The sequence below is a fragment of the Corvus hawaiiensis genome, chromosome 5 (assembly GCF_020740725.1).
Source record: "Corvus hawaiiensis isolate bCorHaw1 chromosome 5, bCorHaw1.pri.cur, whole genome shotgun sequence".
Classification (NCBI taxonomy): Eukaryota; Metazoa; Chordata; class Aves; order Passeriformes; family Corvidae; genus Corvus; species Corvus hawaiiensis.
This window is the reverse complement of record NC_063217.1, coordinates 38,781,723-38,853,811: the sequence shown is the minus strand read 5'-3', so window position 1 is coordinate 38,853,811 and position 72,089 is coordinate 38,781,723.

Sequence of the window (72,089 nt, the reverse complement as noted above, 5' to 3'; positions counted from 1 at the left end):
AACTTGGTGTTTAAAACTAGTAAAGGACAAATACATGAGAATATTTTTTCCTGAAAATTAATTTAATTATTATAAGACCAGTACAATTACTATACTAATTGATGTTTGACATAGGAAAAAATTTGCTGACCCAAAAATTGTGTTTAGTTCTTTGACTGTGTTCTTGAATTTCATTGTCACCTTCCATCTGGAAAATAGTTTTTGTCACAATGTATAATTGCCATTTTTCCTGGCTTTGCTCTGTGGTTGTGTAAACCATAAGCAACAGTTGAGCAGGAGTTTTTCCAATGGTGTCTGCAGAGGATTCATCTTGCCAGTGCTGAATGTTTCAGATTATGATGAATTTTCACACTTCCAGGGGTTGGTTGGTGAGCTTTTTGTTGATATTTTTGCCATACCATGTTTTACCTGGCCTGTAGGAATGAATGTATGAATGGCTATATATGGATGGATATATATAAAAAGCCATGATTAAACCCTTGTTATATCAAAACTGCTTCATAGATTTTTGCATGTTTTGATGAGAAAGTTTCTGTGAACAAAAGCATAGATAGTGAGCCATTACATAATAACTTGTAAACTGGAAGTAAAGGTACCTACCTGGGAAATGGAAGAGTCCTTGCTCTGCTGAAATGAAAGCAAAGACATAAACCTGAATCTCTGCTTGAGGGGAGCTTCTTGCCTCAGTGAACGCTGAGAGGTAAGCAAATCCAGTTCTTTTCTAAGCTTACTTCACAAAGTAGGCTGACTTTTTACCCTTCTAGTGCTCCAGTAATTCACTGTCTCAATCAGAGTGAACAGAACAGAGTGGAATGGTGTGAGCAGAGGGCCTTGCATCACACTCAGTGGTACCCGTGTAATTCCCTCAGACTGGAAGAGCAGGTGCATCACACTGCACTGACCATCACAGGCCACTTCCAGGTGAGACATCAGCTCATGCACTGCCAGCATGGTCATCTCCACATCCTGATTCCCTCAGCAGTATGGACATCTTCTGGTCCTGGCATTGAACTGGCAGAAGTGGGTGCCTGAATATGGATTTCCCACTGAACTATTGCAGCCTTTTCTGTATAATGGACTGTTTGGGTAAGAATCAGGGGAGAGGAGGAGAGTTCTTGATCAAGATAAAGAATGTGTGCCTTAATTACTTCATTCTTCATGCTGATAAGATACTGCAGGATGTTTTAAGGCAATAAGATTGTGTGACTGAGCATTGGAAAATTCCAGAATAGAAGACTTGTAAAGATAATAATTCGGTTAAATAAAGGAAACACTTTTTTCCTTCCAATAATACTGGGAGAATGTAGCAGACAAAACTTCCTTTCAGTTCAAGGATGTTCAGGACTAGGATTTGGCTTCTCATGGACTGCATAGATAAGAATTTGTTGTCAAATAAATCGCTTAAGTGGCTGTTTTGTCAGTTTTGTCTGTGAAGTAGCTGGAGCAATAAAGCAAAGGCCTTTGGGCATGTACAGAATGTGAATAAAGATTAAAAAAAATCTTTAGGCAAGAAGAGAAGGCTAAAGCAAGAAGCAAGAAAATCCTGATTATTTATTATCTATCAACTTTACTAGCACTGCACTGGAATATGACAAAAAAAAGATAACTGAAATGATTTTTTAAAGTGTAAATTTACAGTAAGAGGAATCAAATTAATATAGAAAGGAACTAAATGACCGCTGCGTTGTACTGAATTATCTATATGGATTAAAGCTGATTTTTGTAATGCACTTTTTTTTGCCAAATGGTTGTGTACTCACATGCAATGATTCTTATGCTTAGAAAGTTATAGTAACTGTTTTCTTTACTGTTTAATTAGTGCTATTAACCAGGCTTTCCTGTTTGTCATTGTGATTTTATTGTCCTTAAGCCAAGATCTTAGATCCTTACAGCTATATTTTAAAAGGATCTTGGAATATAAATTTTTACTAGCTAAGCTTTAATTGATGCAACGGAAACAGTAACTCAGCCAAAATTCCTGTTGATTCACTAGAAAGAAGGATCCAGTCTTTAAAATCAAAGCAAAGAATTCAATAAAAAATACCTGAGCAGGCCCAGAATTATTTATGTTCAGAGCAATGATGAATTATATATAAAATGAAGTAATTTGATTCATATCGGGTATTTTATTTACAGTAATATTCTCAAAAATAAATACCTTTGCTTTAGAAAGCAGAGTAGATATTTTTGGTTTGCATGGAGTTAAGCTCACAGCTACTACAGATAATGAGAAATTTGCAGTTAACTTTGATAACAAGTAAGTTAAGGCGAAGAGAACTTGGAAATCCCTCTAATTTTAGGCTAAAAATCATTTATGCCAAAGTGAGTGAATTGTGTCAGATGAAGATGGAATAATTTAAGAAATTAAGTTCTGTTTTCCCATTCTGTATTTCTGCCTGATTCCATAAACACTGAGTTTCTAATAAGACTGTCAGAGCACTAAATCTTATCTAATCTTAAGAAAGGCTTTAAAAAACCCCACCGAGTCTCTGAAGGCAAAGTGGAGATAGATTTAAAAGGGGTTTTGAGCTACTTGTATTTTTGCAGAGATTTAGCTACTAACAAAAATATTAGTATTTGTCTTTTCAAGCATCACAGACAGTGAAAATCTGAATATTTATCAAGTCTCTTTTTCAACACTTTTTTTTCTATTTTGACCTACCTTGGGGCTCCCTGTTGTCTTGAATCAATGTTTTTCAGAATTGTGGCTTCTGTCAGTCACTCCCATGTTTCAGAGTCTGCACATGCTGATATGTAACAGTGGGAAGCTGACATGGAAAAGGCCAAAGCAGAAAGGAAGTCTGAGCTGCATTTTCAAAGATAACTTAAAAAATAAATCATCATTATGGGAAAATGAATATTCTCTTAAAAGTGGGGCTAATTTTTACCTAGAGCTTTCCGGTACTTATCCCTGAGTCATATAAATAGTATGCATTAGAAAAATGGAGTAAGTAAACATTATGACTGTCAAAATAAGATGCATTTAGATGAAGAATCTTTAGAGGAGTAGATGGTATTACTTTATGTATTGAAATTGATGATATAGCCTTGTCAAATTACCATGAAAGGTTTATTTACGTTTGGCTTATTTTCTAGGCAGCATAGCTGCCTTTCTAGTACAGACAAAGCTTATTGAAATCTTTGTCATGGGTTTTTCATGTTGTGGAATTGCACAATTAAAAACAAATACTAATTATATTTTCAGCAACCCATTGTTGCTTTTGCATTAAAAAAGACAATCAGCAAGAAACCCCTTGATATGATATAAATCCCATTAAAGGTTCAAGGAAAGAGGCTCCAATGTATTCCTTTACATAAACACACACTGCAGGGAGACTTAAATTTTGCTCACTACTTCTCAGGGCAGAGGAAAAAATTAGTAAACTCACTAAAATTACCCAATTTTTTTTGGAATAAAGCAAAACCTTGTGACCCTCTTTCCTAATTCTGATTTTTTTCCTAATTACAAATCATTCTTTCTTACACTCAGACTTTTTTTTAAATCAGGGAAGTGATTTTTTCATCTATTGCAAAAATAGATGTTCAGTACTGGCTTGATTACAACTTAGTTTTGAAAAGCAACTTGACTTATTTAATTATCTATATATTCCCATTGATCATGGCTTGCTGGCTATTTTCTTGCATGAAGAAACTTGTATGATGTCAGGATTTTTATCAGAGGACTCCCCTATGAATAACAGCACCAGGTAGCGGTGAAAAAGCATACAGCAATATAAAGGGAGATAATATGGATTTTACAGGCCATAAGCAATGTGCTCTTTTGTGTTTGTCTTGGTGAGTGTGAGAAAGGTGAGAGGTGTTGCAAAAAAGCCCTCGACCTCCTTATCAGAATTGGGGAAAAAAAATGGGGGTGAAGTTCTAAACCTGGATCATAAGCAAGAATTGGCTTGGAGAGCTTTCATTAAGTAAATTAGACAGTGGTGAAAATCCAATGCATTCAGTCTTCTGCATGAAAATAACTGGCTGAAGCACAAGAAAACAGTTTAGTCTGGGATAGCTGGGCATTTTCTGCTAGATTATTTTGGCAATGTAATCTTTATCTTGTTTTACAGTCCATAGTCTGAAAAATTCTTATAGATCAAAGTTGGGGAACTTGCAGGAGCAGGCAGCTTTTTGGGCATAAAATTTGCTAATTTGAAAAGATAAGAAGGAAAAGCTTGGGGCAAAGCAAGAATATTAAGTTATTACAAATCCTCCACTTTAATTTGTAGCAAATTGAAACAAAATTTTACATTTACTGTTATGCAAACATTATGTTTAACAAATACCAGTGAGATTCTAGCTCATGATAGATACTTATGCTAAGAATGATGACTATGAAAACCCACACAGCGTAAATCATGTTCTTAAATAGTTTTACTTGATCAATAGGAAATGATCTGCGTAACCATAGGAATACATGTGACTTGCCTATGTTATGTTCACTTCTAATAATAAAAATAATCTTATAAGAGGACAAATAATTTCCTGTAAAAAAGGAGATTCTTCTTTGCTATATTATTTAATGAAGCTGGGGTCTGTGGAATACTAGGCAGTAGCCAGTGCTGTTTTCTGCTTTGCCTCTGTGGTGACATATTCTCCTTGAGGTACTTTTATGAGACTCCAGCAATTTTTTCCCAAGGTATTAAGGTATCCCGCAGTGGTAGGGAGGAGAGGAGAGATCCAACAGGCAGGAATTGTGCAGCAAGATTGATTTATTTAATTATTTTACAAACTCTTTTATAGACTTTTTTCTTCATAGTCGAATTGGCCAAAGGATCAGCCACCCCTTGGGGTGATTGGCTAAAATCCTAAAACATCCATTGTCAAAATATTTTTCTACTGTACCATAAACAAAGCTCTGCAAGGTCGCAGGTGTTCATAGTTTATAGAACTCTGCTAATCTCTTCGTGAGAGAGAAAAGTATCTCACGGGACTGGAAAGAAGCAAGAAAAATTCTTGCTAGCAGCAATATTGTATCCACATCAAGGTTTAAATGGGAGTCAGCTATTTAACCCTGTTTATAGGAAGAGGCTGATCTTATAATAATTGGTATAGGGCTGAACTTACTTTAAAGAGGAAGTGCAATCAAATTACAAATTTAAAATTGATTCCATTATTAGTGTTAATATATTTCTGTTCTGTGCAATGAGAGATATAGAGGTGAAAATATTGGAATAAATACTTCAGTGAGGTCTTTGTAGGAGCTTGAACGTATTTTCCGAGACAGAATCTCATTCTTGAAGCGAGGGCAATTTTTTTTAGAAGGTAATGTATGGTTGCAGCCAGTGACCACACAACTGCCTGCTCATCTACCCCATCCACACCTACCCCAGCAGGACAGGGGAAAGGCTAGGAAGAGCAAAACTCATAAAACTCATTAGTTGAGATAAGGACAGTTTAAGTGAAGAAAAAAAGGGGAGGAAAACCCAACAAGTGATGCAAAGGCAGTCATTTACCACCTTCCACAAGCAGAGTGATACCCAGCCAGTCCCTGAGAGATGGCCACTTTTAAAAGCCAACTTGCCTTTCCCTTTCTGTTCCCACTACCCCAGTTCTACTGCTGATTCTGACATTATGTTTTATGGGATATCCCTTTCACCACTTTGGGTCAGCTAGTCTGGCTGGGTCCCCTCACAACCTTTCGCCTGCTTCCAGCCTTCTTGCTACTGCTGCAATGCCTTGAAAACTGCTACTGGTTCTAGTATAATAAATGTAGTCTTTGTGTTTTCCTCCATTTAATACTGTGAGTTTGAGGGACAGATGATTCAATGTCTGAAAACTTATACAGACAAGCAAGACAGAGAATGTGTCAGTTGTTATTTTTCTCTCTGGACTCCCCCGTATCACTATCCTCAGAGCCAAGTGAAACAGAAATCGTGGACAGAGTTGCTTTTATTTCCCATCCATGTAGAGATAGAACTCCTCCTTCCGGGAGGAGGGTTTTTTGAAAGGATTTTTTTCCCCCATAGTTCCTCTCACTTTTCTTACATGAAGTGGCAAAATAAATGTCACTGCATAGTTTTCAAGCAACAACTTTGCTTCATGTTACAACGTCTCTTCTTCTCCAGTAATATGTTCTTTTATATCACAATAAAACATGATCTGGTTAAGGCTTTGAGTTGGGGAGATGGACTGTCAGAAGTATTTGACCTCTTTTACACGTAGAGCCTTTGCATGTGTAAATGTGTCAGGAATTAATGTGTTCCATTTCTGGAGTCCCAGCTGTTTTTTAAAGATTTACCAAGTACTGTAAGAGTCAAAATGCCTTCAGGCTTGCAAATGAAGAGAGGTTGCCCATCCAATTGGAGAGCAGGCTGATGGCAGATGGGAGAGACCCATCTGTGGAGGGTCTTTGAAACTCCATCAGTTTCACTGTGAAAAGTTTCGCTTTGTCAGAAGATTCAGGGTTATCCTGTGGACTGGAAAGTAGGGTCTGATAAAAAAAAATGCATTAAATCTTCTTACCCTTCTGCTTAACAGGATCCTGAATTCTGTTTTACCCATTTAAAAACCTGACTGAATGGACACTGTTAAATTACATTTTACTACTAACTAAGAGGTAAGAATTTCATCAGTTTGAAAATTACCCTGGAAACCTGACAGCATCTGAACAAATGTGTAAAACTTTGGAAATTATTCTGTTCGTCTTTGTTGGATATACAAAGAACCTTAAACTAGGTTGATGTAAATTGATAGAGCCTCACTAAACATTGTAATGCCTCTCTTGTACTAGCTACAAGTTTGATTTGTAGTTGTCTTTCATAGAGTTTAGATATCATATGCCCCTTCCTGACAGTCACCCTCAACAGTCCAATTGTCTTTCCCTAACTCACAGAGGTCAGAAATCATCCCACTGAAGAGATCTGCCTACTTGGAGATGGCTCTAGGCAAGGCTGTCACACAGGAAACTCTGAATGTCCCTGCCTGGGGTAAAGGATGGTTTTGGGATGTTTTTTCTATCGAAGGGCTGGGACCAGACTCCCTGCTGCTATTTCCTCAGAGGAAGGATGTGGAAGGGAAAGTTTCTCCTTCTCTGAGGAACAAGTGTTGCCCAGCTTCCCCATGCTGAACCATGGAGCGATGGCAGCAAAAGACAGTCATCCACATTTCCAGACATTTCTGTCATATGAGGCATCTGTTTTTCTCTGCCTACAACTGGAAACAGAACAGCTGTTACATCTAGTGGCAATGAACGGTAACAGATCCCAGTTTTCAGAAGACACATAGTGTATAATATTAATCTGCTTTCTCCCTCGGTTAATAGGTTGTAGTACTTTGCATCTGAAGAGTAAATCACAGTTGGTCAGAATATCTAGAATATTAATGCATTTCAGGAAAAAAATATTTTCCAATTCTATCTATGTGAAACAGCAACTTCTGTTCTACCAGTTTGAAAATTCAGGGACCAACTGTGAGTTTTTCCCCTGGTTTTGAGCATTCAGGTTAGTGACAGTTATGATCCTGTTCCCCCAAGTGAACTTAAAGGTTGTCTGTCTTCCTTTCTTTTATTTATAAAACCTGAAAATCTGTAACAGTTCCTTTCTACTCAGGAAAACACTTAGGTACCTGCTAGAAATTGCTCTCCAGAACAGCACTGTCATCTACAGAAAAAATTAATTAATAATGCAGAGGGTTTGAAAACACCTTTGTGATAGTACTAATAATTGATGTGGACATAACTGGGGAACATACATTTTTTTAAAAGTTAGAATCTTAAAGTCACAGAGTTTAAACCTACAAAAGTGGTTAATATTCTTAATTTAATCTTTTTGCCATATCTAATGACAGAGAGTACTCTGATAACTGGGGTAGCCTTGGAAAACTTATCTTCTTTGACTATTAGCATTATTTTGATTGTTTTGTAACAGCCTGATAGTTTATTGCAAGTAGGAGAAAATGATGCTATTGATTCCTTCACATTTAGAGGCAAGGTGATTACAAGTTCTTTTTTTTCATTTCTAAATGTGGGAAATGTACAAAGGTAATTGCTCTTTGTTATATTGTATTCCCTGTTTGGCCCTATTTCTGATTGTATTTCATTGATTAACATAGATCAGACATACATTGTGGATGTACTTCACATCTTTGCAAACTAGGACCTATGAAATATACCAAAATGTGTGAGAGCTGGAATTATTAAACTTAGTTTTATTATTGATAAAAGACAAAAATTTTGTAGCAGGTATGGATTCTGAAACACATGCTTGCTCTTATAAATTAGTGCAAACTGATTTTTATAAATATGTGTTATGTTTCAAAATTAATGCTGCTGAGGAAGATGGTATAATTTAAAATATATTAATTAGGGATGGCATCTGTACTTTAGAGAACAAATTTTTTTCCCCTTTGTATATTAGGACAGGTTTTACCTGTGTGTAAGTCAAGTCCATATTTCCTTGTGTATATATTGGACTCTTTTCAGAAAATCTGCAGCAATTTAAGCAACTCCACAGAAAGCATTTTGTGGTGCTTTAATTCTGAATTCGTTTGCATGTCTATGAGATGCTGGGAATGCAAGCATTTACAGAGATGGTGAGAATGGGCTAATGTGAATTTTAAACCCAAATGTTATTTTCTTTCACTTTATTAGTCCAGATATTTTAGAACATGAAAACTGCTTAGAAGTGCCAGCTCTGCCAGTACTGAAATGCGAGTTGTTTGTAAATACTGGATATTTATGTGTCACCGGTTTTACATCCGTTGTCTGTAATGTGCATTACTTAGGTATGCAAACAGTTGTCTTGGTTAGGTGAAACATCTGCTTTTAGCTCTCTGAGTAAAGGGGTATATACATTTGTGTGTCAGGAGAGGAAAAAATGCATGGTTTCTGAACCCATATGTTATCTGTAATTTAGAGAGATTGTGCAGAAGCTTGTATGAGACTGTCTTATTGCTCTTCGTATTTAGCAGATTAATTTCAGAACATTATCTGTTGGAAAAGTTGTGTGCCCAGTGTGGGCTCATTCATCTGGCATAGATTAGATAAAGGTCTAAGCATCAAAAAGACAGACAAATCTTTTAGTACCAGATTGTTTAGTACTTCCCATGAGTTATAACTTGAATAAATTAGATCACAAAAGAGCTTCAAACTATGGTGGGTAGGAGAAGGTGACGTCAGACTTCCACTCTACCCCTACAGACCACAAATTGTGCTGAAGCTGAACCACACAGTTATTTCAGACTATACTTATTCAGCTGAAAAATAGGGAAGGACTAGGCCTCCTCAATTTTGACAGATGAATGTGTAGGAGCACAGTGTGATATTTTTCTGTCAAGATTCTGGTCTCCAGGTCATAGTGTGAAATTCACTCCAGTGGAGGTAGCCAGCTAAGCATGCACATCTTTCCTATCCCCATGCAGGGAGTCAGCACCTGTTTGAATATCAGTGAAGTTTGGAGTCCAGCAATGGCAGGAGCGGACATTAGTGGTGAAAACTCTGCACTAGTGAGGCCAAAAGTAAGGACAGTCAGCTCGAAGACGTTGGCATGAATACCATGATAATTTTGAACAGATGCCTTCAGTGGGCAGTGGATTGGAAGGTGAACACCTTTTGACAGCCAGTTAGGGAGTGAATAATATCATCTTTGACATAAATGTACAGAGATGGAAGACGTGCTTCATGACTATGCCTATTTCTGTGACATAGTGATGCATTTTTCCATACTAGTCTCAGTGAAATACCAAAATCTAGGTAGTGAAGGATGTCTTCTTATGAACTAGATCAGGATTTTAAACATTATGTGCCAGTGTTGCAGATTTCACAGGTGACACTGCACAGAAGGCAGAAAGATAATTCTCATTTTTCTTGTCTCCTGTAAAATGTACTAAAGGGCAGATATCCCTTTGCTGGAGTGCATAAAGTGTCTTCCTATGCCAGAAAGTTATGAGAGACTTTTATTGTCCTTGGCCTCAGCACAGCAAAAGAAACAGACTTAAGTTCTGCTCTAATGAAGGGCTTCTGATCCCTCACCAGCAGCTGGTACAAAGCTCGTGCAAACAAATTTAGCACAGACATTATAATGATGAGCTGCAGCCCCCTCCAGGGGGATGTGTTTGGAGAGTCTTGTGGTGGGAACAGGGCACGGGGTGTTAGCCAAGGAGTGCAATTTACACTGCACTGGTGGGGGCAGCACAGTAACGGGACTGTCCTCTGCAGCGTGTTCTATTCTCTGGCGCCTGGGGGCAAAGGCAGCTTGCAGAATGCATATTGCTGATGCACAGCACTCGTCTTGACAAATTGAAGCTTGAATCTGGGCGAGTCAAAGGCAATGTAGACATTACTGCTGGAGCTGATTAGAAAGCTTCCATTCAGTACCATTCAGCCCACCCTTTGAGTTTGATTGCAGCGGTGTGATTATTTTCTAATATGAAAACCCTATTTCTTCCTGCCTATTTATATGTCAATCTTATGTTCACATAATTTTTGCTGGTGAAAGTTTCTGTGCGTGGGTTCTATATGGAATGAGCACAATAACTCCAGGAGTTGGCATATTTCATAATAATCTCTTCAGTGTGGATATAAAGGCTCCTGGCAGCATGTTGTAGATGAAAATGCCTTCAGGACTTACCAGGCTTATGGTACTGCAACCATAACTCACTTTTCTGCCCTCCCCCTCTTTCTAAGGAGGTCTTTTTCCTTTTTTGTCTTTTTTTTTTTTTTTTTTTTTTTTAAGATAATTAAGTTGGTAACTCTTTATCTGCTTGACAACTTTTCTTCCTTTTTTTCTTTTTACTGTGAACATAAAGCACAGGATTTAAACAACTGAAGAGTAAAGAGCATTTATTTATTGGTAAGCACACTGTGGATAGCAAGGATTAGTGAGCTCTTAGGTAAGGATTAATATTACCAGACTGAGAATTATATAGTCACCAATCTGATGAGATATCTGACAAGCACTTGCTGCTTGGGTGAGGAGAGGTCAATATTCTTTGCTTATTAGATTGCACTTGATCCTTGATCTTCCTGAGTTGCCATCTTCTGCTTCTTCATTATTTTTTAGCATTTTTAAACCTTTTAATGTCAGTATTTTTCCTCTTGAGTTCTCATACTGCTAACTATCCCCATATCCACACTTACTTTTTTTTTTTTCCCTGCGTTTTTAGGCTTCCTAACTTACATACCTTTTCCTTCTTCACTTCCTTTCGGTCATCTCAGCAGACTGACCAAAGGTCACACAGATTTACTGCCCCAGACTGCTCTTTGGTTTACAGACTTTGTCTGAGGGTTGCATATGAATGGTGTCCCCAGATACTTTGCTTTTCGGATTTGTTTCTTACCTGAAGTTTTTAGAAAATATTAATATTTGCATTCATAAATTTAGCTACATCTCACTAACCACAAACAGTATATGGAAAAATCCAGGAACAAATTTAGTGTCTTTTCAGTATGCAAATCTTTACAAAATATAGAATGATAAAACAAAATGTCATGATAAAAGACTGAAAATGATACTAAGGCTTTTCATTGTATTTTGCTGTTCAAGGATGTACACAAACATTAAATAATAAATCACAAAATAAAGTATATTTAAAATAAAATATAAAACACATCCTACTGTTCAGAAGACAAAGACTATCATGCTATTGAGTACAAATTATATGGTGAAAATTACTGACAGAGATTTCCACAGTAAATCACATACTATTACTTTCATTTTTTTGCCATTTCCTGGCATACAGAACATCCTATGATCACCTAGAATTTCACCCTTTTACACACTATACTAGAAAGACCAAATAATGATCTCTTGTCAAACAATTTAGAATCTAAGCATAAAATGAGGGATGATAGGCAACAAAACTTGAGGATTTGGTGAGATGCATTAAGCTGTAGCATTGGTAGTGTCCTGCTATATGACCTGCCTAACCTTAACCTAGCTTTTCTTAGAAATTAAACAAAAGAGTTTATAAAGAAGGTATATATGTGAATTTAAGGAGTCAGTGTTGCTATGAATCTCAATCAGAAATCTCACGGGAAGCTTGAATTCTGTTTAACAATAAAACCCAAGTGGCTGAGACTGCTGCCTTTACTGCAAAACTAGCATTCTTCTTTCCATGTTGGAAGAAATGTAAAGTAAATTATCATCAAAATAAATTAAATTTTCCTGATATTTAGTTGCATTTTTAGAATTTAAAGCTGTGATTCCGCTGATATTTAAACAGGTGTGTACCTTGGCTTATGTGAGCTGTTTTCATCTGACATGATGAAGTGAGTCACAAACATCTTGGCAGCTCTCCACTCTGAAAATACACAGGTCTGTAGTTAAAATTTTGATTTTTTATTATCCTGCGGATCTCCCGCTATTAGGTCTTCAGGGGCATTTTGAAATAATCTTCAAAGGTGTCTTGTCTGATTTCCACTGTGCTCTTTCTCTTTAAGACTGAAACTTTGGGAGAAATTAAAATCCTTCTTAGATGGTTGCTATTCAGATGTCTCAGGATTCCTCTGGAAAGCACCTTGGTTATCTTCCGACATGTTCTTCACATATTAAAGTACCAGAGAAAGCTGGTGGGGTGTTTTCTGCTCTCTTGAGTGCCTCACCTATTACAATAAACACACAGTGGTGTATTAAAGCTTAGTCATCTAAGATTTATAGTGATATGGACAACAGGATTAAGGTTTGGACTTTATTTGCTTTTGGTGAATTCAAAGGTTCTCAGAAAAAAAAAAAATTACTGTCATTTAGGTATTGTATAGCTTCACATCTCTCTTCGATCTTTCAGCTTTCTTTATACTCCTGTGTACAGACTGCAATCTATGTGCTTCACTCGAGACTAGAGTGGAATCATGTGGACAGACAATGTCCCTGTCTTCTCTCCTGAAGTAATATGTGATTAATGATCTCCAGCCTACAGAGCTACGATGTGTCGTGTGCCAGGATGTAGGAGGTTTTCCACCAAGAAGCCTCGATTATTGAGATGAATGGATAATTGATGACAAAGAGGAAAAACCCCACAAAACATTGAGAAAATTGTGTGTTCTGCATGACCATATTTAATAACAGAAAAACAGGGCTGGAAGGGACCTTGAGAAGTTGTGGAGTCGGTATTGTTCCAGTACAAGTCCCGTGTCCAGCACATTTTCCAGTCTGTGAATTCTATAGCTGTATGTGTGTGTTACTTGTCAGTGCATATCCCAGCTTCTTAATATGGAAATTTGTAATGTGTGGCTTGAGTTTCATCCAAAGTTTTAAGAATGGTGAGGAATAAAGGAGTAGAGATAACTGTGACAGAAGAAATTCCTTGTGTTTGTAGAAGGAGCTGATTCATGATTAAGTTGGAAATACAGTTTTCAACGTATGTTGAAAGCTGATATGTCAATGTTACAATTCCTTACTTTTCTCTTTCAACGACTTTTTAAAAAAAGATTTTCACAATCCATTTTTACCATTATGTAAATCCAGTAGCCATGTTTGACTCAAGTCTGTGTACTGTCATTTCCCTTGTGGATTTCTAAACATGACCAGGATGATTCAGAAAGTTCGGTCTATTTCATCAAGTTTGTCCTGAGGCATTTATGGATCAAATTGAGGTAGAAACTGCTGGTGTCTGAACTGAAAATTCTATTTCTTTAGGAAAGGGAGAAGGCATTTAGAGAGAGACTAGAGTGGAGATACCTCCCAGAAACAGAGGTAGCCCTGCCCAGAAACAATAAGAGCTAAGCTACACTCATGTGTGACGCTTCAGTCTTGCACAATTAACCTCACTGTAGCTCTTGCTTTCAAAAATAGTTTCTTGTGTTACTTGATCTCCTGGAATTGTCTGACATTTCCACTGCATTTCTTTTCCTTTCACTCACTTCCCAAGACACTGTTTGAATTGTGTCCTAACACTCCTTTTTTTTTACCACAGTATCTGCAGAACAGGCTAAACACATGGAGAGAAGAGAAATTCTGAAAAGACTTGAAGACACTGAAATGTATTTTGGTTTGTTCCTTTCCACCCTCTCCTGTCTCCTCAATGAACAAGTCCTAACATTTTTAATTATTTTTTGCTAGGAAAATCTAGATTTTTTTTTTTAAATTAGAATAATCAAAATGTATCTTCTTTTAAAAAAATCAGTCTTGTATGTTAAAATTTAGACTTTTTATTATGCTATTATACAAACTGATGGCATTGAACAACCAATGATTTGACAATTAAAGGGCAGAACTTTTTTTTCCTGCTTGCATCCTGTGAGAGCTCTATTTTCTACTTTGAATTGCAACATAATCCAGTTTTTGTAAATGGTCTGATTTCAGCTAAGTAGCCTATTTTTCAGAATTTCTCCACCAGTTTTTCTTCCATTAGCTATTGTTGAATAGGCATGAAGAGGACAAATTCCTTGTCAGGAGAGGAAATACTGTTGTTAAGCAAAGACTTGTGCTGAATACCCACCACTGAATGTACAAAATTAATTTCAGCATAGTCTTTTGTATTTAAAAAACTGTGATGAAGTAAACTCCTGCAAGAATAATTGCACAAAAACTCCTAAAAGGATATTCAAAGAAAATAGAAAACTTGAAAAAGACAACAGGCATGGAAGATAAGAACTGCCAAACCAGTAAACTAGAACCTGAGTTTATCTTATTATTCCTGCTATCTAGATAGTTAAAATTTCATATTTTGTCAAAAAAAAGATGAAGATACATCTCAGTCATATTGAAGAAAATTGTGTTTTTAGTCCTGGCACTGGCTGGTGTGTCAGGTTCTGTGTGGAAAAATCTTTGGATTTTAGTGCCACTTTGGTTAAGTTAGTTGCTGATGTAGAGAACATAGTAGATGAGGTATTTGACATTACATCACATATAGTTTGAGATAAAATCTTTTGTGGTAGTTTGGGTGATTTTTAATTCTGCCTCCTGTCACTATTTGTGCTTTGGGACGTGGTGAGACATTTATAGATATTTGAGTTTCACATGAGTTAAGGTGATAAATTACCTATAACACTCTCTGGAAGACTAAATACTTTAATCCCTTCCTAAAATCCCTTTTATACCTTTTGTTTTCAGAGGTAAAATGAAGGGTACAGACTAAGAAACTCAGTCAAATCATGCAGTTGAAATAAAAAGTAAAATACTGATGACAATACTACCTCTACAGCTGAAAATGACAAGAGGTTAGGAGCATGATGTAACACACAATCTGTTATAGTAGCTGTTAGAATTTAGGAAGGTGAATTGGAATAAGTTGTAAATAGACATGAACTGGACCTGGTTTTAATCCAGTAATCAGGAGTGTGCTGTGAATTAAGAGAAACTTTCACCTTTGATATACACAATTAGGAAGGCCCGGGGGAATACTATTAATACTGCAGAAAATCTTGCAATTGTAACATGCCTAGTGTGTGAAGGCACTCAGATTGAAGTCTGTAAATACCTTTCAATAACAGTAATTTGAAGTGACAATATGTTGCTCCCTGCATTCAGCATCACTGAAATTCATATGAAGAAGGCCTTTCCCTTTCATTTATTAAAATAAAGCACAGTCCCAGAGTACACATTTACTCATAAGCCTTACTGCTTTCAAAATATTTTTCAACAAATGATTAAGAGCTTGGAGATATCCTTTTCTAAAAGAAAAATAGTAAATGTTATGCTGTTAGAAATGGAAGAAAATAATAAATGTTATGGTGTTAGAAATGGAAGCAATAGGATTTTGTGTGGAACTAGGTAAAAAACAAAATAGCTCTAAGACTTCCTGAGAAACTGGGATTTTTTTTGTCATTCTGAGATTAGCTTGTGCTTAAAGAGCTCCCATGATAGTTCATGGTATCACAGAGAATGCCTCACTGTTTCCTAATGGTAATATTTCTTGCAGAATTGCTTCCACATTTCACTGTGGTCTGCCCTTTGGTGCCTGTGGGGATGCATCAGGAGAACAGCACATTGTGGGTTTGTCCTGTAGGAGAGACTCCTGTGATTGACAGCAATACTCAGATCCTATACAATTTTGTGGAAATGTAGGAGCATGTCATATAAATGTTGAAGCAAGGCATAAGTGCAAACTTTCTATTATCTCTGATGTTTCAGTACCTCTCTTGACTTTCAGAAGAGCTGTAAAAAATCAGTAATAGATGACTCCTATTATTTTTTCCTAGAACAATTATGAGGATGAAGTTATATTGGATAGTTGGCAAAAATTTCGGCTTGTTCTCTGTAAAAGAATGACTTCTCCATGTAGACAATATTGCTTATGCTGTCCATTTCCAATATATAAACCATGCCTGGGCAACATGAAACCTCAAAAAATCAGAGTTATTCATACCTGCCTCTTCTTTTTTGAAGTTCCTGCCTGAGTTTGATAGAACCTTTCAGACTTTTTTTCTGTGGAAAGTTACATGCATTTTTACTTCAAGGATTTTAGTAGGCCATGCCAAGCCTCGTGCTGCAAAAACCAGAATGCTTATTGCTAATCACAGAACATAAAACAATGTTAAAATGCTCATCTCACTAATACTGAATGCAAAAATCACCAAGATGAATGGACATATACCTCTGAAACTCTCTGGAAGTCTGATATGGTTTAACCCCAGACAGAAACCAAGTCCCATATTACCATTTTCTTACACTCCCAGTGGGATGGGCAAGAGAATTGGAACAGTAGAAGTGAGAAAACTCACGGGTTGACTTAAAGGTAGTTTAATGGGTAAAGCAAAAGCTGCACATGCAAGCAAAACCAAACAAGGAATTAATTCACCACTTCCCCTGGTCAGGCAGGTTTCCCAGGAAAGCCGGGCTCCATTAGGTGTAATGATGACTTCTAAGGACAAATGCTATCACTCAAAACATTTCCCTGTTCTCTTCCCCCAGCTGTATATGCTGAGCCTGAGACCATATATTATGGAATATCCCTTTGGTCAGGTGGGATCAGCTGTCCCAGCAGTGTCCTCTCCTAACTTCTTGTGCACCTCCAGCCTTCTTGCTGGCTGAGTGGGGTGAGGAGAAGAAAAGGCCTTGACTGCGCACTGCTCAGCAATAATGAAAACACCCCTGTGTTATCCACCCTGTTTCCAGCACAAATCAAAACCATAGTCCCATATCAGCTAATCTTAGGAAAACTAACTCTGCCCAAGCCAAAACCAGAACAGTCATTGTCACTGATTTTTTCCTGATTCTCTATATGGAGACCTCTTCATGCGGGCAAAGGGTTGGCTGTTGATGACCTGAATTCAGAAAGATGGGATTGGAGTGGAAGCCAAAGAAGATTATAATTAACAAGTCATTAATGTGGTAGGACTGGAGTAGTTCAATAAATAAGATCTCAAAAGAAGCAGTTGTACAGAAAGGTTCTGCTTTTTTCAATAGGATCCCCAGTACTTATGCCAGCCCTAGGGGCGCTTTAAAATGCTATTGAATATGTTTCCTCCCAGACGACTTAGAAGGAGAAATAATGTGGCTGGAAAAACATAATTGGAGATTAAGATGTTAATAAATCTCTCATTTTGCATTGTTAATGCATTTATTGAAAGATAGTTATAGTTTTAATTATATTAAGAAAACAAATTACATTAAAAGTGCAGTCTAACTTAGTTTTGAACTGAAAAAATGGAAATAGGTTGACCTTCAGGAAAGAAGAAAATCCTATTTCAAAGACAGGAAATCAGTTGGATTATGTCTAGAAATTTATTATGGATGCTTTTGAAATACTGTTGGTATTGAAATTGCCATGTGCTATTATTCTCCAATGTAATTATAATTGACTTGATTGCACAATCTTACACATCCTAATAATAACATTTGCAGAGGTAGATATGGTCTAACTAAAGTCCAGGCAGACTTAAATTTTCTGATAATACTCTTAAAAATCTACAGGAAATTGTAAAGGAAGTACATTTTCAATTCTGCTGCATAGTTATAATCCCAGTTTGATGTGTTCATGGAAAGAGAAGATTTGAGGTACATAATTTAAGGAATTATGAGATTGAATATTATGTGTTGTGTACAGACAGCAGACATTCCAGTCATGAATGGACTATTTTTGGTAATTTTTCTTTCTGGAGTTTGGGAGACAGATTCCCAATAATGATTTCTCTTTGTACAAAAGAGCTAAAGTGCTGCTGTTCAAATTGTAGATATTTTGGGTACTTAGGCTCATAAATGGCTGTTCAAGAAGTAAAATTTCACTCCTGAACTAGGGGCTAGTCCAGGATCCTGATACCCAGCTTCTGTTGCTGGCAGGCCCTAAATAAGTGGGTCTTCTTTAGTTTATGTGAGTGTGCTGACAGGCAAACTGGCTCCTGCCTTTTGGCTGCCACTCAGCAGAACACACTGAATCTTAGCTTCTCAGAAGCCAAGGCTCTAGGGCTTCATGTGGCCGTGGAGACCTGTGTTGTGGAGAACTGTCATAGGAATCTAAGTGCTTTACTTCAAATAGGGCTGAAATTTGCTGATAGATTCAAAACGTTGTGCAGGAGGGATAAACAGACCACAGCACCACAGTAAAAGCTGCTCTCTTAGGAAGCTGAGTTAGAAATGGTTTATGGAAATGTTAATTAAATTATATTTAATGAAATTTTCAAAAAACAATTATATGAAGATAAAAAATTGCTTTAGGAACCTATTTATTTTTTTGTCAATTATTTCTTCTTCATTCTTGATTTTCTTTTCCTTTTAAAAATTTTTGCTTGACTGAAGTTACTATTTTTATTTGAAGAAGCTGAATAAGTGATGAAGATCTACAGATGGACAAAAGCGGAAAAAAAAAAGTGAAACACATGACCCTACATCAGAATTTTAGAATGTCTCATTTTGGTCCCAAATTGAAAAATATGCATCATTGTATGGAAAATCAGAAATTTAAAGGAAAGATGCTAACAAACATAAAATGATTTTTTAGCAGTAAAATGTCAGACTTGCACTTGGTCACAGGATGGTTCTAAACAACAAGAATTCTTATTTCAGCATCACTGCAGAAGTGCAAAACCAGGTCGTTTTGAACCATGTTTTTCCACTGTTGCTGGCCACTTTATTTTCTCCATTTTGGCATCTACAAGAGTTTATCTATACTTCTATTTAATGAATACTCTCTTTGGACAGTTCAACACCATTCTTGTTTTGGCAGTAACTGCCATTCTCTCAGTTTTATGTTATGTTGTCCTGCCCAACACAGTCTTTCGTAACATGTCTATATGTTCCTAATCAACTATCTTTGCTCTATCTTGGGGTTCCCTTTACTAGGCAATGATTTGCTTCACCACTGATGAGTCTTCGCACTTTTTGCTAGCAAATTGCACAGAATTAAAGGTTAGGCTGGAAGGAGCCTCTTCTGCAGATCTTCTAGTCCAACCCAGATCTCATCAGATCATGCCTCTCAGGGCCCTGTTCTCTAGTTCTGAGTGTCTCCAAAGATGGAGATTGCATAACCTATTTGGGAAACCTAGTATGTGCTTCAACCTGTGACCATTGCCCCTCGTCCTACCACGATTCTGATGAAGAACGATCTGTCTCCATCTCCTCTGTATCCTCACAAGTGCTGTGCAGATGTGAAGAACCACTTATCTTGACCAGTGGGCTGCACTCTTGCTAGTCAGGACTACTGTTGCTCCAGCACTGAGATGTCTGTTTGAGAACTTCTGCTATTACTAGAGGCACAGAAAGGTAGAATTAAAGCAATAGTTTGATTTTGGTTTTGGCCTGTTCTGCTTTGCTTCATTTGTGGCTTCTTATGGAGAGATCAGCAGCTGCTGCTGCTAGGACTACACTGACACCTGCAGTTATTGACTGCAACAGAAGAAGAACGTGCTCAAGCATTAGCCACCCTTAGTTTTGTCCCCTCAAACAATTATTTCAAGACAAACCCTTCTGTGGTTTATCATGATATGCAAACCTGAGGAATGTTGTGCTGTTGCATTCACAGAACAGCTCAGTAAAGGGAAAAAAAATCAAACCTACAGTAATCCATGGAGTTAATTTCAGACTCTCATCTTTTTTTTTTAGAAAAAATACTTCCAAAATCATCTTAACTGTAACTCTGGCTGCATGAGATAAGGAATAGTTCTGAGACAATCCTGTTTTTTCCTTTCAACGCACACATCTATACCTGTGAGCAAGGGCTTTGCCTGGCAAGATGAAACTTAATGTATCTTGCTTATATTGCATATTTCCTTGAACAGTCTGATAGAATTGGCAAGGAATGAACTTAAGGGCAGTATATAAATGTTTTCTACTTTATCCAATATGGTCAGTAAAATGAAAATATGTCTTTAAGGAAACAAATTCCAATGTTGAAAAAGGTGAGTAAAAATCTTATATAATTTTCTGTCAGTGTTTTGATGTCTGCATTCACTGTACATATGTCTCATGTAGTTTAATGAAACTATTAACACACCATTTTTTTCAAAGAGCTTAATGGAAGTAAAAAGTCATTTCAAAAGTCTCGGAGGCAAAACTTTGACCACAAAATATTCAAATACTGGAAAATGGCAAGGGAAACTTCAACAAGGGGCTTCTTTCCTGTTTGTTGTTCAAGGACTACTTCTCTTGGATTCCATTATCACATTCTTGAGCTTTCTAGTGCACAGAGTTGAGGACAGCCCAGGCAAGGCAGAAATTTGCTTCAGTCAGGTCTCTGATAAATTAATGTGTAATTTATACACATGTGTTGTATATGAACATTGTTGTCATGAGTCAATGTCATACCTCTAAGCAACAGAGGTTTTCAGAACTGTCCCTACTTTAAAGGAAAGGGGGATTATTTAATTGTTTCAGCAGTCTAGGTACGCGTCAGGATGCTTATATCCTCTAACGTTCTCCTCACTGTTTTCATAGATGACCAGCAAGACATCCCATAGCCACCAGTTAGCACTGCAGTGGTTGAGGCAAAATATTTTATCTACAGCCTGCGTGAACCTTACTAGCATATATTCTGAGATGGTTTTATTTTGTTTAGCAATTAAAAGCATATAAACTTAATGGAATTTGGAGATATAGCAACCTGTTTACGTTTGCTGTGTCTGTAAGATGCAATGTGTATTCCCGACTAAGCTTTCACCTTCCTTGCTTGTCCTATGCCAGAGTGTTTGTGTTTTCCATAAGCATTTAGAAGCTATATTTAATTATACGATTTTGTCAAATACGGAATGCTGAACTGTGACAAAACACTGTTAGCTTCTAAGTCAGAATGTGACGTAGAGTGTTGATAGCCACACCGTATAGGGGATTATATCTGTGACCATAGTATTCACAGTTTTGTTTGAAATGTACTCATCAAGTCTTATGACTATACCTTGACCATAAGCTGGTAAGGAAATATCTCTGAACTTTTTCTGAGAATGACTTCTCCCTTGGGACACCAGCTGAATGAAGTACGGATGATATTTTTGTGATTTATAATCTCACTGAGAAAGGCTACCCAATTCAAATAAACCATTGACTATTTCTGCAGTGGTGTTATTAACAGGATAATAAACTGAGACAGCTATAAATCTAGAGCTGTGCGAATGAATTACCTATCGAGTGCACTCCTTTATATTATTAAAAATAAAAAAAAACTGCACTAAGGAGTCCTACTCAAATGAACAAAGTGTTTGTTTCTAGACTTTAATTACTCACTGTATAACTCTCTCTTAAGCCAACACGCTTCCTTGACAGTGATGGGGCTTCTAATTAAGCATTTAAGTGAAAACATATAATCTGAACTCCTGGTATAAAATGACACTGTGTGATGCTCTATCATAATAGTAGAACTCAGCTGTGGATAAGTTGTGTATGCCTTCAAAATGTTGTTGGGAATAAGAATGGATGAAAATTGGTTCTGCATGTTGAGAAAACAAGCTCAGAGCTCTTGAAAATTGCATTTTCAGGTATGATAGAGACAGCATTTTTGTTTTATTACAGATGTTCAATGTTTTAAGACTTCTGTTTTGCAAGATTAGTATTCTAGCTGAAGATAGTTTATTGATTTATCCTAAAATGAAGGGAGACACTGAAGAAAATGGAAAATGGGTTAGCTGAGCTAGCAAATGTTTCTTAAGCTTATACTTCTCGGAAACCTTTTAAGGGCATATCCAAACTTTTATCTCGTTTTGGTTTTGCTTGAATATATTGTATTGGTTTTTATGGCCAGGCTTTGGTAACAGGAGGCTGCAGGATTGGCTTCTGTGAGAAGCTGCCAGAAGCTTCCTCCATGTCCAGCAGAGCCAATGTCAGCTGGCTCCTGGACAGACCCACCAATGGCCAACGCCAAGCCAATTAGGAATTGAGAGTAACTCCTCTGTGATTGCATATTCAAAAAGGAAAAAAGTTACTGCACAGATGTAATTGCAGCCAGAGAAGAGTGGGATGAGAGCATGTGAGAGGAAACACTCTGCAGACATCAAAGTCCGTGGAGAAAGAGGGGCAGGAGGTGCATCAGGCACTGGAGCCAAGATTCCTCTGGAGCCCGTGGTGAAGATTATGGTGAAACAACTGTGCCACTGCAGCCCCTGCAGGACCACAGGGAGGCAGCCCATGAAGAGGCCACTCTGCTATCACAGAGGCATTGCCACCATTTCTAATTGGCCTGGCCTTGATCAGCGACACGTCTGTCTTTGGAGCTGCCAGGGATTGGCTCTCCTGGACATGGAGGAAGCTTTCAGCAGCTTCTGACAGAAGGCACCCTCTAGCTCCCTGCTACCAAAGCTCGGCCATGAAAACCCAATACATATTTGATTGGACCATTTTTGAAGTAGAAAACAGAAAGTATTGAATTTCTAATGAAAATACTGCCTCTGATCCCAGAGAAAATGATTTCACTACTATTGAGATCTAATGTATAAATCAGAGTTTGTATCTGAGCCAGACATTTTGGAGTTTTACAAGGTGTTTTTTTCTTAGTGTATAAGACCTGTGTGTAATGAATTTTGGAGTGTTTACAGTATCCTCTAAATGAATTACTCTCTTGAAATGGAAATGCTTGAGGTTTTGGGGTTCTTATCCTCCTCTTTCCCTCCTCCCCTCTGCCTTCACCTTAGCTGAGGGCACTATTTTAGAATAATTCTGTGTATAAACCCTTGCCTTTAGGGTGCCTTATTTAGATGAAAAATATAGGTCTGTACTCCGTTTCTTGTAATTTCTCAGTTTTTCTGGGAAAAATGAATTGTCTAACATGTAGAAAGAATTTGTTGATACTGGGTCCTGCATGTATTAGCCAGCAGAACTGAAAGAAATTTAAAATACACTGTCTAACAGGAAGTACTCTTTTTTTAATTGGAATTTCTAAACCACAAACCTTGTTTACTAATCATGCTTTTTGTCAGGACAGTAGCTTGATTAAAATAATAAAAACAATGTCTGGCATGCACTGTGTTATATATTAGCATCTGATTCAACTATGCTTAAAAATTAATTTTGCCTTGAGGCTTATTTCAGGGATGTTGATGTCAAAAGCACTTTCTTTTCTACAATTTAGGGCCGCAAACTGAATTCCTACCTCGTTATCTGTCAGATGCTAATTGGCTAAAAATACGAGCATCTCTTTTTTTCTCCATGCTAATTCTTATTAACAACAATATGAAGGTATAAAATACGTGGCTAAAATCCTACTAGTTTTTACTATATAGCCTACACTTTTTAAAAAAGTATTAAGCATTATTATTTATTCTTTCACATGTCAAAGAAGAGAAGGAATTTTCCACTGAACTTCTTGAACTCTCTTGGTAAGTCTAAACTTGCCTGCAAAAAATACTATGTGCAAGACAAACTGAATCATCTGAAGAGCTGCAAATGTAGTGTATGGCAGGTTTTTGTTAGTCTGGTGGGTGAGTTTTTGCAGCCTTTGGCAAGGTGAGTAGCCAGGTCAACAGGATGCCCAGTGTATGGGAGGGAAGTGTCAGTAAACAAACTGCAGTGGTCGTGTGAAGTGGTGGCATGTGAGTGAAGGGAGGTTACTGTGGGTTCAAGGTGTTATACAGGATAGCAAGAGCCTGTATCTTGCTTTTGAGAAGGAAGCAGGGATATAAACGATTGAACACTGAATGTCAGAGCTGTGAATATTAATGTGCTATTACGGTTGTTTTTCAGAAGATACTTGGAGGAAATGTTGCATTTAGTATTCTGTATTGCATTAAATAAAAGCTGTGTACGAAATATTAGTTGTGCTTAAAATCATCTGATATGTATCTAAATGTCATAATGGTATACAGACTAGGAAAAAAGTAATCTAATTATTATAATAATTATATTTCTCTTTCAAGTGTAATAACTTTTTTGACATCTTGCATAAACAGGTGAGATTAAAATCACGCTTTTCATCAGAAAGCATGTTTTCCTTTTCTTTCGAATGTTTTCCCTACAAATATTTTTACTGCAAATGATAGTTCAAAGTAAAAGGTATTTGCTTATAATTTTTATTGTAACTGTTACTTTAGTGCTAACTTGCACATTTACTTTCCTTGTGTGTAAATATATTATGTTAGATTTCCATTTAAGTCTTGCATTTCATAAAGGAAACAAATGGTAATGTGATGTTTTTATGCCAATACTAATCAAATAAAACATATTAATGTCATTTTTCCTGCTTGTACCATTCCTGGCATGTACACAAAAGCTCTATAACATTAATTTATGCATACTAGATACGTGTATTTCAGGGCTTGAGAGTATTTCCTACTACTACCCTTGCATACAAATAACAGACACGTGCATAGACACAGAAAGGCCCTTTGTTACAGTTCTGAGGTTTTAAAGTGTCTAACTTTGGAGAAAAACTTTGAGGGCACGCTGAGCCACGGGAAAGCCTGGAGGTCTGGCTGCACCTCACCGACAGCGACTCTACAGATTCAGAGAGCGAGCTCCTCGCCCGAGGGAGCTAGCCCCAAGCTAAACTGCTTAGGTCTGCGGGCGAAGGCAAAGAAGAAGGAGGCGCTCTCCGTACGGCTGCCACAAGCAGGTTTACTGCAGGTGAAGGATCCAGGGGCAAAAGCAGGGAACATGATGGGGGAGGTGGGGGGGAAGGGGGTCGGTCCAGGGGTTTATAGGCAGAGGGATTGGGGTGGAGAAAAAGGGCGATAGCCAATAGGGAAGGGCAAGAGGGGAGGAGTCCACAGGGAATTAGCCAATGGGAAACTCTCCTGGGAGGGGTAATGGGGAGTAACCAATGGGGCACCGAGGAACCAGAACTTTCCAGAACTGATACATATTCAACAAAAGGGATAAATATTTATGACTCTTTACATAAAACTGGAAAGGGAGACCAAAAACCAACCAATTTGTAACAAGCAAGTTAAGGAACCCAAGGATTCTGGGAGCTCGCCATCACTGCGGGGTGATCTTAGACGTTGGTGCCTGACCACCAGGACTCAGATGTTCTCATTGCCTCTGGGCTTATAGTGGCCACAGCCACTCTCACCGCAACCAAACTTCACCATCATTTCTTAGTGCTGGATTGTTCAACCATTAAAGCAATCATTTTTTAATTTTTCCTGGTAAACCACTACCGCCTAACAATCTTTTACATGAATGCAGAGCTCATTGATGGGGTCAGGCTAAAAATGTTTACGATGGCTTTAATGGAGATCTCATATTTTCACAGTGTCTGGATAAGCAAGTGAAAACAAACTGCAAAGAAAAGTCAGAGGACTACTAAGTCAACTATTTGTTTTAGAGAGGCAGCACATTCTTAAGTGAATTCAACAGTCTGTGTATGGGATTGTGATGCTGCAGGGTAACACAGAGTTAGAACACTCCTGGGTATTCCTGGTTTATGGACCTCACTGCAGCTCTTAGCTGCTCTTTGCTGAAGCTTCTGTGCTCACTTAGGGTTTTACAAAGTGATTGAGCTGTGTTTGTGCAGCTGAGGGAAAGGTTTTTGTTTCTGCCCAGCGTCATTGCCCAGCCAGTACTTTCTGCTAGGGTGGGTGTGGCAGGTGACTTCTGTAACCAGTTTGGGGCTCTCTAAGCTTGTCCTATGACACGTAAGCATCAGGGAGCAGTTTAGCGAATGAGAATGTAGTCAGTTGTATGTAAGAGTGGCAGCTTTATTTATCTCATACTCTTTATCATGCTTAAATGTTGTAATCCGTGTATATTGGTACATCTGACTAGAGGACAGTCACATCACCCCTTGGTCTAACTGCTTTGCATAAACATTAAAACAGTCACAGTATCCAGTATTGCTCTGCCCATGCTACGTGGCAGTGAGTATGGTTCCCGGGAGCCATTGCTCACAGCCTGCGCACAGAGATTAAACCAAAAAAGCCCCAACCCCAAAGCAATAAAATCCTAATTAACCACATGTTTTCATGAAATATTAACACATTAATTCTGCTGCATAGTGGCTAATGTTGCTAAATGAGTTACTGTAACTGAATGAGTAAATTAAAGATGTTATAATCTATGAAGTGTAAGGCATCACTGTTAGATGGCGTAAGTGCAAATTAGAGCAAAAAGTAATTCATATATTTTTGTGGCCTCTTCTTGGCATGTATCCTGAGCAATTGATGTGAAATCAATGATACAGGATGATTGCATTCATGGGTAGAAAATGAAAACATTGATGTGTAAACTTAGGTAACTCTTGGATTAATATCAAGGGAATAACAAATATGTCACATCCATGATATTTCTAGCATGATCTAAACTTCCTCGTCATTTGGGGGTGCCTAATGATCCTTTGCATCTGTAGATGTATATGAAACACGTGACTTGATTAAAAATACTTCATTTCACTTTTTAAACAGACAACAATAATCACAAACCAAAGGAAGGTATTTATAGCTTTTTTTTTTCTTTTTAGAAGACATGCAAGCTGTTTTTATTTTTCTTGCTTAAATCAGCTTTCAAAAAACATATGTTAAAATGCCAGTTATTTCTCAGACAAGATGCTAAACTATGTGGCAATTTCTCACGGGTTTATATTCTATTTATTAGCAATTATAGTGTAGTGTTCACCTTGTATCTGGAATGTGGGCTACTTTCTCCTGTGCTATTACTTTCCTTTTTGGCCAGACACTGAGAAGCCTTTCGTAAACAATCTGCATTTCATCCCTTACTTTATGAGATTGCAAATTGATGCTTTTCTGTGATCTTATTAATTTTTGATCCTTGTTGTAGTCCCAGAATGCCCTTTTCATAGTCATAGGGATTCTTACATGAAAAGCTAAGTATCATACACCTCGTATGGTTTGTGTAAGGGTTGGCAGAACTGTTCTTTCTCTTTGTTCTGGTATCTCTGCTACAGAAAAAGTGACATGTTCCTTATTAAAAAGAAAAATAAGTCTAGGAAACGGTGATGCAATGAAAAAATCATTATGACCAGGGATGAGAAATGATATTAGACTTCTAATGCGTATAGTTTTGATATAAAATACTTCATAATTTATGAATGGTTGTTACAACCTTAACTATGTGCTGTATTATTGGAAATTCCTATAGAACATAAGGATAGGTGTACTAAATTAGAATGCAACCTTAACATTTCTTCTACCTTTCTGTAGGTCTAAACTGAGCTGATTTGCTTCTTGATGTAAAATTAGTTATGAATTTTACTCTTAAATGATTCCACTATTTTAGAGTAAAGATTATCAACATGGTTTTCCATCATGTTCACTACTGATTAATTTTATGAAAGCTTTTACTTGGTTTGTATAACAGCAATGCCAAAACCTCTTTACCATGAAGAGGGAGCACGTGGATCTTATTTCCATGCTGCAGTGCGTAATTTAGGAGTTTTTTAATGGATTTTCATTGTCTTTGCAAAGCTGATAGAGTTTTATATTGATAAAATAGATTGAAAGTTTTGTAGAATGAATAGTGAGAACTCTTAATTGCTGCTAGTTCTAAAGCTGACAGACGGTTTACTTGGGAATAAATTCTGGGCGGAATGTAAGGTGGCAAAAATCTCCCCAGTAATGTGTGCATTAATGCTTTTGTAGAGGAAAGTAGTCAGTCAGTAGCTTGGGAGTAGAGATGACAAAGAGAAGAGGGTAAAGGTCTCAGAGTTATGCTGGCTGACACTACTTACTAATGGTAAGGATGCTGAAATTTGCAGGCAGTACCAGTGAAACCTGATTTGTAAACGTCTGTGTTCACACATTAAATCCTCAAAGATGTGAAGCCCTTGCCTTTTCTCACTGGAAAAAAAAAGGGTATAGTAGAGGAGAAGGGAAATTTTTTTAGAGTTTTAGGTTTGTTTTCCATTTACTGGAATGCAATAAGGGATATGAGTGCCTGGAAATGATTCAGGCTGGTGAGATGCCTGGTCTTACATGAATTTATACTTTCATAAATGGTTAAAACTTCATTTTCAGACATTCAGCTTTAACTTAAATAGACTAATAGAAAGAGGAGCTACTATTAGGCGTGGAGGACTCACAGGAGGCAGACAGATGGGGGCCAGGTGCAATTGCATTGTAACTCTAAGAGTAAAACATGTGTTTGTCTTTCCCCCACAGTAGCCAACAATTCTGGGACTTGCGAAGTATCAGGAATTAGATAGCCCCAAACCGAAATAATAAATTCAATGTGGAATTCAATGTGGAAGTTGGGAGCCAGGTATGGAAGGGGAAATTTGCAGTTATTCAGAAGAATGTGTAGTGGAAAAGCTCAGGGTCATATTCTTAGAACTGTGAGACCATGCATTAGCACAGCTTTATAAACCTTCTTGTCACCTGAATACAGCACCAAGCCTCTGTACCAGCCTCTGTAAGTTGGAAATAAATATGGAGTAAAATGTTCATTATTACTGTCTTTTATGCTGCATGATTTTCAAAGAGCTGCTGCAAACAAAGGAGTTATATAGGCTTCTTGAGAAATGAAGTATCTATGATTATTTTAGTCTCCCATAGTGGGCTGGAGACTTCCACTACATTAAGAAAAGGAATTCTAACTATGGTTACTTAATTTTAAAATGGGACTCACTTCATTCTGTGAGTCTTATTTCCTTAGCTCAATCTTTTGTTTTATTTAGGACTGTGATTTAAAAGACTCTGGTCAGCAAACAGGGCTCATTTGTTATTGTCAGATTTATTATTGAAGAGAAAACATGAGAGAGAGATTTTTGAAGCTCTTTGGAAGTCTAAAGGTTACCAAAACAAGTAATTTTGTTACAAAACTGGTGAGACAGGACTACTAACGTTTTCCTTTCTGATATAGTCAGCATTAGGAGCAGAAAACCATCCATTTTAGCAAAGTAATTTCCTGAAGTGTACAGTTTATTGAATACACAACGTTTAAGATCACCAGCTGGCCTGCTAGTGTCTTGAGGAGACTTTCAGGAGATATGAGAGGTTGCTATTCTGCTTTGCACTTAGAAGGCTGTCTTCTGCTAATCTGTGGAGTTACAGCCCTGAAAACTGAAAAGCCAGACTGACTCAAAAGGGAAGGCATGCTCATCCACTTGGCCTGCTGTGCAAGGCTGTTGAATATCTGTGGTATGTTTGCATAGGCAACACCTTCAACAGAAGAACCAAGAAGTGTTTGACTCCAGGTTCCCCTGTAATCCAAGGTTTAGGGTAATTTTTCATTTAAATCCAGAAAAATAGAAGAAGATTTTCAATCTTGGTATCCCACCTACTTCAGAAAAAATTCTGTACATATATATTGAGAATAACAGTATCACAAGGATAGGGTTTGTTACAGTTCCTCCATGTTTTTTGCAATAATACTGTTATTTACTTGATGTAGATGCAAACCAGTTCCTGTGTGTGAATCCTGAGATGTATCTGGAGAGGAAAAGTTATCCTGCAAATGTATGTGTTTTGATTTTGGGGGCTTGTTTGGTTTGTTGGTTTTCTTTGGTTGGTTTTTTTGAGGAAAGGCTGAGAGAGTTGGGATTGCTCAGCCTTGAGAAGAGTAGGCTGCAGGGAGATCTTAGAGCAGCCTTCCAGTACCTAAAGGGGGCCTGCCAGAGAGCTGGAGGTGACTTTTTACAGGGGCATGCAGTGACAGGATAAGGGGGAATGGTTGTAAACTGGAAGAGGCACTGAAATCACCAAGTATGGATGCTGCATCCTTAGAAGTGCTCAAGGTCATGTTGGATGGGGTATTGAACAACCTGATCTACTGGAAGGTGTCCCTGTCCATGGCAGGAGGATTACAATTACTTTAAGCTTGCTTCTGTCTCAATCTGTTCTACCGTACTGAACTGGAAAGTAAAATGGTTAAGTTGTATATCCTGAACTGTGCCTTTATTTGCACTGGTGAAGTCAAAGACACTGCAATTAAGGTTGTGTTGAAGGCAAAGTAACACACAGACACTCCAAGTGACATGCCATAGGAGAGGAGAGTGTCTCTTCTTGAGGTCAGGCTCAGCTGAGCCTGAGAGTAAAATAACAAAACAATTACTTGCTTTCCTTTCTTAGTTCTCCCTGTACCTCCCCCAAGAAAATTTAAATTTGCAGCTAATAAGGATGTCATTAAAAAAAATCAAGAATAATCTTTTATGAGAACAAAAGCTTTTATATTACAGTATTGCTGTCCTATGTCCGGGCCTTTTTTCAGACTTGAAATACTGTGTTTTGGACTATACCATGCTATTTTGCAAGTAAACATGCACTGCCTATTAAGTACAGGCTTCTTGAGCAATTTGGTCTCACCAAATTTGTCCTCACCAAATTTGTCCGTTGTTTTTGCACGTCATTTGAACACTTCTCTATCTTTGAATTTGTATTAATTTTGTTTAATTGCATTTGGGAGGCTAGTAAAGCCAAATAATAATTAAGAAATTTTATTCAAAATTGGAAGGTTCAGAATTACAAAGAGGTGGAAGGAAGAAAAATGTAAGTGGAAGACATCTCATTTCACAGTCAGTGGTCTATTAAACTTTGCAGTGCAAACAGAAGTGTTCCCAACATAATAACTCTGCTCATGTCATTGCACAGTATGTCTTCTACACATACCAGCCTTAGATTACTTTGATATTTGCCCAACAAGTCTTCCAATTTCTCTTCAATAATATCTGAATTATTTAATGCTTAAATTTTTTTTTTCTTTTAGAAAGCAAGAACTCAAGAATTTGTTGGCAGTGTGACCCTGACCACTAACATATAAATAATGTAAGCTGCTGTATACTTTGAGATGATTGGCTCTGTAAAGGTATTTGGACAAATGTGTTTGCTATTTAATCCTCATCCACACAAAAACTAATCATACTAGAAACAGCCAATGAAAGATAAACTAATAAATCTTTGCAAGAACCATTGAGACCTACAATGTTTGTTTTGACAAAGTAGTGAATAAAGGATATATATTAATGAACAAAATATTGATTGATAAATCTGTCATTTCTAAGGCCTGGAAAACTATGGGTCTTAGACTTATTAATGCAGACATGATAGTCATTTTTATTTTAGTAACAAAGAAGAATATGACAAATACAAAGGCAGTAGGTGATAAATCATGGGACGGGAGGATTCAGGTGGCAACCGTGAAAAAATGCTTCATTTACAGAATAAAATTTAATTTGCTTTAAATAGAAGTAGTATATCTGAAGCTGGATACTTCTGTCTGAAAGGTGTTCCCCTTCTAAATTACTAGGGGAAAGAATGTCAGGGTATTGAACCACAGCTTATTTTAGTGACCTAATTGTGAGGAAAGTGTAGGGCACCCCTTATGTGACATTTCTACTTGAGGAAAATATATTTTATATTCTGGATCCCTTAATTAATGATTCAAAACTCTGAAAAAAACCTATAATTGGTTTATCTGTTCATTGACTTGGAAGTAGCATGACCTAGATATGTAAAAGCCAAGCCTCTGGGCTCCATTTGCAGATCTCCAACTATCTGGTTCGTGACCTTGTCTTGCCTTGACTTCCTTTTTGATTTCACCTTCCTTCTGCTTTATTTAGGGGTTACTCTCCTGTGCAGTTGCTGTCCTCTGTTCTCATTGGTAGTTTCTGTCTACATTGTTCTTTAAAGGCAGCTAAACCCACCATTCAGGTGAAACACTTGCCCGTGTTATAATCCTCCAAAAGCCATTTCAGGTTTGGTTGGAAGATCCATTCTCATATCTTCTTTGGGTTACATTGCTAGATCTTCCAGGGTGTGTGCATTGACAGTCTCTGGATTGTACACAAGAAACTGACTTGTGGGGACTCACACAGAAGACAAGAAAACTTAGAACTAAATTAGCAAAAACTCATGGGCACGGGCACTTTGAAAATCCCAATTGCAAAATGATGCACACCCAACTGTAGTGCTCACTGTAGGATGTTGTGGTACTCACGTATTACAAATAGTGAAAATGAGGCATTTGAAGTGTCAGGGGCTTTGATGTATACACTGAATGTACCTATTTATTTTGTCTGTGGTCCTGCCTTATAAATTGAACAACATTGAGTTTTCATAATTAGTTAGGCTTAGGGTTCACTTTGGACATTCATACACAACCAATACCCTTGTGATGCCCAACTGTAATTCCTGCTGAGATATCATGGTCCTTCTTCTCTGCAGCAAGAGGGAACTCTAATTCAGAACGCTGAACGTCGATGTGTTGAACAGATGTAATATGAAGTTCACCGTATGCTCTCATCTATCTTGTATTACCTCAGTCAGAACTAGAATTTCATGAGGAGATCAAAGCCCTTTGCATCTGATAGTCTTAATGTGCAGTCTTTGCTGCTTCACACTGAGTATGTTTCACAAAGTGCCAGTGAAGACGAACTTTTGTCACAGAATATGAGTAGTCCATTGTGTGTGTTTGCTACTGGGTTTTTTTTTCTTAGAAAACAAGCTATGAATAACTGACATTTTTACACGAAGCCTGGTTTAATGTGATACCTGAAATATTGGAAAATCTGGAATTAATGGACAGAACGTTGGTGTTTATTTGAGTTGGTGGCTGTTTAGGACAAAGAGCACCAAGACTTCCTCTGGAGTCCTGGACACTCATGCTCACTTCTTCCTAAGTTTTCTGATACAGCATCTGGTAACTGGTTCAGATAGTTGGTGGCTCATATGCTTGCTGACAAAAGAAAAGGCTGAGGAGACCACCCTCTGCTTCTTGGTCTGTGCTGTGAGATACACCTTTCTTGAGTGTATTCTTCCATATCACTGGACACCCTGTCTGTCATGGTTATAAAAAAAGTCATGACAGCAGCTGAGGACAGAATCATATTTTTCGTATGAATATGATTTTAAAATTTAATGAGAAATTGTATGAATTATTATACTTGCTTATTCTCTGAGGCCTGGTCTTGTTCTGAGGAACTGAGGATCCCTTCAAATGTGCTGAGCAGTGTGTTGGCAGCATTTATGTCTGATACATTAGTGGAGCAGGAAGGCTTCATGCTTCTTGAATGCAGTAACACATGTTGTTTTTTTCTTGCCAGCTCAGAAGTGTCTCGTGTCATCCGAGATCTAGGACACCTGGATGTAGTTGGCAAATATAACATAGGACCTATAAGAGAGCTGTTGACTTCAGGAACTGATAGGGGAGATTGTCTAAGGTATCTGGATGCGTTTCAGATGGCATTTCATGCCTGCGTACGGTAAATGACTTGAGCCCTAATTGTCTTGTGTTTCACAGGGATTCTGAGGTTTATGAAGATTAGGAAAATGCCTGTGATGGCCAGATGTAATATCCAACGAGTATCTAAAATCACAGCAATCTTGAAAGAATATATCTTGTGCTCATAGGAATGTTTTAATTAATTAAATTATATTCTCTATGCAGGAGAGGATATGAGAACATCCCCTTGATTAGTCATGTATCTTTCTTTTGTCTACGCTGATTGTGAAATAAAGATAGTAGGTATCAAGAATCTCAGTCTGTGATGTTGGCCCCTAACCTGGGTCTGTTATTCAGATAAAATTGGTCTTATATTGAATTTTATATTTATCTTGTGTCCACAGCCACGGATTTCTTTAATAGTAAACTTTGCTGATAATTATAGCAATATCTGTCCCAATCTTCATACTTTTTGTTTCCAATCCAATTGATATTTCAATTACGATTTAGGTATTGGATACTCAGTGTTCTAAGATGAATTTATCAAGATAAGAAACAGAATATGGTTTTGCTTTGTAGTTTTCTGTGTTTTGAATTTGCAAACAGGCAAAGCTTTCAATTCTGAATAAGTTAGTCTTTGATTCTTACTCTCTTTTTCTTAAGTAGAATTATTATTTTCTCAAATTCTCATTATAATCCCATTAACTGACATTTACTAAAAGTACTTTAGCAAAATCTTTAAAACACTAAAGATTTCAAATTAGTAATAAAGCATGAGAATGTAAAAATAACTGACCTGATTTACTTGCATGACAGAAACTAATTTCATGGTGATACTGGCTTTTAATCAGAGGAATTCTCAAAGTGATCTGATTTGGCCTTTGTATTAAAAGTAACAGTAAAACATTGAACAGTCACTAGATAATTTATAGTACACCGTTCAGGATTTTTAGTTGATGTTCACTCACTTAACATCCAAAAAGGACTGAACTGCATATTTATTTATACATGCAGAAGTAACATAAAAAAAAAAAAAAATTACTATAGGAACAGTGACTACCATAATGGCTAGCAAAGTCTGTTTTGCACTTCAATCACTTGTTAATAATGTAAAAAAATGTTACAGTTACTTCAGACCTCTCTTCATGTAAGAAGAGACACAAGTATGAACTGACACAAATAAGTTTAATGTATTTTTTTTTTTTTTCCCCAGGTGAAAAATATAGAGAGCAGAATTATGGTATATTTGACAACTAACTGGATAAAATTATTTAAGACTGCATTTTTACTCTTTGTTTCTCTCGTTATCATTACTTGATAATTTAAAAAAAAATCCATTCCAAATATTGAAGATTTTTCTTGCCTTTGTGTCACAGAATTTGGAATATAACTAGTTGAGCCATGTAGAAGAAACATATTCTTATAAATAAGGCAGAGTGATTGTAGTGTTTCCTTTATTTGAATAGATTCCTTACCTCTTCTGAGACATATGTATAAGGAGCATTTTATGTCTGGAGGTTGGAGCTCCTCTGTACTGAAAACTGTAAATGCTCTTTTTCACAATGGAAGTAGTACTCTTGCTGTGGTAGAGCTCCACAATGTCCACCTGATCCTAGACTAATTAAACATACATTTAATAACTTAAATGTGGGAATAAATTTCCACTTTATATTTAGGATATGGGCAAGCAAGATTCCACTGGAGATAAGGGTATTCAAAGTATGCATTTTGAAATCAAGACAGACTTGCAAAGTAGGCATAATGCCTTACTTGTTCTTTGGCTTTGCTTATTTATTTTTAAATTTTAGTTCTGCTTTAGATAATTAATTAAGTAAAGTTGAAGCTTAAAAAAAGATAATGAGAAAGTGACACTGTCAATATTTTCTTCTTCTTGCACACAAAAAAAGCCTTTGACAAGTTAGAAGAAAGTCCAGAGATCCCTACAAACTTTTAAATTTCCTTTATTAAATCATCCATCCTTTGAATTCAATGACTGGTTTTTGCGATGACCTGTGTAAAGTGTGCATGAAGACTCTAGGCTTTGAACTCCTGAATGCTTGAAGATCATTGTGATGCATGTTAATGATTCTTTAGCAGCCACAAAAGCTGTGCTCATCTTACTGTTGATATGGAGGATTTATAACACAGCTGATCAGTACTGTATCTAGCCAGATTTTGTTTTTGTATATATGTAGATATTATTATGCAAATTTATTTTCTTCATTGGGGTGGGGACAAGTTGATCCCTTTATGGTAATCTCAGTTATCTGGTCAGATGAAGTTTTAAATCCAGAATGGGAAAAGCACAAGAGTGGATTTTCATGGCTTGTCTAGCTGCTGATTTCATTGTCCAGCACCAGAGGTGGGCAACTGGTGCTGAAGAAGCCCCTGCAGAAGCAAGAAAAGGCTGTGAGGGAGTCTGTGGTCAACCTCAGAGTCATGCCACTGTCCCGCAGCATTTTCTTCTCAAACAGGTGTTCACTTTTTTCACTCTACAGAAAAAGCCAGCAGCCTGGATTTAAGGGTCCCTTGGGCTGGGCAGGTTTATAGACTGCTACCAAAGATCATCCTGTGCACATCTGAATGCAGAAGCCACTGGGACAGGAGGAAGCAGTACTGCTGCTGGGCAGCAGTGGTACTTCAGTCACAGCCACTGCCCTGTGACTATAGATTTGTTCTTGTATAAAATTATTACTCTATTAAATTGCCTAAAATGGACTAAGGAGTTCTCTGAGACATCAGCAGCCGTGTATTAAATGTCCTTGGAAGGGCAAAAATTAGATTTAAGCCTTTTTCTACAGGTGTTTTCCTTTTAATACATAAGTTGTCTATGAAGGTCTGCATTCTTTCATATCACTCTTGCAGTACCTCAAGTTAACATCTGATTTCATTTAGTAATTCTAAAGTTCATTTTAAGAACAGTGAGTTGATGAAATTCATTGGCAAATGGTTGAGAAATACCACTGAAGTTATTCCAGTCACTGCTCTTTCCAGTACTATTTCTTGTCTGAAAATCCCTCTCTAAGCCACACACTAAAGAATGGATTTCAGTATCACGTCTGACAGGTTAGCATTCAGAGTGCTGTCTCTAGCCACATATTTTAGGTGTCTACATTAGGAATAGATGGGTGTGAATATTAAATTATTCTATTAATTTATTATTCCTGATGACTAGTCAATTATTTTAATGATGTTTACTGTCCTAGCTGTGTGTTACTTGAAAGTGATTGGAAGCGAATTGCTGTCAAAAAGCCTTTGCAGCTGCAAAAAATTGCACTTCCACTTTTATTGTATTCCCTTTAACTGAAATAGAATACACTGTTTCTATCCCTCCACTCAATTCAGCCATCTGTCACTCACATATCTGCAGACAATTACAATGCATTTGCATCATATCCCATATACCTCTGATAGACTTGTTTTGTAGTGCAGTGTGTAGAGGATAATCTCTAATTATCCATCTCGCACTGGAAACTGTTCTTTCATTGATCCCACTCTTTTTCAGATAAATGTTCTATGTGTCTCAATCTAAGAAGAGTTTTGCATGATCTCTGTAACACAGGGCTGCTAAAGGGAACATCTCACTAATAGTTCCAATTACTTTGTTTTAAAAGTGAATTAGCAATAGTTTGGTTTGCTTTGTAGAGCTTCTAACTTCTCAGATCAATAATTTCTTTTGTAATGAACATATTGTTTCAGTAACATAATAACAGACTGTAGAGGCCCAAATCTAAGCATGTTTTGCCTCAAACACTCTGACTGTTGTGACAGGAAAGGTGTGATCGGAAGAGAGGATCCAGCATAGGTGGAGCATCGCTGCTCTGAGGCAACATCCGGCTCCACCTTGAGACTCCTGCTCAGTCCCTGCCTCCCAGTGCACCCCAGCTCACTTCCTGGAGAAGGGCTGGGTGTGTATGCGTGAACAAAACAGTGCCAAGCATCTCATTTACATAAGAAGTGTGCACAATTGTTGCTTTTAGGACCAGGAGGCCCGTGGCAAATATAAATAATGCTTTCTAAATGGCACTTATTTTTGATTTAGGATCCCTTAAATTGTGATATTATTTCCTGGTCTGTTTTAATCATTGGATGTCCACATATTTAGTATTCTTCTATGTATGAAAACCAAGTCCATAAAGGACTATGCTGAAACAGGAAAAAGAACTATGGTCTGGAGACAGCAAAAGTCAGCTGTTTTCATCATGTAACCCAGAGTGAGTGGAATCATACAAAATTTTGTGCTTGTTGTGATTCCTTTCTTGTTTTAGTGACCAGATACAAACTAGTGCAATTATGAATTTATTAATCATGTATTGGATTTATTCTGTAAAGCAACAAAAAAAATTACTCTTGATGGAGGACATGAGTGGAAAGGAAAGCTTGTATTTCTCTTACAGAAATTCAGGTAGTCAAAGGATTATATTACAGATTAAATCAATTTGAATGTGAAACATTCCTTTTCAATAACATCATTCAATGTTGTCAGCATTATTGATGCTCAGGAGATGAGCAACACAAAGTCCATGGTTTGCTGTATGTATGCAAGAGATTTCTGAGGTTTTGCTTACTGCCGAGGGCAGAGAGAGAGTGGATTTTGTCAACTGCAGTGCTAACCCACTGAGAAGTTAGCAGAGCTTTAAACCATGAGTCATTTTTGGGGTGTGATTTTTGACAGTTGGCTTTGTGCTGGAGAGAGATTCAGTTTTTAAGATCATTTCAGTAAAATCTCTAGAAGCATGGCATACATTTCCCTCTATCTATTATTATTTTTCTTCATGTTTTAAGCTTGCTTTAAGCAATACTTTATTGTCAATTTTTCCAATTATCCATGTTTCTGAAGTAATTTACTAATTACTTTCAATTTTGTCTTGTATATATATTGATATATGCATCTTTTTATCACTAATTATTATGGCATATCATAGAGTCAGTCTTTCAACTACTCCCTCATTTTCAGTATGGTTATCAAAATATCAGTCTTTTAGTTCCCTCAGGTATGGTTGGGTTAAACTGTGATGCTTTAGGAAGGCTTGAGTGTGCATGTACTTCACTACTGCAAAATGGTGTGTTCAATTTGTCAAAAAGAACTTTAGCTTCCAGAGTGATTTTTTTTTTTTTTTTGGTAGCAATGAGATTTACTAAAGATTGTATGATTTTTATTTGTGATGACACTGAATTATAGCTTTAAAAATATGGAAGGTGTTAGTGTATATTCTATACTTTTTTTTTTTCCTTCTAATTTTGAGTAATTGTGTTTCTTTGATCCTTTTCCTTTCTAAGGCATAGTTCTTAACACTCTTGATTCAACTTCAGGCTATGAACTTCAGTGAAGTCAGTAAATAATGACTTTAGAATCAGTTGAACTTAAATCATAAGGTCTTTATTGTCAGGAAACACGTAAGTGAATTAGGGCGATATCCAATTAACACAGCCTTTTGCAGGTTTAATGGGCAATGATAAATTTAAATCCCTTTTTTTGCACTTTCAAAGTATGTGAAGTTACAAGTAAAATGAGCTAGTGAGGGATTGTTGCTCCATTGATTCATAATAAATCATTTTAAATATATTTTGACTGGGATAGGAGGCATCATCTTTGAAGATACTCATAGGTTAGTTATTTGAATAGATGTCTCATCATAAAATCCAATAAAAATTAATTCGTATGGCATGTGCAGTTACATGATAAGATGAGTCATGTTTCATTATTTGATTTTTGGGGGCTTAAATGTTTAGTTAGCATAGCCTATACCTCTCATACATGTGGCTTTCCTTGACTTCCAGTTGACATTACATATTAATAACTCTTGAGAAAGTGTTCCTGGTTTTGTAGCAGTAAAATAGATTCTGCAAAGCAATTAATTATGGTTTTAATGAACAAGTAATGCCTCTGCTTAACACATAATTTCTTCTCATACTAAAGATAAGTAAGAGGCTTTGTGGTTTTTTTATTTTGGGTTTTTTAAGGCAGAAAAGTTTAAAACTATTCAAAAATAACTAGAGTTATGGAATATAGTGCATTTGATTATTTTGGTTCCAGTTTGAGTAGACAAACTCTTTGCGACTGGAATTTGATAGGATGCTTTTTGGTTTCGTTGAACTTTTCCAATCAACAGCAGCAGAACTACTTTTCATTGTTCTGTAAGTTGTTTTCCCAGTGAAAACATTTCTGCTATGTGCTTCTTGTGTTTTCCTTGGGTCCTTCTATAAAGCCAGTCATTTCTCACATTAAGATACACCAAATGTAGGAGCAGGTTGGTCCATCTCATTACGACAAATAGAAAAAAATCTACTTACAGGACAGATTCAATCTTTACATACTTTTGGTGAATTCTGTGGAGCCTAACTGTCTTATTCCTTAGCATGATTTTATTAGCTCTAGGTGTTATGTTTGTGACTTGCATTGATAAAAATAATATCAGAGTTAAGGTCATCAGAGTTTCTAAGAATACCTCTGGGATGCTGAATTGAGGAATTTTTCACTCATTGAGTATCTTCCATCAGGAAAAGAAACTGATCCAAAGATTTATAAAAAATGAAACCCAAACTACGAAACAATTGTTTGCCTGAAATAGTGCTTCAGTTCATTGTGTCTTCTTTTGAAACAAAAGTTCAGGTATAACGTGTAATTGATTATATTTGTGGTTTTGATCATCCTTATGATTATGCTTCATAAATCTTTATGTATTCCTCATGTATCTCAAGAGAATGGTGTGAAATGCAGCTGATGAAAGCTTGAAAAACACTGAATTTTTGTTTGAAGGGTAGAGATATGGAGAATATAATGAAGAGTCACATAGTTGTCATTTCCATGCTTGAATTCTAATAGCTTTAACTAAATATAATCAAAAAATTACTGTCTTGGAGAATGAAAATGAAAAGGAATGGTGGGTTTAATCACTACAAAAGCCCCTAGAAGCCCTCCAAAAACCCCTCATTAAAGATGTTTTTTCAACCTGTAGGAGAAATATGTGAGACTTTAATGGAATGCTGGAGATCTACACTTTGAATGTAAGTTCATAAACGATGGCGCTTTGTTTTAAGGGGAATTCTTAGAAAGCATTCATGAGTATGGGCTGAAAAAATTGTTATTCTTCCACTCTTATTATATATTTATATCATTATATAATGATCATTATACTCTAGCCAGGTATTTTCACTCTACTCCACATCACTGATGTTCCTAGTGAGGCACTCATCAGTCATCTAGAAACTGCAAAGCAGGATCCTTTCCTTCTAAAATATTGTAAGGCTTCTTTCAGTTTACTCCTTGTAGGTGGAGTTCTTCTTGACATAATAAGCCCCTCAAATCCCACGAATTTTCATAGCTACTGTTTTTAAATTTGAAGCTTTTGTGTGTTTAATGCCATTTGAGGAACCACCTACAAACCATTTATCATGGTCCCAGGGATTCTTATACTTCAAGGTTCAGGGTTTGAGACCTACTGTTTTCCTCATTATTTTAATGGAAAATATGCCTTGCACACACTAGCAGCTCTTTTATTTATTCTCTTAGTTATCTCCTGTATACAGCTGAAGTAGAGTAGAAAGAAAATAGGTGAGAATGAATTAATTTCTTTTTTTGCAATCCGATTTGAGAAAATGAAATATCTTTTGCTTTCCCTGAATTTCCTATGAAATGTTGCAACATAACTGATAGTCTTTGCTGTTAAGAATTGTGAAACTAGTCTTGAAGAAGGAAGCATTTAGTTTATGCATACATATTTTGTTCATTGACACTTTGCTAAACTATAGAAAGTGCTTGAACTTCTTTGAATAAAGCTTTTCTTGTGTGTGATTATGATATTTTAAAAAAACTGTATACATCAAAATGTATCAAAGCCTTTTGTTTTCATCTGCAATAACTCAACAAAAATTGTAATAATGTTTCTTCGCCAAAACAGTTCGTTTCTTTTGTTGTCTGCCCCTTTTAAATATATTTGACACAAATGTTATATTTAAATTTTTTTTTCTGTGAATTTTGGCATTCTGTTACAGTCTTCCTGTGCAAATACATACTCGACCATTTACACAAATCCCTTAATTTTTATAGTTCTACACTTTTGCCAAAATTGTTTCTTCTAAGATATGAATTAGCTGAATTTCCTTGGGAGGTACTACAATGTTTCACATCTTTTTAAAGGAGAAGACCACATTATTGTTGTTGCTTTTTATTATTGCACTTAATCCAAAATTGCAGACTGAAGCTCATATTGTATCATTGATCGCAGAGCTAAAGGCTTTATTGAAATCACTATCACTGAGTAGCTAAAACCCTGATCCATGGATCACTTGGAGAATTAAGACTTTGATTTGAGGATAGAAAAGCACTAAGAATCCATGGAAAGACCGGCACTTGAGGAATACATTTGCAGTCACTTGGCTCAATGAGGCAGCAGGCAGCTGGATGAAATGCAGATGGCGGAGTCTGACTACTATTTTCACAATATGTCCCTAAAAAAAGTAAACAATGGCAATTCTGTCTAAATAGGATGATGGTATGGTTCATTGTGGTGATTTTAGGGGGATAGAATGCATGAAAGACACTGGGGACCTGCTGCAACAGATTTATGTTATCAGTGATTGAAAGTCTGCTTTGCCTTAGCAGTTAAATTTGAGAAGAACAGATGTGAAGAGTGAGTGAAGACAGGGAGAACTGGGTGAGGTTGATGCTCAATTAGTTATCAGAGGGCTTTTTATTTCCCTTTGCCCACTGTCACCTCATTTTTAAGGTGCTTTGGTCAAAGCTGAGTGTATTTCATCTAGCAATAGAGTGTTTTTCAACTTTGTATGCTCACTTGGGAAAGGGAGAGCTAGTAGTACGTAACTCAAAAGTCCAGCCACAGACAGCTCAATTTGACTGCATTTGGGAATTTTCCTGTATCTTAACTCTTCTTTGTTTCTTAATTTAGAGTGAATGGCCTGAGAAAAGGAAGCATTTCCAGGTATGTTTTATACTATGCACAGTTTAAAAATTCATCTGTAAACTTCAGTAAAACTGAATTCCTTAGTGTAGTTGCTGCTGAAAATTTTTAAAATGGTGCTGTTTTTACATTGGCATGATGACAGTTCTGTGAGAAATATGACAACATTCAGTTTCACAGCAGAGATATCTAATAGGACTGTGTCTCCAACTGATGTTTCCAGAGGAACTATAAATTGATCAAAACCTGCAAGCATCTTCTTTTTTTTGCTAGTTGTTTCATGACCACATTGAATACCCTGGTCTCTCCACTTGTCCATCTCTAAATTGCAGAGGCTGGATAGGGCTCTGTTCCCTGCCCAAGCACAATTTTCATCATAGAAAGCTAGGCTTCAGTGCTCTTGAGCTTCATGAAAGATAGTGCTTCAGTCTATAATCCTTTTATCTGATGAGCTTTAGGAGGTTACTAGGTTTTCTGCTTTATGAGGGCCTATTAGATAGATAATAAACCTTGCCCTGCAACTAACCAGCAAAATTATAGACCAATAATACCCTAAAATCTCCAGTCAGACAAATTTCAGACACTTATTTCCTGAAGATTAAAGACTGAATGTAACACAAGAGTCCAAATTAGATGATAGGTGTGTAATAGTTGTTGATGGCTGAGCAACAGCTATATATGCTACACCTGACAAACTTTTTACCTCTAATACTTTTTTATCTTCTCTCTCATTCCTTTATATTTTTGTACTAGGTATAAACAACCCAAATACTACATCTTCATAAAACCTTCCTTTCAGAAGAGCATTCATAGCCAAAAAAAAAAAAAGGGAGATGACTCTGGGAAAATGCAAATCCTTCCTTCTAATTTTCTTTTAGTCCTCATTAGCTGAAACAAGTCTTGGTAAGAATCCCTTCGCTATGGTATTTATGGTATTTTATTTATGCTGGCCTTATGAGAGGTAGTAAAACTGTAAATTTGGAACTTGTGTACGAAGCTGTTGCTCTCAACAATCATGTGTGCTCAAAAGGAAGCCGTATGTAAGCCATTTCTGTGCAAATAGGGAAATACATGAACTGATTTATCAAAGGGTAATTTGAAGTATTTATTTTAAAGAAGTAATGAATGAATATGAATATGACAGCTGTTGAAATTTTTGTACCATACATATATTGTAATCGTTGTTTAAAAAACACCAAACCCAAAAAACTCACCAAACCTTTCATAAAACCTTGCACAGCTTGAGGACTTTTTCTATAAATATTCCTGGAGGTTCGTTGGGTGGTTTTTTTCATATGTAATTTTCCAAGGTTATTGTGTATGCTTCAGAAGCAGTAGGATTTGTACATAATGAGGGCATCTTTTTAGATATGAAATATGAAAACGTAACTTCCCAGGCTATTTGCTTTCTTAGTTACTGAAAAATTAGGCTAGAAAGTACAAACTATATGCATTTAAGTCAGAATTATATATATCTAAAATGCATGGATAATCTAGGAGCGTATATATTGAAATTTATTGGAGGAATATTGTATCCTTGGTGCTTCTATTAACTATGTCTGTTCAAACTCCTGACAAAATTGGGCTCTAGTTATACCATGCAAATTATAAGCACCAGATTGTTTGAATTTAACCTTCCTTGTTGACTTTCATCTTATTTTGAACACTGGGAAATTTAACTAAAGCTAAATGCCTGGAGATCATAATATTTTTAGATCCCCATCATTTTGCCAAGTAAGAGAGTTTTGAATGACCTTCTGAAGAACACATGACAAAATTGCCTACTGTAGATAACACAGTAACTGTGACCAAGGACAGAGAGGACATATAATTCTTTATAGTGAACTTTTTACTGGCTAGTGGCAATCTATTACTGGCAGTTTGAGGCTGAAATGAGTATCAGACAGTTTCAGCAGAAACTCAGTCTTTCTCATCTAAGGAAACCATGCACCTTTTGATTAGTACTACATCAGGCTGTTCACCAGAGATTCAAATGCTTGCAAACAAGTCTCTTTAGATAAGGATGAGTGGCCTTTTTGACTGTTCAGTTTAGCCTGAAGTGCAAGTAATTCATTTTATTTTGGGACAGAAACAGTTTCCTGGAGTCTTTTAATAGAAGATAGAATCCCATCTATACCCTTTTCATTTCCTTTTTATATTATTTCATCTCAGCTAACTCAACCTGTTTGGACTAAAAAGCATATCTTTTATCTTTGTGAAGGCACTGCTGTGTTTACTGGGCAACTTTTTCATATGTTTCTACTAACAGTTATTAAAATATGTAGCATAAAAAAAAAGGTAATACTGGGACATGACCAGGGTGAATCCAAATAAACAGCCCTAAAGCACTGGGGATGATCAATAGGGTCAATTCTGTGTTTTTCACAAAAGCTTCATACATTTTATTTTTAACTTCTCTACAGGCTGGTTCTCAAGAAGCAGTTTAGTGAAAAACCTTTACATTTCAGCTCTGCTGTCACATTTCAACTGATGTTCCTGCCAGTAACTTATGACTTGGTGGGAAACAGAGTATTTGGAAGGAATTTTCAGAAATCCACTAAAAAATAGCTCAATTCCCCTTGACAAACCTTGAATCAGAAAAAAGCTTTGAGAAGTCTGTCCAACCTGAAGTATTCTGAAGGAAAGGTTGTAAAATATTTCATAGCTATATACAAGAGATAAGACATTGTGCAGCATAATACATGATATAGGAATACAGTTATTAACAGGCATTGTAATCAAGTCACATATTAAAATGATCACTATTTATGAGCTAGATAAAATTCAAACGAGTGAAGTTAGACAATCTATCTCAGCAAGGTCCAGAGTATTATTATAGCTATTCATCTCAGTTCATGTGTTAGAAAGCAAAGTTATAATTCCTTGAAAATACCCTTTTTTGTATGAGTAAGGTTGGCTCATGCGGTTTCCTGTAATTGATAGAATTTCATCATCTTTTGTCCACTATACCTACTCCTGGGGGGCAGTCAGGAGAGAAATATAAATCTCTCTCTAATCTTAGTCTTTCTCTCTGGAATATCTGAGCATGAGCAACTATGGAATGGCATCTTAGCAATGTTAAGTCTGCTTTTATTTTCACTGCTTGTCACTTTGACTGATGGAAACAGGAAAATATGTATTTTAATCTAAAGATAACACTGACTATGAAGAAGTTTGGAGCCTCTCTCTGCCATGTTTTGTCAGCAAAAGTTTTAAAAGTGGCAAGTGTTCACAGTTAATTACCACAGACAAGGGCTTAAGCAAAAATAAGCTCTTATTTGTCAAGAGTCTTTCTTTAAAAATATGATTTACCAAAGAACACCTTGTAGTTGCTTATGGGTTGCAGAAACCTACAGATAGGGTGGTGTTCCAGGAGTCTTTGGGGTCTTACTCTTTTGCCATAGTGTTGCATACTGTTAGCAAAAGTGGTTTAAAAAACTTTTCTAATGTAGGCTCCATCTTAGCAGAAAATCATCTCAGGTATCAGCTGACATTACTCCATATTGTAATTATAATTGAGTACTAAAATAGATAAAGCAACATGTAACTTTTCAAAAGTGGGTAGAGGTAAGGGGGAAAAATCACTAGTACATAATTATCAGTTTGCCACAAAAATTACTCTGTGGACAACAGAAACGGGAAATATTCTGCTCTGTTTTGTTCTTATTATGAGGTATTGGTTTGGTTTAATGTAAATCCTGAAGTACATTCATCCTTCTAGTAATGCATAAAGCACAGCAACATGAGCACGTATTTCTTTTTACAATCTCTGGTGTAAGTCATTGCAGTCTGTTCTTTAAGGTCCACTTATATTTGACAAATTATTTTTTAGAGTGTATTTATGTCTTGGGTGATCAGTCAAGGAGATCCAGTAGTAGTTTTCAGATCATCAGCTTTGGAAAATGGTGCCATCTTATTTTCATTCTTTTGACAAATGCTAAAATCAACTTAACACATTGCTGCTGTCATGGATGGATAAGTAACTCTAATTTCTTCTGTCTGAATATTTTTTCTTTCTATCCAAGGTGCAACAGAAGGAGGACTTCACATTTGGAAAGACTGCCTTTCCTGCTGAACTCCAAAGGGTACTGAATTAACACTACCAGTTTATCAGTCACAGTATTTTGTTTTTCAGATAGAAGCTTTTTTTCAGTATTTATTTTTTATGTGAATAAAGTTGGTAGCTGTTTAAGAAACCTCAAGTTTTAATTTCTTTTACATACTTCAAACAAATGTGTTATCAAAACAAGCAAGATAAGAAAAACAACAGCAAGATGAATCTGTAAATAATTGGATTCTACAATTTGCATATCTAGCAAATTATGACACACTACAAGAATCTCATCCAAAAGGTATGATTTCTGATTTGTCCAGATCAAAGCTTCTAATGGTCTCTGTAGGAATAAAACTCAATTGATGGAAATTTTTTTGCGATGTACAGATTGCAACAGATTCCTCAGTTTTGTTGTCTCTTTATATTGTGATGCTTATCCTTCCCATTTTTTCTTCTTCCTTTGATAGATTTGATTTTCCTTTCTAATGAACTTTCTTTCCTTCTTTAACTGCCTATTTATTTTTCTGCACTACAGATGTGCTATCCAACTCCGATATTTCCAATAGTGTCCTCTTCCTTAGCTCTGATGGAAGAGCTGTCAAGTTTCACACACTCTGCACACCTTTGCCAACACTGTCACGCCTTGCCACAGCTCTCATACCCAGCTGGAGTACAGTAGTTCCTTTTTCTCTTGATAGCCAGACAACTTTCCTCCATTTCTGTTGCTGAGGCACTGCCAGAGAATGGTAGAGAAAGGGATTTACAATTTTAGCTATAGTTACATTTCAAATGCTCAAGAAAGAAAGAAGAAACTCTAAGAAACGTGTTATGAAGCCAGCTTAAATTCTTTTGTGCTTGGGAATACAATAAAATGCTACTAATTAAAACAAGAAGCCTTGAGGGAAATCCTTTAAAATGTAATAGAAAATAATAACAGTTTGAGAAACCTGGGATGCTTGTGATGCTCTGTCTCTCCCACTCCTTTACTGAAGTAAATCGTTGTTTTGTGTTTAGAATTTGATGCATTATTTTCTAGTGAGTGAGAAACAGTCTGTGGATCTTTTTGGGGCAGTACTTGATTGTGGAGGCTTGGTTCATTCCCTGTTTTTTAGTTTCTGAATCACTCTGTGTACTTTGATGGTGGTTATATTTTGGGACTCTCTAATGAGTAGCTTATAGTTTCTTACAGATTTCAAAGGAAGACTATACATTCTCCTGGAGTTTATCTCTGTATTCCATGGGAGTTGTCTATAAGAGAGCCTACAAACGTACTGGATGCATCTCACGGCACTACCCTTCTTCACGTCCCATTCACATCTTTATATACATAGCCGTGTGTGCATGTGAGAGCATGAGAATTAATGGTGGGAATAAAGTAGAAACTCCTTTTCAAATAACAAGGTATAAATAATTGCTTATAATTATGTAGGATAAAGAATGAAAGCCAGATGATGGAAAGATGATAACCAGAAAGATGGCTTCTAGTAAAATCAGAAAGGTTAATAAACAGTTCTACAGGCTAAATGACATGGAAAAAGAAGATATTTTGTTTATTTTTTAGTAAAACATGATTTTATTGAGGTAAAATGCAAATGTAAGGTTAACAGATCTTTATCATTAATTAATCTTACTTAAGGAGGATGTGGCTTATAGGTATTACTGGCACTATTAATCACAGAATCACGGAATAAGCTGAGTTGCAAGATACCCAGAAGGGTCCTCATGTCCAACTCCCAGCTCTGCACAGCACCATCCCCAAGCATCACACCATGTGCCTGAGAGTGTTGTCCAAACACTCCTTGAGCTCTCTCAGGCTGGTGCTGTGACCAGTTCCTTGGGGAGCCTGTTCCAGTTCCCAGCTGCCATCTGGGTGAAGGATCTTGTTCTAATATCCAACCTAAACCTGTCCTGACAGAACTTCAGGCAATTCCCTTTGATCCTGTCACTGGTCACCACAGAGGAAAGATTGGTGCCTGCCCCTCTGCCTTCCGTAGACTCTCAGCTGTAGACTTGAGACTAGAGGTCTCCCCTCAGCCTCCTCCTCTCCAGGCTGAACAGACCAAGTGACCTCAGCTGCTCCTCATACGGCTTCCCCTCGAGGCCCTCCACCATTTTTGTTGCCTTCCTTTGGATGCCCTCTAATAGCTTAATAATATGATTCTAATGTTGTGGCACCCAGACCTGCACACAGGGTTTGAGGTGAGGCCGCCGCAGAGCAGAGTGGGACAATCCCCTCTCTTGCCCAGCTGGTGATGCTGTGCCAGGTGCACTCTAGGACATGGCTGGCCCTTCAATGTCACATTGGTGGCCTGAGATAAAACCCTTGCCTCCATTTCTGCCCAGGGAGTCTTAGCCACTCTAATGCATCAATATTGAATTAAATTTAAAGCTAGTTAAGAGAAAGAAAGGTGTGATAACTTCTGAATTGGAAAGTGTATGAAATATAAGCATTCACTGCAAATTGAGAAGTGAGAAAACTTAGGAAATGAATAAGTGGCGGAAGACTGAAAAATATGCATCTATATTCTGGCTGATCTAAATAAAAAGAAAAATATTTTTGAAGAAAGAAGCCAGCTCAAAGTTTAAGGGCTCAGTGGGATTTTATCATCAGAAAAATAGGCAGAAACTTTTACAATTTTAAATCTTGCTTTTAGCATCTCAGGCTCCTGAGAAACTTGTCTTCTTTAATAGCTTTAAAATGCCTTTGACTTTTATAGAGTGACGCAAGTATTAATCAAATTAGAACATCTAACTGTAGCCTTTATTCATTTTATCTCATCCCATTCATCATAATCTATCCATATAGAGTCTTCAAAACAAGAAAAAATGTCCATGAAAGAAAGTTTCTAGTAAAAACCCTGACAATCTAATAGACATATCAAATATGTTATTCATTGAAAGGACTGCAAGCTCAAATTCAAGTTCTGAGTCAAGAGTGGATTATGTCTACTGAGAATTGTATTTCTCCCCTCACATCTGTGTTTCTTGGTGTCCTTACTGTCTTCACTAATCCTTTGATTCATAAAGACAGAAATGTCCTCTAGGGTTCAAGTGATGTGTGATTGACTAGAACATTCCCTGTTCATCCCAGCAGGGTATGATGCAGAACAAGATAGTCTAGAGTACTGTAATTGATTGTTTTATAAGAGAAGCTTTCCTCTTCCTTTAGAAGAGCAATAATATAATCAGGGAGAAAAATTGTGTTGGAGTTCAAACATTTAGCATAATGTTGAGCCCTTGAAACTTTCAAAATCATATTTCAGTGTTCTCAAGGCAGTTATTTGTATAGTGATATCACTGTCTGAAAATTAATTTGATAAAAATAAAGCTATGTGCATATTCTACAGCCATGTGCAAATTCTATATTTGTCAAAATTCAAATTCAAGCTCTGTAAATGATTTTTGTTATGCCATGTATTCAAACTTTATACTTTGCTTTTATCTTTCATTTTATTCATAATTACACATAATTCTCTTCAGTCTACACTGTGTATTTTTCACCCCACTTCCTTCAGTCTCTCATATCTGGAGTTGATTTTTTTTGTTATTTTTTTCCTTAAGATGATTGAATTAAATAAAATACATTATTCATCACCTCATGACATGAGGTTTTATCTCCAGGACCCTGATGTAATAAACAAATTTCTTACTGCTAATGTCACATAAGTAATTTTTCAGTACCCTCACTTCCAGCAAAAGTTTGGGTGTGCAAATACATAGCTCCAGCTACAGGAAGAGAAGTAATTAATCTGCAAATCAAAAGATGGTGCCACACAGAATTAAAGGCATTTTACTCTAACACATTCTGAAGGTATCAGTTTAATTCCTTAGGTGAGATGCTGATCTTGTTTTCAGCTACATTTTTTTTACAGAATTTTGGCCTTTCTTTTAAGGTTTCTGTGAAATTTTCCTAAATTCTTCTCTTGCAGTGAAACAGTTATGGCTACAACACTGTCAGGGCTAGTAACTATGGGCTTTAGATCCAGTTCCATCAGAAAAGGAGCAAGCCAGACAGACCTGGCAGGCTGGGAAAAAGTGGGATTAGAGCAACGGACCAAGAGATATTTCAGGGGTTGCCAATGAATTGTCCCAAAGCAGTGGCAGTGATGTCTTGTTCTTGGAAAGTGGTTGCTTAGTCTCATCCTTTATTTAGTGGAGCTACCTTACTTCTGAAAGAAGCTACAGCACATATGACAGCACCATCAATGGCACTGATCCAAGGGCTTTCTTTTCTTTGTTTAGAAAGTGTAGACAACCTGTCACGTGAAGCAAAATAAATACCCCATGAGGCCCACTGTTTCTAAGTTAAAGGAGAATTTAAAATATTGGATAATCATTGAAACATTCAAAATTATTCATCTACAAGGTGAGGAGAAGTATCTATAAATTACTTGTACTATAGTATTTCATTATATGTATTAAAGTACTGACAAACACTTGTTTATTACATTTCAAATGTGGCAATTTTTTCCCTTTTTTTTGTAAGGAATTGTATGAATTTGTGGTTATGCATTAATTTACCAGCTGTATACTAGGGCTCATGGTCTCTCATAAAACTTAAACTTTTCTCCACCTTTTTTCTCAAGAACAACTTTTTCTAATTCTTTTCTATGATAACTGGTTAATAAGCATTTAGATCTATTGTCAGTACAGAGATGAGAGAAACACAAGTGGCTGAGTTAAAAATATTACATGTAACTGTTTTCTGTGTGTTTTCAGTACTGCAGCTTGTTTGACAGTAGCTCTGTCTGTTCTTTGCAGTTATTCTACTGGACTTGCTTCTCCTCTTCAATTTCATCTTTTTGCTTCTGCTAGCAGCTTGCAAGTGTCTTTCATAGGCAGTGTTTGCTGTTCAGGTATGTCCTGCTATTTACTACTGCTTTGTATTTAAATAATACAAAATGTATGTTGAGCACACAAATAAAGCAATAATTTCTTACACCAGGGCAACAACAGCAGTCATTGTCAAGGAAAGTTTTGGAGCATCACAAGCAATGGTAAGACTGTGCTATGAAGTACTGTTATGGGGTGGTTCAGATTAATGAAAATTAATCTGTATGCAAATGCTTACAGCAATAAGTCTAAGTGCAAAGTGCAAATAAACCTGCCAGTCTAATTTATAAGCTCTTTTTCCTTTGTTCTGTGGCACCCTTGCACTTATATGGACTGCAAGATCATGCAATTGGGAACCATATGAATGATGGAACTGGCTTTCACTTTTTGCGTGACTGCCAGGTTTAACAGTGGATACAACAATCAGTGGTGTCCCATATCTGTGACAACATCTGCCCATCTTCTCGGCAGGGCAGGTCTAGTCTCTCTACATTGCTTTATTCCACCTACTGGCAGTGCAAAACATATGAATCAGGACCATCCTCCTCCAGAACTGCAGCAAGGGAGATCTTGAGCCTGAAGGCAACTTTTGCTTTACGATATTGACGTAATGTTCACCTCCTATATAATGGTTTTCATAAAATAACCGTGCTTTGAGATCTTTGGCACATTATATGACTAATGAGGAAAAAGGTAAGAAAATTTTAGTAATGATATTAAACCTTAAAAAACCATGACAGAATTTAGCTCCATGCTGGCATTTTATAACACATCAAATGCATACCTGGAAGTCAGTGAAGTTGCACTGACAGTTGATTTTGGCTTGGCATTTTACTACTGAAAGAAGCGATGGGTGTGTTCACTTCCTTAAACTCTGTAAGGTTATTGTTAGTCAGTTAAACTTTGAAATGCTGTAAGATAAGAGATTATTTGAGCCAAAATGGAATGCTCTGCAAGATTGTAACTGTGCTTTAAACTAAGAAGGTAGGAAACTCTCAGGAGACAGTTCTATATCTATTCTGTTCACTCCATCAAGTACAGTACTTTAAATTTTCAAGATTAACAGTCTTCACCTACAAACTACTGAAGGACAGGAAACTTTTACAGATTTCATTTCCAGTGTGTGTGACAGCATCAATGCATTTGTCACTCTCAGCAGTAGTTTCTTCCTGAAACATTTTGACAGAATTGGGAGGCATTAAAATAATTTTTACCTCAACATTAAAAAAGTCTAGTAACAACTTGGTATTTTTCTACTTTATTCAAAGTATGAGTGACAATAGCTGCAGTACATTTCCAGGTCACATGTGCATTGTCAGTCTGAAAGACATCACTGGAGTTCTGAGAAATGCTGAAGGTTAAGGTACACAGACTTGATCATTGTAGGTCAAACTCTGCATTTGGATTGTTGCCATTGAAGTTGTTAGATGTTCCTGGGATAATGGTGTTTTACTCTAGACCTAAATAAAGTAAAATGAAGTGGCAATCCAAGCTGATCCATTTGTCATCTTTTGAATAACGTATGTGCATTATTTTTGAGTAAAACTTGATTGACAGGTGTATGTTGTCATTGTTATTGCAGGGCTATTAATTTAATTGCAATTATCTATAAATCTTAAATTAAGTCAGTAACATTTGAATTTGCATGTATCTTCCCTACCATGTGTCGGTTTCCTTTTGGGTTTTTTTTATCCCTTGTGGTTTGCCTAAAAAAACCATTTCAGGGATCAGTTAGCACCCACTTGTTTGCCTAGTAGATTGCTGCTGTGTTTAGGCTGCAATAATAAGCTATACAGGAACCGAAACTTCAGAGAAAGAACTTTTAGGAAAAGCAAGGAGTTTTCAATGAAGAGAGAAGAATTTTATACCTTATTGAAAAACCTCGTTATGTGAGAGCAGTGACTTTTAGTACAACAGAGCAACATTCATATACTTGTGGAAGACAATAACGCCAGTCCCCAAATGCACTTTTCATTAGTGAGTAGGAGGGTGACCATAGTCTTTTCTATGCAGCAAGAGAATAAAATGAGTTTAAGATAAAAGATACTGTCTAAACAGTTGTCAGATGCCCTGAGCACAGACAAGGGTGGATTACTCTGATTTAGAGACACTCTTGCAGATCTTGGCATATGAACATGGAAAAGAGATGCATATTGAGCTGGTTGCTTCTGGAATCAGCAGGGCATGGATAAATTACCTCAGAGGCTCTGATCAGTGCTGCTTTGAAGAACTGTGACAATCTAACATCCACGGCCCCTTGCAACTGCTGAACTCCCCATAACCTTCTGCAAAGATGCTTTAAAGTCTGTTTCATCTGCAAGAGAAAGACATTTAAATTACATTTCTTGAACAGTTTAATGTAGGCCTAATTTTTTAACAAAGAGAAGAATTTATTGTGAGTTAGTATGTCCCTAGTTTTGCTCACAATATCTGTTTTCGGAAGGATGTTACTGTAGCTACTTAAGAGGTTAAATACAGAACTGATTTAGGATTACTGCTTTACTTTTAATTCATTCATCAGGTTGAAAAAGGCAGAACATACTTTTCTACTGAATAAATTGCAGATTGTATATGCTGGGATTATTTTTAACAAATGAAGCTCAAGTTCAAAAAAGTTTGAAAATTAGGTGAATGAAATGAAAAATATTAAAGGAATGTTTACTTTTTAAAAGTAAGTCAGAGAAAATGCAAATTTTAAAAGATATTTCTGCAGTTGCAGTTGAAAGAAATATTGTAAAATCAAACTTTCACAACCAAAGAAATAATAAAGGTTTGATAAGATATAGTAAAACTAAACTGAAAGGACAGTAATTTGTTTAGGCTTATTGCATGTAATTTTATAGAAGATTAAAAGGGAAAATGACAGATAAGGTAGCCTGTGAACTCAGATTTGTATCAGTGTGAGTAAAGTTCAAGATAAAGTACTGCTTTTAAAGTTCTGTGGAGCTAAAAGCTTCTGAAATGCAATGAATTGAAATGTTGCTCCATTTTTTCTGTTTTCATTATTGGATTATATAGCAATCTAAAACTTCAAATACCCTAGTCCCTTATGCTCAATCTGTTATTTATTTGTTTTTCCTCATTCAAGCCAGGTTATAAAGTTTTTTTGCCATATTCGCTTATTTGTTTGTTAAATCTCAGTTTCAAAAATATTAAGTGACACAAAGCAAATTTCGAAAGATAGTGAACATTAGCCATTTTCCACGATGTCAATATGTATTGTAAATTAGCAGCTGTGCTTTTTATGACATGTCCCCATAAGTAAGCAAAATGTAAAATACACTATCCTATGGAACAAAATCTTTTGAAACTGACAAACAGACATAATTTCTTGGCCAGGGTTTGGGGGTGTTTTGTTTGGGTTGTTTTTTTTTGTTTGTTTGTTTTTTCTGAAGGAAATTGCTGGTTTTTATTTAGTTTGCACTGTGACCCTTCTTCTGGGTAAAACCTTTGAGGAAAAGGAAGCTGGATCGTGTAGCAGGCTGGGTACCAGAAGCAGTATAGCTGACCTCGCACATTAGGTGAGCCTGCACCGTGTCATGGTCTCCTGGCTTTCACAACCATCTTACTTGAGATGAGTGACACATTCTAGCAAAAGGGACTTTGGTTTGTGACGACTCCTGTCACTGACTGGCAGCACTAATACCTGAGTAACTGATAGCATACAACCCATCCAGGAGCTTGAGACAGGGACTCATAGCAGAGAATTAAAAAGCAATGCTTTTCCACTCTCACACTAGTTGAGCAAGAAGACACAAAGAAGGAGCTATTCTGACTGTCGGCATTTTCTAAAATAGCTGATCATTCTAGTATGATTATGGAATTCACTGAATAATTACTCAGTCAATCAAATAGTCTCAGAAGATGAAAGGTCAGCTTATTTCCCACCTGTCTCCTTCCCCATTAGCCTGAATAGTACTCTAGGAAGTGGCCTGACTGTCCTGCTTGTTGGGCTTACAGGACTGGTAGGAAAAGGCAATGACTGCTCACCTTCATCTCCCCATTCTGTTCTCCACCCCTCAGTCTGAGAAGAGCCCAACTAGTGGACAGGTTGCTATGAAGAGATGATTTAATTTCCCTCACTTTAACCTTCCACGATTTTGCATCAGTGTGTTATAGTTACTATTCTGCTCCTGAAGTAAGCGATTTCATGAGGGTCATTACTGAGCTTCAGTATTATTCTTTTACTTGCTGGCCCTCTCCCAGTTTATATTAATCATGCTAGTAACACATCATTTCCAGTAGCTTGGGTGAACTGCACCTTTATTGCTATGTGCTCTGCTTAGTTATCTTTATTAATAATCTCTCATATTAGCTGTACTACTCATTTTTCCTTCTTTATTTATACTATTTTGTAGTTTTGGATGATCAACTCTTCTGCAACTGCATCTAGCAATCCATTTCTCAGTGTCTGAAACTGGTGCTTTGGATGGTCAGGCAACAAGGAAACTTTTACTGTTAGCTTTCCTGGTTATCAGTGGAGACATTTTGAATTTCTTAATGGGAGGGCTGTTTCCACTGTGTCTGTTTTCCCCAACTGTATAAAAACCTGTAGTTTCTTTAGTATAGTTTCGTAGTATTCTTTCCTTCTTCTTTGGATTTGGTGGCCTTATTATAAAAGATAGCCCCTGGGTGTAGTGCCTCAAAAATATCCAAGTCATTACAGACCCAATAGTTTTCAAGAGAAAACCTCTTGTAATGAAAATTCTTTGCTCAGTGTTATTTTTGAAATTATGTCTTTGTTTTCAGGACTAACAAAACTGAAGGGATTAAGCAGGGCGATTCCTTGGCATTCTAGGCAGGAAAAACAGATGGTGTGTGTTTTTAGAAAAGATTGTTTTAGGACCTGTACACTGAAAGATTTTTTCTTTATAGAATTATAAACATTTAATGTATCTGGTTTGCATTTAATTGCCTTATCTCCTAAATAGAATAGATTTTCATATTATTAAGAATTCATAATCATTAAAGTAAATGTAGCATATAAAATGACTTCCCACCAACTGAGGTGGGTGGCAGACACAGCGGGGTGAAGTTTCTTACCTCAAAACTTGAAATCTCCCTCAGGGATCTAGGAGGGGAGTAACACACCAACATCAAACAGAACAATAACAAAAGTATTGTGCATCTTTCACGTAAACACACTCAGAGAGGAAGTAATTGAAATGCTGAAGTTTTTGTAGCAATATTCAGACATTTTTTATTTTATTTGTTTATTAATCAGCATAACTTTAATGGTTGGAATATAAAGAAGAATTCACTGCCTATAAATTTCAGTGGCAGTTTTCCCCAGGGTATAATTAGTAGTGTTGGGAGATATTTTTTGCTTCATTTCAAATATACAAAGCCTGGCCCTACTTCTACTTAAGTCAATCGCATGACTATCATTAACTCTCTCCTGTGATAGCCCAGTTAAGCTCAGAATGAAGGAAATTATTACCAAGATGCTTTACTTAAAGAAATGGCTTTAACTGAGGTAAAAAAAGCCTGACATCAGCTATAAAATAATTTAAGATTAATACACATAAACTAATTTATTTCTCTCCATATGATAGATGTCCCTAAACATGGGAGGGACCTGGAATGTGGAACATGGAATAATCAGTGTAAGAACTGGAGAACTTAAATATGCAGTACTGTATTAGTAAAGGTCTTTATGATAAGAAGTGAAAGAAAATTGTCTGGAATATCTTTTGAGAAACAAAGAAGTATGTGGAATGTATAGCACCCCAGAAGACATGCTAGAAGAACAATTTATTGCCAACAGTATTTACTTGAAAGAAAATCTTTGGACTATTATTGGGATTGATCAGCATAGGACACTACTTAAAATAATTCTTGTGTAAATATAATTATTGGAGCATAAGAAGCATTTTATTTGTCAGTAAGCCTTGTCAACAGAACTTAACACCTCAGGCAAATTTATCTGTAACTTATTCACATCATGGCTTGAATTTTGCAGTTTACAGAGAGAAATGGTAGTCTTTCTAGTCCTTCCCTCTTAACCAGGAGGGCTTTAATCACTGTTTACTACACTTTGTTCAACACTGACAATCTAGTCTCTTAAAATTATATTTTTTCTCTAGCTCCAGTTTTGAAGTAGTCATAAATATTCTTGTTCTGACTCCTCAGTCTTGATCATATGTTGAACAACACCCAAGTTTCATCAGAAATTTTAATGTCAGGGGACCTGAGTACCCTGAAAAATTCTGAAGAATCCTGTAAAACAGCAACCATTTCAAGGTATTTATAAAGCCACATAAAGCAGCACTGCCTATTACAACAGCACAAACAATGACAAAACATTAGAAATACAGACCATGTGGAGGCTGGCAAACTATTTTCAGAAGTGACTGTAGAGTTTTCATAACTTGATATCAAGCCAAACAACTCAAAATATACCAGAACATTAGCAGAAAATTAAAAAAACAAAGCAAACATAAAGACTCATATCTGAAACCTAACCTAAATCTAAACATTACATTTCTTTGCAAATCCAGTCCATTGAAGCTTGTTATTTTCCTACAAGAGCCAAGTGAATTTAACATGTGTGAAAGTAGCTTGGGAGTGACTGTATGTATTACATGTCTGAGAACATATTATTTTAGAATTAATTGTCTGACTGCATATAACATTAAAAAAAAAGTTCTAGAATTTATTTTGGAAGGGTTTGGACAGCAAATACTTAATAATTATGTGTAAATGGCAAGTTTAAAGACCTATTTAGGAGTATCTCATAGAATCCTAGGTCACAGAATTGTTTAGGCTGGAAAAGACCTTTAGGACCATTGATTCCAGCTGTTAACCAAGCACTGCCAAGTCCACCACTAAACCAGATGGTGACTCAATACTTCCAGGAGAATGCTGTGGGAAACAGCATCAAAGGTTTTACCAAAGCCCAGGTAGACAGCATCCACAGCCTTTCCCTCATCCACTAAGTGGATGACCTTGTCACAGACAGAGATCAGGCTGATGAAGCAGGACCTGCCTTCCACAAACCCCTGCTGTCTGGCCTGATCTCCTGGTTATCCTGGACATATTATGTGATGGCATCAAGATAATCTGCTTTCCCAGCACTGAGGTCAGGTTGACAGGATGATCTCAGCTTCGTCTTCCAACATTTCTTGTAGATGAGCATCACATTTTTAGTTGACCAGGACCTCCCATATTAGCCAGCACTGCTGGTAAATGATGGAAAGTGGCTAAGTGAGCACTTCTGCCAGCTCCCTCAGCACCTCTGGATGGATCCCATCTGGCCTTATGGACTTGTGTGTGCCTGAGTGGTGTAGCAGGTTGCTGATCATTTCCCCTTGGATTATGAGGGTTCCATTCTGCTCCCATCCCTCTCTTCCAGCTCAAGGGGCTCTGTATCCTGAGAACAACCGGTCTTTGTATTAAAGACTGAGTCAAAAAAGGCATTAAGCACCTCAGCCTTTTCCTCGTTCCCTTGTCACTCTTTTCCCCCTTATTCTTTTCTTTAGCCCTCATTTTGTAGCTGATGTATTTATAGAAAACTTTTTTATTGCCTTTTACTGCAGTCACCAGATTAAGTTGTAGCTGGACTTTGGCCCTTCTAATTTTCTCTTTACATAACTTTAGTCCTGACTGTCGTGTATTTTCTTCCAAAGTTTGTGAACTCCCCTTTTTTCCCTGAGTTCCAGACAAAGCTCTCTGTTCAGCCAGGGTGGTCCTCTTCTCTGTCAACTGTTCTTTTAGCTCATGGGAACAGCTTGCTCCTGAGCCTTTATGATGTACGTATTCATGCAAACTCATTTTCTTTAACATTAATCATATAATACACATTTAACTGTTTAAATAAGAGTGGTCTAATGTCCAGACCTGTTGATTTCTCACTCTTATTTTTGGTGGGTGATCATTAGCTTCATTACAGGGTCTACAGTAGGCACGGTCTTCTTTGAAAAGGTTGGCCACTCTGTAAACTGTTTCTTTCTATGTGTATAGCATCACATCCTTAAGTGTGGTAAATAAACCTTTCTCTTTAAAGATCATTATGGTGATTTACTTATGCTGCAAATGTGGAATATAAAAGTGTGTCTTATTTTATTTGTTTTTTTCTGACGGCAAATTTATCTTTGTATCTGGGATTTCCCATTCCTTTATGGGCTTCACTATGTAAGGAAAGATTTCGATTTGCTGTTGTTATGGTATCACTAAATGTTCTTTTGCTGAAGCTGATTTCTGTTGAAAGTAATTGAAGAGTTTTGGAGGGGTTTTTGTGTGTGTGAAAAGCAGTAAGATTTAATATAATTATATTAGCCGGAGTTTAGATGCTACAGTTTTTAAATTAACAATAATGAATATGTTAAAATGAATAAGTGACTTATACTTCGAGAAATTGCAGCTTAGAGGGCTTCATCTTTGTTGTAGCTGACCCACATAAGAGTCCTATTCCTGAACATGCTAGATTAGGAGGGAAGAGAGAGGAATTATTTTTAAAACAGGATTTGCTGTTCTCTCCAAAAGGAAAGTGCCCTACATCTGTCTCTGCCAGCAAAATTCAGGCTCAGCAGTTTGATATGACACTAATTTACTTGCAGAGAGATTTATAAACCTTCATAAATAGCAGAACAATATGATTAGGTAGTAGTTCTGTTGATTCAATTACAACAGAGGTTTAAAGATACTAAGAAAAAAATCAAATGGCCCAAGCTGGAATTAAGCTTTCTTAATGGAATGGGAAAAAAAAACCCAGCAGTGATGAAAAAGAAACAAAGAATTTCTGCTGTGATCAAGCAAGGAAACCATTTCTTAAACTTTGATAGCTGTATTGTATTAATAGTTGGAAATCTGGACCACACATCACTTTTTGAGATGTAGATTTAATTTATAACTTTAGTGAATTGTTTTAAAAATTATTTATTTCAGTTTCCACAGGCCATTTGCATCTTTTTGTACAGATTAGGCTATGTACTGGATCACGCCCTCAGAAAAGTACCCAGAATACTGGGAGGACTTTTTTGGTAGTGACATATTATACTTTTATTCCCTTTAATGTGTCATGTCAGCAGTTCTCTGACCATGTCTCCTTTTAAGCTGAGCAAGGCAGGAGTTACAAACTAACAAGCAGTATATGAAACTGTTTGGAAGCTCAGCCATATGTTACAGATACGATGTGCCTCTTGCTCTTTGTCTTCTTTGGACAGTTTCCTGTGAGAAGCAAGGGTTCTCTACTGAGATCAATAGGGACAATTTATATGGTTGCAAACTTCAGCACCAATCTTCAGTCAAAAATCTGCAATGGACAAGGATTTATTTAGGAAAAGGTTTTAAGTGCCACTCTATAAAGCTTGGCTATGCTCTTTTGCTCAGCTACTTGTTTGGAGAAATTTACATATATGTACATATTTGCACATAGAAAATGTTTTCCATATTTTTCTGGCAAAACATTTTGTAGATGCTTATTCAGCTTTCTTTACTCAAGAAAATGAGTATTGAGTGCTATCAATAGGTGCAGAAGTTATTTTGAATGTTGAACACCTGTATTTCAACCCTAACAGTAACAAATATTCAAATGCACATAATATTTGGTCCTATCATTCCAAGAAATACAAGGTTTTTCCTCAGCTTGCTGTCAGATTGCTTTTTCCTGTTCCTGTCCAATAAAAATTAGCTGTTTGAGCAACAATGCTGGATTACAACACAAACTTAAGTATAATGTACTAAGCCCTATACCTTGGAGCCTAAAGCAAAGAAAAAGGGAATTTAGTGTGTCTGTTTCTTCGAAAAGACTCATGTTCAATCCCCTTTTTTTTAAGCTGATTGCTTCCCAGTGAATATGAAACTGAATTAAGAATAGTCTTTTGAACCACTAACAATTGTGTCATTTTTAAGATTGTTTTTTGGGTTTTTATTCTTTTGTTTGATGCTTCCATTTCTTCTTGCTTTGTGGTTTAGGGTTTGTTTGTGGGTTTTTTGGGTTTATTTTGGTTTTTTTTTCTTTTTGGAGGGGAGTGTTTTTGTTGTTGATGGGTTTGGTTTTGTTTGGAGGTTTGTTTTGTGATTTAGTTGTTTTTTGTTATCTTTTGTTCTTTTTTTGGAAAGGGAGAATTGGAAGGAGGAAAGGACAAGCTGTTTACCTGCTTTTTAGTTCCATTTGTGTATTCTTTATAATTTGGGTCATTAATGACTTACGGAATGTCTTGGATATGAATACTTAAACTGGATGGTACATGAAACTTTTGTAGACTTTCCACTGAGAGATTCAATGAAGATAGAAGTGTACTGATGTGTGCTGTTCTGAAGTATGGTTAGCTGCCAAATACGTTGAGGAACTATCTCTGAAGAAACAATTCCTTCATGAGTAAAGACCAAGGAGAACAGACTCAGGAAGGGAAGAGTAGAGGTTTAAAATTAAAATCATTTGGCAGTGTCTTTAACAGTAGGACTTAGGGATGAAGAAAACATTTTTGCTATCTGAGGTTATTCCATGCTTAGCAAAGTTTATGTCAGTAGTTTATTGAGACTCATGCATATGTGTATCTCTATGGTGTAATAATAAATTGATTAAATCAGTATATTTACAAAGGTGTAAGAAGTTCTTTGTAATATATTCTTGATGGCATCTGTAGGCAAGCAGAGAGAAGCAACTGGATCTGAAGACCTTATTTGCAAACATGTTCTCACAGGGTTTGAAGTGATTTGAAGTCAAATATGCTATTGCTGGAAATTATGTTTACAGGGACCATTGTCTACCAGTCCTATAAGGGATTATTCTTAGCAGTGTAAGGATTCTTCTTAACAGTGCCTTATATCATGAATACGTCAAAGAGCCTTGGACTGAGTTGGTGGAGAGGGAAAACGTTCTCTTTTAATTGCTATATGCTATATGCTAAAATTGCAGCTTTGGGATCTTGTGTGTCACTGTTTCCACTGAGGGCTTACTGCAAGTGATAAGCAGTCAAATCATGATGGAGCAGCACAGGCCACTTTTCTGAGGGTATTAAGGTTTACAGCAGCTGCTGCTTCCTGCCAGGGGGTTACTTAGCTAGCAACAGACCTGTGCTTGTTTGTGCTGGAAAAGCTCTCCAGAAACCTTCAGCACCTGGAGACCTTCAAGCTTGCACAATGAATTATGATTGCTGTACAACTACTATTAGAAAGAAGAATTTGATTACCCTGACAGCTGCTCTAAGTGGTAAGAGAGTGTCCAGCATATTTTCATTTTGGATGTGCTCTGAGAGACCATTCACTGCTGATTTCTGAAGTTGCTTTTTTATTTTTGTTGAATTTTTATAGTGATTATTTAAATATGAACTTACATAACATTTGAAAATGTGGAGGTGTTTCTCCTGAGGGGAAATCTAGGTGGTGTATTTTATTTCTCCAACTTTCTGACTGCATCCTTGGAAGAATGGTAGCACAACTGGTTAGGAGCATTGAAACATTGAATACAGGAAAAAGTGGTTGTTTTGGAGGGGGTAGGTAGGCTGGAGACCCTTCTTTCTGGTCAAGTCCTTACTCTGAGCCCATGTCTATTTACAGCAATGATGTTTTTAATAACATTTAACTGCTGACTGCTGCTGCATCAGCAAACTCAGCAATGAAATATCCCATCAGGCCTAAGCAAAGCTCCAGCACTAAGTTACCAGTGGTCCTGTCTGGAAACTAATTAATGGGGCCTGCATTTTCTTTAGTAGTGGATCAGTTTCCTGGAAAAGCCACTGGAAATAACCCCAATTCTCGTTCTGCTTTGGTAGAAATCATAACATTCCAATAAGGTTGCAGAAGCCATTGAATGAAGACTCTACAGAACCAAATTCTACTCCACAGGAAAAAAAATAAAACTTGGTCTTTCAACATAACTGATCTTATGTAAAACAGTTCAGTTACTTACAGAGGAAATCCTATTTTTCTGATGCAGTTATTTGCAAGAAATATATTTACACACAACTTGTATAGTAAGTCAAACTTACTGGTTTGTAAGAAAACTGTATTCCTTAATACTCTTTCATTAAAGTGTTTGGCTCATTCTGCTTATTACACCTTTTTTTTTCCTTTGAATAGTCTATGCCCTTTCTGTGAAATATTCCCCAGTATATCTGGGAACATATGCCCAAAATGTTCTCATGTACTCTGCAGTCAGAAGAGTTACCATTAATTTTTTCAAATTAGAAGATGAAAATACAGACATGTAACCTAAAAATGTGAAGATGTTTTCTTAGGTACAATCTGTCCTTTGAAGGAAAAGAAGGAAAAAAGATGTCTGGTGACTTTTTTTTGGTACTATTTTGTGTTGTAACTCTAACTGCCGGTATACTGAGAGGAAACAACATCCAGAGGGAATAAAAATAAAGCAATTGTTATGGATTTCCAAAATAATGATTTCTGCTTCCAGCAAAGTCAGGATCTTATTAGGTGATGAAAATATCCATAATTCAAACTTTATCTTTAACAATGCAGAAGACAAAAACTCAACCACCAAAACACTCTTCCAATGGCATCTTTTATACAAATCATAGAGTGTAACAGGGTGGCCAATAAAGTATAAAATTATGCATTTATTAATTCAAAAGAATTATTTTCTATATAACTTCTTTCCAAGTTATATAGAAGTATATAGATAGTGATGAGATAACTTATTCTTTCAAACCAAAACATTTTAATGGCAGGCAAGAGAGACTAACTCTACAGCTTTGCTCTATTCATGTCCTGTAATGTTTAACAGAAAAATATAAACAACTAATTATTCACTCAGCCATGTATATACCATCAAACCAATCTTTTGCAGAAAGTGACTGAATTAAATGTTGCTTCTTTGAATGCACTTCTGCCTGTCACAAAAGAGAGTAGAAAAAAAATTCCTGAAAAATTGAAATCTCTCCTTACCTTGACAAACACAACATAAATCAAGAGCTCCAGGTTGTCTTTCAGTAAATATAAACACATCAAAGATTCAGAAAAGGTTTGTTTTAAGCAAGTCACTTCACAAAACTTTCTTTGAACCTTCAGGGTTCAAGCATTTAACTGTATGTCAGAAAACTTTTGTGACAGTGACTGACCCCACTTCTTTCTTGTTCCCTTTAATACAAGATATAATCCAATAGACTTTCTACAAAAAAAAAAAATCTTAGTCTTCTTTGACCTGCTGGACCTTTATGTCAGAAAGCTGTGACACTGGGCTCTGGGACTGCTATTTTTAGTCTCTCAGTATGTTTGGAAGAGATAAATCAAAATCTTGAAATTATCTGTAGTGTTTGAGATAAGGAAGGATGCAAAAAAAAAAAGTCCATTTACATTTCCCAGCATAGACAACATAGATACAAATGTCTTCAAGAACACCACTGTGAAAGGAAAAGAAACCAAGTTTAAACTGGATACTCGACACAAAATTATAATAGTTTCTCTCGTCAGCTGGGAACCCTGGCCTGATTTCCTTATGAGATCCTGCTTACATGCATCAGATCTTGTATCTCAGGTTGTCCTCTTTGAAGAGAGTACCTATCAGCAAAGTTTATGTTAAATTTTCTGTCCAACCCACATGGATCCTTTTTTTTCTCCTGCTCCTCTTATCTTCACCCCATTTCTTCTGCTTCACCCCATTTCTTCTGTCTCTATTTCATTCAGGCAAAAGAGCGATATTAAACTTGAATAAATCAAGGATGGATTCACCTTTTTTGAATAAGTAGATATTCTGCTGACAGATGGATCTCTTCAGCTTATTGATGATTTTCCAGTTTATTAAAGGTAAGCCCTCAGAACTTCATAATCAAAATGATGAAGTTCTTCATTCCCAGAACTTTCTTATATGAGCTTACTGAACAATGCTATTGCTAAAAAAACCTGCAGTGAATTCAGGGTGTTGGGCTCTATTACTACTGCTTGTTCTGAGATGTGATCTGTTTGCAATCTCTATAGAATATTAATAGGTTTTAGACTGAAATTCAAAGTGCATTTTTGAGGAATATCATAGTGGCCACAAACACATCCTAGCAAGGAATATTTAAATGTTTGAAGCTTAGCTGCATAGAAGCAACATTACTTACATATCTGTATACACCTGAAGATTTGCATGCCATATATCAAATTGGGAGTCTAATTGCTTAACTCTCGTTATTCATATTTTCTGCAGTGAACCTCACAGAGAAATTATGCCTAGGTTTTTTGTCTGTGTTTACAAATTGTAGAATTTAGCTAATTAAACTAAATGTCTATGCTAAGTGACTTGCCTCTAATTTACTGCAAAATTTGCCATGCACTTATTGGATTCCAGGGCATTTCACCTAGAGCATATTAGTTTAGCAAGAGCACTTCTGAGTTCCTGCATAGATTCTGAAAGCCACACTGTGACTGGGGTGTTATTGTCTCTTTGTTTAACACCTGCATTTGTTTCATTTACCTGTCAGTTTTCTCTTTATTTTTGCATTCCAAACAAGCTCCAGCTGCACACCTCATAAGCTGGTATTATAAACAGACACTTAAAAAACTTTTAGGAATTCACAAGGTGATTAAATATTTTAATGTGGGTACCTCATTGTATCTAAAATCTGTGGTATGTAAGGTTGTGTAGTAAGGGGTTAACACAGCTTGTACAGAATTAGTTGTCCAGTTTTCCTATTACCTTTTTGACCGAAGAGAAATATGTGTGATTCACTACGCTGGAAATCTGTGTAACATACTACCTGTGTTACAGTACATCACAGAAGGTGCAGTTCACATGAGTGTTAGGTACTTCCACCAAAAATTCTTTTCATGTTCGCATTGTTATTGAAAAGGAGCTATTTTTTTTGTTGGTATTGTTGGGCTTTGAAGGCTTTCTAAACTTTTCTCTTGAGAGAATTCTGTCTTGTTATTATTCTTCCTGCATTTCTACATGCCATACTATGACTCACGCTCAGAATTTCATGGCTTTTTTCATTTTATCATATCTATGGAGGAGTGGAACGGAAAATATTTGCCGGACTAGGCTGGAGATTGCAGATATTGAAATGGCCATTTGAAGAGCACTTAAACAGTTAAATCCAAAATTGTGGTCCTGGAAACCCTGCTGAGATATTGTGTAATCCCAAGGGGATCTGAACTGTAAAAGGACCCTAATTTCAACTCCATGGAAAATCTTGTATCTTGACAGTGATATCTTCCAGTCCAACTCACCTGATGACTCAATCAGGAAAAATACCTGTGTCCTCCTCAGACCTGTGCAGAGCTCGGTTTCATGTAAAATATGGTAATGGTTGACTATCACCAGGGGAAAAAAAACCAACTTCAAGTAATTTCCTCAGTTCTTTTCCCTACCTTTATTCATTCTGTTTTCTTCCTTTATATTTTTTTCCCAAGCTGTCTTGTACTTCTTGATTCTACACTAACTTGTCCCAGTCTGATCTGCTGTTGTCTTTGCTTCTTCATGCTCTAGCCTCTGCCTCCGTTCTTTCTCTCTAGGCATGTTACCATTATGGGTAGGCATCAAGTTATCTCCAGCAGCCGGAGTCCAGAAGTGACTTGGAGAATCTGGAGGAGAAAAAAAATCTCCCTTCCCTTAAGAGGACAGACTACTTAACTTCTTCTTGGAGTACCATGAATGTAGCAAATGCAGTGGTTGTGCATGTCCTGCACAGCACAGGAACACAGTCAGGAAAGGCAAATCTTTGCAGAATTCACTGCTAAATTCTGAGCTATTATGCATTTTAGCATATGCAAACTTCATTTTAATAGTGGTATAGTATAGGAAGATCTCTAGGAAACATGGAAAAGGCGTATCCTTATCTCGTGTAAGTCCTCCTACAAGTTTCATGCTCTGCTGCAGGCATTAGGACTTCTGTGTGAATTGGCTCTAAGAGTTTAATAGGGCATAAAAAATATGTTTCTTTTTTGGTTTTTTTTTATTAAAAATAATTGAGCATTTTTGCCTGAGTTGTCTAAAAATCTGAGACATATTGCTTACAAAATTTTGATGTATCGCTTTAAGTTTTTCAAAATGAGTTGTAGTTAGTGAAATAAATGAGAATTATAAACTTAGAGCTAACAATACTTGACGGAGAAATTCTTTCCTGATTATTTCAAAAGCCAGGCATATTTTCACCCAACACAATAACAGGGCAATTCATGTGCTTCCCCTGGGAGAAAAATCCTGTAGTGGTTTACCTCTCTTGAGATGAAAAAGAAACTGTATGAAGACTTCAGATGCAGAACTACTTTTTTTTCCTGAACTAGTGTCTTGTTACAGTCATCTTGCAGTCTAGCTGCAGGTATACTAACAATGTAAACTACATTTCCATGCTTCATGTGGCAGTTTTGCCTTTGGATAGTCACTATACAGCTTTCTAAGCAGCTGATGAATTCAAGCAACCAGCTGTATTCACTGAACTAGATGAGGTTTCACTAGTGTGGCTGTAAGCAGAATTTGACCGATAAAATGGTCTCTTTCTTCTCTGCAATATTGCTTGCGTCTGCTGGTGAGAGGGTTGCTTGTTTTATCTCAGTGCTTTTATCTGTTCTACTCTCCAGTAAGACCCTTCTTCCAAATGGCTCCATGCTTCCAGGCATATTTTAATAATTCATCACAAAGAGCTAGAGTAAGCAAGATAAATAACACAGCATGATCTATGGCTGTGCCTCAAAGGCAGGAAGCACAAATCATGTTTAACCACATAAACATCAAGCTCTCATCTCGCTTTACAGACCGCGAGGGAACAGTACACTTGGTAAAAAAACCCAGCTAATCTATAAACACCTGACTTAATATAAAATAAAAAGAGAAGAAATGAATGAGAAAGTTCATAAATTTTATGGTAATTATTTAAAGGAAACATTATTCAAAAATAGGTGCATTTATGTGCATAACTGTTTTAAAAAAAATTATTCATATAGAACTAACTAAACATGTCAGTGGTAAATGCCAGCTCCATTTCTCTTATATTATATTTTTTGGCTTTCCCTGAAGAAAATCCGCAATAATTATTTAAGGTCTTTGTTAAATCTGTGGGCTCTACATGTTATTTAGGATTATTTGGACTATTTTTGTAAAAGTGGCTCATAAAAATATACCTGACCCTGCAACTACTCGACAGTTGAGTTCTCTTTCTTTGTCCTCCTTCCTTACTTGCTTCAAAGACCCTATGCATTCACCGTCCCAACTTCCTCAAGTTCTTAGCAAATTCTTACTTCTATACATGTCTCCACAACTCCTAGTTGTTTTTCTAAATTTTCTGTGGTGATGTAGAGTGTCTATCCATTCAAAATATTTCTAAATATTTATCAGAATAGTTGATAAATTATGAATGTGTTCATTCTATGCTCTAGGGACAGCAAAGACATAAGCATCCCCAATTACCCGGCAGTGGGAAGTGAAGCTATAAAATGGCAATGTGTAGAGGAAAAGAGGGCAGGTTTTTTTGGGATACCCAGTGGGAAAAAAGAGTTGCAGCTTAAAATGTTCATAATAGCATTATCTTCTGCTCTATGCCTTCTGTTCCAGCTTAGGGATGAGAGAAGAGGATTAGGAAACCATGGAGAGAGCAGGAAGATAAGATTCACTGTGCAGACACCAGGAAACAAACTCTGGCTATGATACAAATGCACCAGGAGATGTGCCAGAAATGTCCAATAGCCTCACAGATCTTTCAGCTCACTGGCTTTTCTGGGACTTTTCTTCTTTCTTGGAGATTTGCAGAAACATTAATTCTCAACAATTCATCACAAATCTCGTGCTACATCTTAAAAGATTCCTTTAATTTAGGTATTTGTATACAGCAAGTTTGCACTCTTGAGAATATCTTTCTCTTCAAATGACACTTTTCTTTTGGCCTCAAGTACATTATTTGCACCTTTCTCTTCGCATTCTGTATTTTTTCCCGTAATTCTTTTAGTTTCATAAAGTTCCATTTATTTGTACTACAGATTACTCACAAATTGAGTCATTGGCTCAAGATACAGGACTGATCAAACAGCTGCTTTTATGTACTTTTAAATAAGAGTGATAGTGTGGATCCATATAGCTCTGTTAATTCATCAGGACTTTTGATCTCTCCTCCAACTGTAAGTTGTGTAGAAAAATCTGGGATATCCATGGACATTCTCACATTGGCAGTTGAGAGGGCTTGATACAGGTGAAGAACAGCCATGATGGGAAGGACTTGGGGTGCTGGTGGATGAGAGGTTGGACATGAGCTAGCAACGTGCACTTGTATTCCAGAAACCCAATTGTATCGTGGGCCGGATCCAAAGCAGCGTGGCCAGCAGGGCAAGGGAAGGGATTCTGCCCCTCTGCTCTGCTCTGGTGGGACCCCACCTGAAAAACTGCATCCATCTATAGGGTCACAGAAAAGACATCAACCTGTTGGAGCAAGTCCAGAGGAGGCCACCAAGATATCAGAGGGCTGGTGCACCTTTCTCATGGGGAAAGTCTGAGAGAATGGGATTGTTCAATCTGGAGAAGAAACGGCTGTGGGATGGCCTAATTTCAGCCTTCCAGTACCTGAAAGGAGCCTACAAGAAAGACAGAGAGAGATTATTTACAAAGGCATGTAGTGACAGGACAAGGGGGAATGGCTTCAAACTGAAATACAGTAGGTTTAGATTAGATATTAGGAAGAAATTCTTTACTGTGAGGATGGTGGGGCACTGGAACAGATTGTTGAGAGAAGCTGTGGTTACCCCATCCCTGAAAGTGTTCAAGGCCAGGCTGGATGGGTCTCTGAACAGCCTGGTGTAGTGGAAGGTATCCTGACAGAGGGGTTGGAATGTGATGATCTTGAAGATCATTTCCAAGCCAAATCATTCTATAACATCATTTAAACAGTATGAATTTGGACAGCGCCCAGAGGGGTTAGCACAGGGTGAATGTTTCCAGCACCTTTTCTTTACGTTTTAGTGATCGTGAGAGACCCAAGTATTCTTATTGATCAGTAACCATATAATTAATGTACAGTATTAATCATGTAACTACCAAATATAATAATTGCTGAAGGAAGTTGTATTGGGTTTGCATGGCCAGGTTTTGGTAGCAGGGGGGCTACAGAGGTGGTTTTGAAGCCTAAAGATTTTTAGACTTTTTCATACTTGTAGCTTTGTAGATTTTTAATATATAGTTGCATAGCTTCAAGTACTTTTCCTGTCCTCTCTCACAGTTTAGCTATGTGTGCATATAGCCATATTAGTGCACCTGAAAGCTTTCATTAGAGAGTTGCTTTTTATCTTACCACTCTTAATATAATTGTTTGGAAAGGTTTTGTCTCTTGATTCCAGGCAACAGTTTCTGTGAGAAGCTGTCAGAAGCTTCCTCTATGTCCAATAGAGCCAATGCCAGCCAGCTCCAAGACTGACATGCCACTGGTCAAGGCTGGGCCAGTTAGAAATGATGGCAACCCCTCTGTGATATAACGGATTTAACAGAGATTAAAAAAAAAGTTATTGCATAGATATAATTGTGGCCAAAGACAAATGGGGTGAAAATATCTGAGAGGATCAACTGTGCAGACATCAATGTCAGTGGAGAAGGAGGGGCAGGAGGTGCTTCAGGCACCAGAGTTGTGATTCCTCTGCAGCCTGTATCGTGAAGACCGTGGTGAAACAGCTGTGCCCCTGCAGCCCATGGAGGGCCACAGGGATCCAGAGATCCACTGACAGCCCGTGGAGAAGGCCCAGGCCAGAACAGGTGGATGCCTGAGAGGAGGCTGTGATCATGTGGGAGGCCTATGCTGGAGCAGGCTCCTGGCAGGGACCTGCAGACCCATGGAGAGAGGAGCCCACATTGGAGCAGGTTTCCTGGTAGGATGTGTGATCCTGTGGGGAACCCACCCTGGAGCAGGCTGTGCCTGAAGGACTGCACCCCGTGGAAGAGTGACCCACACTGGAGCAGTTTGTGAAGAACTGTTGGCCATGGGACGGAGTGGAGAAATTCTTGGAGAACTGTCTCCCATGGTAGGCACCCCACCCTGGAGAAGGGGAACCTGTGTGGAGTGAGCTGACCACAACCTCCATTCCCTGTCTCCTTGCTCTGCTGGAGGGAAGGAAGGTAGAGCCCAGGAAGGACGGAGGAGTGGGAGGAAGGTGTTTTAAAGATATATTTTACTTCTCATTATGCTGCTTTCATTTTGTTAGCAATAAGTTCCATTAATATCCCCAATTCAAGTCTGTTCTGCCCGTGAAGGTATTTGGGGAATGGACTCTCTCTGTCCTTAACTCATGAACCTTCTGTTACATTTTCTTTCCCCTGTCCAGTTGCAGAGGTGAGTGATTGAGAGGTTTTGGTGGGTGTCTGGTGTCCAGCCAGGGTCAACCCGCTACTTGAAAATACACATTTTACAGGGTGTTATGTGAATGTGTCTATTGTCATTGTTACCTTTTCTGTGCTCTTTTTGTGACAAAAAGTTCCTCTGCCATATTACAAGTCCCATCCTCCTGTGTCTCCTCCATCTGCAGAATGAAATGGACAAACTCACAGGACTTGGGAGAGAGGAACAGAAAGACATTCCTTTTCTGGTAAATTGTGCTTGGTGTGAGAAGAAATCTTTAGTTAATATTTTATGCAGTAGCTAAATTCTTTCCCTGATCTGTTTCAGAAAATTAAGTACTGCCTATAATGTAAGATATGGGATTAGACAGCAGGTGTTTGCTTCAGGTAGTCAAAATTCTTTCAAAAGACTTTGAAATATCAGTGTCAGTTAAAAAGTCTTAGTGGGAAGTTAGCTACTGTGGAGATTTAATGGAAATTTTCAATACAGTGCCTTTCTTCAAAGAATGATATCAAGTTATCATTCAGCTGTGACAGAAGATAGTCAACTGGATGTCTCCAAGAGGCACACATCCTCTTCTGAAGCCCACGTGTACTGAAATTATGCCGTAACACCCTGTGCTGTTTTCAGGACAGTGCTGGTTTTGTCAGACTCCTCATTTCCTGCATGCATGACATACCTGCCAATGATTCTGCTTGAGGCAAAACCATCCTGCATTTGGGTTTTTCATCTCTTCCCCTGGCAT